At 39.7% G+C, this 72,089-nt stretch overlaps 2 protein-coding genes and 1 long non-coding RNA gene across 4 annotated transcripts in view; 1 reads left to right on the forward strand and 2 right to left on the reverse strand.

Annotated features, from left to right (window-relative positions):
* Positions 1 to 1,512: 1,512 nt before the first annotated feature.
* Positions 1,513 to 24,990, reverse strand: zc3h10 (zinc finger CCCH-type containing 10). 2 transcript variants are annotated; one of them, XM_039747281.1, is made up of 3 exons: positions 24,899 to 24,990; positions 16,632 to 17,538; positions 1,513 to 3,074 (listed from the first exon to the last, which is right to left on the reverse strand). In XM_039747281.1, the coding sequence occupies exons 2-3, from the start codon at positions 17,424 to 17,426 to the stop codon at positions 2,562 to 2,564; spliced, it is 1,308 nt and encodes a 435-aa protein (XP_039603215.1). In that variant the 5' UTR covers positions 17,427 to 17,538; positions 24,899 to 24,990; the 3' UTR covers positions 1,513 to 2,561. The 2 variants fall into 2 exon arrangements, with proteins under 2 accessions (XP_039603215.1, XP_039603216.1); XM_039747282.1 differs by lacking the exon at positions 24,899 to 24,990 and adding an exon at positions 24,593 to 24,845.
* Positions 24,991 to 34,962: 9,972 nt separating this feature from the next.
* LOC120525186 lies at positions 34,963 to 41,038 on the forward strand. Its single transcript, XR_005632899.1, has 4 exons — positions 34,963 to 35,040; positions 35,130 to 35,156; positions 40,358 to 40,380; positions 40,755 to 41,038. It is a non-coding gene; the product is annotated as an uncharacterized LOC120525186 (long non-coding RNA).
* A 1,283-nt stretch (positions 41,039 to 42,321) lies between these two features.
* LOC120525185 (kelch-like protein 10) overlaps positions 42,322 to 72,089 on the reverse strand; it is a 44,018-nt gene continuing 14,250 nt past the window's right edge. The window contains exons 3-5 of the mRNA XM_039747283.1: positions 52,737 to 52,886; positions 50,271 to 50,411; positions 42,322 to 42,392 (exon numbers count right to left, since the gene is read on the reverse strand). Coding sequence (XP_039603217.1) covers positions 42,339 to 42,392; positions 50,271 to 50,411; positions 52,737 to 52,886 — 345 coding nt within the window. The 3' untranslated portion in view covers positions 42,322 to 42,338. The remainder of the gene's footprint in view (positions 42,393 to 50,270; positions 50,412 to 52,736; positions 52,887 to 72,089) is intronic.

Consider the following 72,089-nt stretch of genomic DNA (forward strand, 5'->3'; position numbering starts at 1 on the left):
AAGGGTACATAAAAAAGAAACTCGAGCTTTCAACAACGCCAACACCTGTAATCTGGAACTAGAATATGATCACCGCTATCAGGAAGGACATGCAGCCTTTAAAACTTTGTTGTAAATACTACAAAACATTAGTGGGCACATCCTCACCCCATCACCTATCTTAGCAGTTTGTATATTATTTTGTAGTGAAAAATCTAAAAGAAGAAAGTCCAGGATGATGAAGCTCTCTTCTTCACTGCCATGTTTATTTCAGTTCTTCCTCTCACTTCTCATTGGCCAATCATACATGACTGATACAATGTTGTAACGTTATACATTTTCCTAAGGCTTTATACATTTTTTTCTGGGACTTGACTATCTTTTGTAGGTTTAGAATCTTGTAGAACTGTTTTACCTTCTTTGTCTTCTATCATTAAGATTTAGATGACCTTTTGGAAATACTGCAATGAAAAGAGTGCAGTCCCAGAGGTTGCTGCACAAAATGTTTAAACCAGTGTCACGTCTCTCTTTATCTTTATCCGAGTTTGTGGTTATAACTAGCATGTGCATGGAGACAACTTAGGGGCTCTGGTGATAGTAACTACCCACCGAACCAGGGGCTGCAGAATGAAAGATTGATGGCTGTTCCATCGCGGATGTCGTTTCCGTTCACTGATTCTTGTTTTTTATTTATTACGATTTTTCCAAACTGTTGCTATCATATGATTGAGTTGGATGTTATAGGATGTATTGAGTAAATAAAGCTGAAATATTTTTTGTGTGTTTACATTTAAGTTCGTAAAGCAACAAAAGGTAAATATTATCACAGAGGGTAAATCTTTTCAATATCCACTGTACATTGACTGAAATGTTAAAATACACCTGATTATTAAAGATTCTTGATAATGTAGTAACAGGAAAAAAGCACAAGTCTATGTCTATTTGATTAAAAACTAATTTATTTAAAGAAAAAAAGGTTATGTTATGCAGGATTACAATGGTGGCTTTCACAAAGATTTCTACGAATCTTTTGGTTTAAGGGCTTCCCTTTTATTTTAACTTCATTTTATAACAAGTTGATATCTCCATTCTCTCATGTTACAGTTTGTGTTTTCCAAAATGGATTATAACTTTTTACCATGGATTATAAAACATCCAGTTACTACTTTTACCAAACACTGCCTAGCTGAAGAATGCTTGGATGAGTTCAATGCTACACGTAGTCAGAATTTATGTAATAAAATTTCCAAAAAAAAAAAACCTTGTATTACACTGCACTTTAATTACTGGAGCATATATGCAGAATAATTAAAATAATGAATACATGAAATGAATTTGAGTTTAACAGGTAAAAAAAAAAAAAAAAAAGACAAAACAAATCTAAACTATAACTGACACATACAATCTCTAATGAATTGCTCTACCTGCTCCAATGTAATCCACCATTGTATTAATGTCCATTTGACACTTGTCAGCATACCTTCCAGATATTTTAGTACGGAGTACAACCACACATAAAAGTAGACAGACAACCAGAATAAAAAGCGTTTTACTATTTACAAAGAGAAAGACAGGAACCACACATCACTGCACCCACCGTCTACCCCCATCTTGACCCTCTCGTCACTTCAGTCTTTTCAGGCAGTTTCCTCGATGCTTGCAATGTGTGCTTAGTTCAAGAGTCTGACTCACTAAAAATATCTAACAAAAATAAATTACAAAATTCCAAGATCAGTATATTTTAACTGTAATCAGTCCCACCACCGTAATCCTGTTGGTTGGAAGGTTTAAAACAAAATCCTGCAGCACAGGTAGCAGTGCGATCATCTCATTGCCAACAGAATATCGGTGATGAACAGCAAGAAAGTTCTGAGGGGGAGAAATCCTGATGAATGGAAGCAGCTTGCAGTACAAGAGCATGGAGCACAAGTAGGAAATGTTAATAGGGCAAGAGCTGAAGGGCCGGCCTGCATGCTACTCTGCCAGCAGGCAATCCCTCTTAGTTAAAGGCTCCAATCCGAGGCATCTGCAAAACTCCTGAGTGCTTTATCTCGAGTTAAAACATGACCATTTAACCACGATGTTAACCTCTCTTCACTCCAGGTTTTGTCGAGGTCAGAACTTCTTGGGATATAATTTAGATATGACTCAGCCGGCAGCTCCTCACTATTCCTAACTGGCTTTGCCCTCCAGGTTTACCGAGTCTGTCACTGAGGCCCTACATCCTGATGGTAGATGACCTTTGGTCTGATGCCTCCACCTCTTACACTGAGCTCTATTACAGCCACAAAGTTGGACACCATCATTTGTGGCTTACTGAAGTACAGCCAATGCCTTTAAGTGTTCAGTCCTGCTGCTTATTTCACTGTGGGGACATGACTGCCACAAAATGTGGTGTGCTTAGTCAGTGCATCTTTGCGCCCTTTATAGATCTTGCTGCCTCCTGCTATTTGTAAACCCTGGAATTCTGCTTTTGTTTTTCTTGAGCCACAAACTAAACTGTAAAATATTCCTAGGTAAACCTATCCCCACCCCCGAGTCTTGCTTATTATGGCTACAGCTCATAATCTGAGAATAAAAGGTCAGTGAGGCATTGGGGTAATTCGCATGCTCTGGGAGGCAATTGGGTACGAGACCATTGGAGTGGTCGCATGGCTCATGGTAATCCCTGGGAGAGGCTGGGCCATAGACACTGCCACAGGAGCCACAGAAACAGCAACTGGAGCCATTGACACAGGTGGTGCCATGCCTTGTGCAATGGTTTGAGCCAAGGCAGCCGATAGTGGAGTAATCTCTGGATTTAAGTGTGGGGGTGGGGCACTGGGTGGGGCAGCATTAGTGGGAGGAGCCGCCTGGCCCCCTGCTGGAGCCACTAGATCCTGCTGGCTTACTGGTCTGGGCTGGAGGGCTTGGCTGCTAAGTGTGGTATGCGTCTGTGCGATGCTGTGGTTGTATGTGTTTACTGTACCTACGGCAGTGGGTAGCGTCTGCTCTGAAGGGGCAGGTGTGGAAGAAAGAGTCATAACTTTGGCCTGGCTTCGGAACTGTGCATTCTGCTCAAGCAGGACCTCATTGGTGGCAATCAGATTGGAGACCTGTCCAAGAAACAAAACAACAATTACTAGGCAAACCAGACATTTTGGAAGGAAAGCAATTAATGCTGCTGACAGTTTACAGGTGATCTCCCTCTTTGTAAAACTAATTTCCTACTGAAAACCCCCATTATCCATAAGGTGAATTTTCACAATATGAACACACTGATTGGCAAGGGCATAAAAAAAAAATACATTAACCTTGACATAATTAATTTGATAGCAACAATAGTCATCAAAACAAACTCTAGTAATGTTTCTGTTTAATAAAGGTGTTTATTTACAATTTATAGTCATATGAAAAAGTTTGGGAACCCCTCTTAATTCTTTGGATTTTTGTTTATCATTTGCTGAGCTTTCAAAGTTGCAACTTCCTTTTAACATATGACATGCCTTATGGAAACAGTAGTATTTCAGCAGTGATATTAAGTGTATTGGATTAACAGAAAATATGCAATATGCATCATAACAAAATTAGACAGGTGCATAAATTTGGGCACCCCAACAGAGATATTTCATCAATACTTAGTTGAGCCTCCTTTTGCAAATATAACAGCCTCTAGACACCTCCTTTAGCCTTTGATGAGTGTCTGGATTCCGGATGGAGGTATTTTTGACCATTCTTCCATTAAAAATCTCTCCAGTTCAGTTGCATTTGATGGTTGCCAAGCATGGACAGCCTGCTTCAAATCATCCCATAGATTTTTGATGATATTCATTGTACTTCTCCCTCTGCATGAATGGCTTTGTGGATTTCGAACTGTGTTTTGGGCCATTGTCTTGTTGGAATATCCAACACCTGCATAACTACAAACTTTGTGACTGATGCTTGAAAATTATCCTGAAGAATTTGTTGATATTGGGTTGAATTCATCCGACCCTCGACTTCAACAAGGGCCCCAGTCCCTGAACTAGCCACACAGCCCATGATGGAACCTCCACCAAATTTGGCAGTAGGTAGCAGGTGTTTTTCTTGGAACGCGGTGTTCTTCTTCCGCCATGCAAAGCGCTTTTTGTTATGACCAAATAATTTTTTGTCTCATCAGTCCAAAGCACTTTGTTCCAAAATGAATCTGGCTTGTCTAAATGAGCATTTGCATACAACAAGCGACTCTATTTGTGTTGTGAGTGCAGAAAGGGCGTCTTTCTCATCACCCTGCCATACAGATGTTCTTTGTGCAAATTGCGCTGAATTGTAGAACGATGTACAGATACACCATCTGCAGCAAGATGTTCTTGCAGGTCTTTGGAGGTGATCTGTGGGTTGTTTGTAACCATTCTCACAATCCTGCGCATATGACGCTCCCGTATTTTTCTTGGCCTGCCAGACTTTGGTTTAACAGCAACTGTGCCTGTGGCCTTCCATTTCCTGATTACGTTCTTTACAGTTGAAACCGACAGTTTAAACCCGAGATAGCTTTTTGTAGCCTTCCCCTAAACCATGATACTGAACAATCTTTGTTTTCTGATCTTTTGGGAGTTGCTTTGAGAATCCGATGCTGTCACTCTTCAGAGGAGAGTCAAAGGGAAGCACAACTTGCAATTGACCACCTTAAATACCTTTTCTCATGATTGGACACACCTGTCTATGAAGTTCAAGGCTTAATGAACTAATCCAACCAATTTGGTGTTTCAAGTAATCAGTATTGAGCAGTTACATGCATTCAAATCAGCAAAATTACAAGGGGACCCAAATTTTTGCACAGCCAGTTTTTCACATTTGATTTAATTTCATACAACTAAATACTGCTTCACTAAAAATCTTTGTTTGGAAAACACCCCAGTACTCAGATGTTCCTAGGAAATGAAATACATACCACTGTTATCTTTTTTGTTGAAAGTAGAGTACCCTATTATGCAGGCTAAGAGGGGTTCCCAAACTTTTTCATAGGACTGTAGCTTCAAGTTTCACAATCAAAGGTATTTCAATCTTTTTGGCCATTTTCAACTGTTTAACCAATTTTTTTTTTTTTTTGAAGTCATAATGTGTAAGCCAGTTCGAGAAGACACTTGAGCAACATGTCAAGGTAAATGATCTGTAAGAATAACTCAATCTGTGATTGGACATATCAACATCAGCTCTTCTCCGGACTACAGACTGCAAGTTTCTGTTTCAATCTAATTGCTTAATTAGAAACCAATCCTTGTTAATAACAGAACTTATTTATTTAATGGCTTTAGTGTTTTAATTGTGCCACATTAGGTCATTCTTATATCATAGATTTTTTTCCTTATCAAGTATACCATCTAAATGATGTGTAGCCTGATATGGATGAGTAGTTCTCAGTCCTTCACTAAGCCAGATAAGTTCACATTGAATAGACAGATGTAAATAAAAACAAGTTTGACGGAAACTCCTTTGTTGTCTATTTCTTAGTGTTATTAACTCTTTCAGGGTGGATATCGACTTTTGTTGACACGAGGGATTAAGGGCGGATATTGACTTCATCCAGGGGCAGAGGGCGATAATCAGCTGTAAAAGCTGACAAAACTCACTGTTACATTATAGGTAGACCCTCTTTGCTAGGAGGACTGTTAGACTCGTTGACTTGATGACGAACCCCTGCGTGTGTGTAAAGAGAGTAAAGTTAACAACGTCTAGGATGGCATCGACGTCGGGCAAGACAGAGAAGCCAATGTGCAAAGCAAAATAGTCTGTGTGCATTATTAAATTATTTTTTACTTTTTGCTCATTATTGCAGAATCAGACTCTGAGTTGTCGAACTTTGATTTTGATGCAGCAATCTGAAAATCAAAAGCAAAAGACAAGTAGCTGATTTGTTTCTAAAAAGCGCCTTTCAGGTTATGAGTGATAAGACAAACAGGTATAGGTTTGTAATAAGTGCATAATAAGCATGTGAATTTACAAACTGCGGAGGCTCATGGAAAATACCACGTTTCCCCGAAAATAAGACCTAGCATGATTTTCAGGCTGCTATGTAATATAAGCCCTACCCCAAAATTAAGCCCTAGTCAAGATCGTCAGCTGAAAAGTAAGGCACCTAAGGCCAGGTTTATACTTCACGCAATGTGACATGTGTGCCCGAAACATCCATTAAATTCCGAGGACGCCTTGCCACAATATCTCTGAAAACAATGTTTAATGATTACATTCATCAATTCGGGGATGTGGCTATTCCAGCAGCATCGGCGCAAAACAGAAAGAAAATCTCTGGATGGGGCATCAGCTCATCGCAAGGCAAACACAATCACACACAATACACTGGTGTCATTGTAGTTTCACCAAATCCTCAAACCTTCATGTCTTTGCATGGAAATCTGAGCACACTGTGGAAACCCACCAGGAAAACATGCAAACTGCAGGCAGGGATCACAAGGAACTTGACTCCCTGCGAGACAGGAGCGCTACCGCTCTGCCACAGTGCCACCCACATATGTGCAATTATTAACAGTATTCATTATTTAAACAAAGCTAACGATTTATCTGTAAAATGTAACATACATATTTTTTAATCCATTTCATTATGAAACTGATATCAAGTATAAATCTAAGAGAGCTGGAATATCATAAATTTAATGTGTTCTGTGTGGCAATGCTGCTTGCCTCTGCTGTCAGGTCGGGAGAAAGCCCCAGAAGTGCAGCTGGGTCGGTTTTAACATGACGTTTACGGCAGTCTACTTTAATGATAAACTATGGGATTAAAGGGGACATTTTGAGTTTCAAGCTGAAATTTCCACTTTAGTCACAAAATAAAAATTTTCTTTGTGGCTCAAATACACTGCCAAACATTCCGATGGTACTGTAAAGGTGCCAAAAAAAAAAAAAAACCATGGCACAGAAGATGGTACGTGAGACTTTTAAAATGTACTGTGTCATTATGATATGGAATATGCAACGCTTGAATGTCAAAGCACCACGAATGCATTTGTATGTCTGCATTTTGCTTCACCTCATCGAATCATTCATCAAACATCAAAGTTCGCACATCGATCCCGGAGGATCCTAAAAGTGTAGCAAAAAATTCAGGCTGCAATTCATGGTTTGAGTGTGGAGAGTTATGACAATATTACAGATGAAGATGACATGACTGTATTTGGATAAATGTATATTGTTGTACATGAATAAATATATCCCCTGAAAATAAACCCTAGTACACCTTTTGGAGCAAAAATTAACGTAAGACCCTGTCTTATTTTTGGGGAACACGGTAAAACAGAGTGACATTTGTTTTATTTTGCTTTACGTGTGAAACCATTGCTTTGTGTGTTTTTTTAGAAAATTGAGTGTTTTGGAAAAATACTCAGCCCTGGGGGAAAAAGGAAAAAAAAATACCCTAAAAAGGGGTAGGGAATCTTAACAAGTAACTAAAATCAAGTATTAAAAACATTGCTCGAGCACCAAGTGCTCCATCAGGAATAACTGACTTTTCATTAGGAAACTATGTTGTAAAAACCCTTCAGCCACTACAGCACTCCCAGACCAAGTCAGCCACCCTCTGGCATAAATAATCAAGTTTTTAGCACAAGCAGCATGCGTTTAGAAATCGCCAGACTCAGTTTTCTTCACACTGAATGATCCGCTTTAATATTGATTTTAACGCAAAAAGGGTATTAGAAGATTTTCATTGTATACCTGAATGTTCATCAAGTTCCTGCTTGGATTTCGGTGGGAGGCTGTATAATTCGAATTAATAGAGCAACCACAACAATCTTCCAAGTCCAGTCGTTTCTCAAGGCATGAATGAGAAGGTTTATTGCAAGAATTTAAAGTTTTCATTCTTGATATTTTAGCATTAATCTTCTGTGGGCTAAAAAGCTAAACATTTTCTAAGCTGCAGTGCATATTTCCTTTGTTCTTGAATTTGGCTAAACAAACAATAAGGAATCTTCTGAAAACACATTTCAACTCTTTAAAGTAAACTATGTTCCTTGTTACTATTGTCTCTGAAGAATTATCCGTCTATTCTCTAAAGTCGCGCACTTCTGGATTCCCAGGGATGCGAAGTCACTTGCAGTGCACACTCCCCAGCCAACCCCTTCCATAATAAGACTATACTGACGTTTCAGTCACACGCACACACACCTCTAGCAGTGTTTCTGCCATCACTAACAGCTCCAGAGCCTGACACAACTTCTCAGTGTTAAATGCTGGAGTCCCTTCTCATCTGGACTACTGTAATTCTTTTTTAACATTAAGAAACTACAGCAGATTTTCAGGAGGCAGACAGACACACAGACAGATACAATAATCCTCAGCTCAGCAGCAGTGAACGCAGCACATCTCAATGATCTGACTGCAATAGAGTCCGATCAGGTGTAAAAATGACCTAAAAAAACATCTACTATATTTAAAAATACTTCCTTTTAGGTATTTAGCACACTCATTATCTACTGAGTCTGGTCTTCTCACTCTCCTAAATTTACTTGATGGAGTGTTATATTGTTTAGAAATAAACAGCATTGTTGGTGTTATTCCAGTGCTAAACAGTGACACATTATACAGTGAAATCTTCTCAAAATAATCACAATGGTTATTGTTGTGAAGTAATGCAAAAAGCAAAACCTTAACAGAAAGGGTATGTCACCATCTAGTGGATTTCTATAAAATAACCAGCACAGGATTCTCAGTTCTTGTATTTCAGGAAATTGTGTCTTTTTAAGGGCTCTTTGCCTAATGTCAAAATGACCTGCACTGTAACAATTTGTAGAAACTCTTCAATATTCCCTGGTTTTAACTATAACACTATTAAAAAGTTAGCCCATTCAACCTGACAACATGCCAGCTAACGAGTCATGTACAAACCACTGGATTATCGACCAGATCAAATTACTTTTCACTTCTGCAGTGCTGGGCAGTACACCGGTTCATACCAAAAACCATTTATTTTTAATATGATATGGATTTTTCTTATACTGCAACACCAGTTTAAATAGCCTAAACTTTTGGAACATGGCGCCGCAGGGAAACTATTTATGGGGGGACCTTTTTCACTGCTGCACTGCTAAACGTGCATGCAACAGAGTACATGCGTTAGTGGGGGTATTGAACGGTGAAAATAGACAGAGAAACTAAAGCTGTTGCAGACGATAAAGTTGAACATGATGACACAGAAGAACTTTTGCCGAAAAATTGAGCCGTGTCTGTTGTCTGGAGATACTTTGGTTTTAAAAGGTCGGATGTGGACCATTATGTTCAAATGTGTGAATACTGTTTCTATACTACTGGATAATAATGCAAGCCAAGATGTACTTGTTTTATTTTTTTTCAATACTGTGTAATGTAACTGGGTACTGTGTAATAGTGTGACGACATGTTGAGCTTATTTTCGACATTCTCACCGTTTATGTCGAGATTAAAATCGACATGTTGACTTTATTCTCGTAATTTATTATTAAAGTAGAACATCATAAACTAAACATCTTAAAATTAATATTTAATTTACTAGATTTTCTCAAACCCAATCATAAGTTATGTAGCACATTAAATGCTTTGTGTTAAATATTCCCCGAGCCATTTTAATCAGTACGTTCTTCTTAAACTGACTTCCTCTGGCACTAAGAGGAGGCGCAGGCAGTGCTCGCCACACACAATACATTAATTTCATGATATTCCTGTTCCCTGAACATTCAGAATGCTAAGATAAATACTTGGTATCATTTTCATGGTGAAATGCATTAAAGCAGGTATTAATCATGTCGGGGCAAGGTGGCGTGGACGTTGCATTGCTGCCTCACAGCAAGGTGTCCCAGGTGTTCCCTGCTTTGAATCTGCATTTTTTTCTGGTGGGTTTACTCGGCGTCCTTCAGTTTCCTTTCTAAGTCATGTAGGATGTGGGGTTTTGTTATACTATATTGACCCTGCTAGTGTGTATGTGTTGCTCGTATTCACCCTGCGATGTGCTGGTGCCCTGTTCAGGCTTTGCTCCTGCCTCGCACACAATGCTTGCTGGGATGGGTGCAATCCTGAATGGATGGCATAATTAAACATGTATAACCAATATTGTTTTGAAGTTATGAACACTGCATTGTCTAAATTTATAACTAGTTTTAATTTCACAAAGACGTTTATCGTGTGGTGATTGGTTACGTGGAGAAAGAAAATTGAAAGGATAGGAACTGGGGGTTTGGTATGTCAGACAGAGACAGCGCGCATGTAATAAAGAAAGCCTGCTCAGAAGAACATCCATTGAATTCTGTGTTCACGTCTCCGACCACCAGATCACAAACCCAACATTTACACAATACTTAAGTTAAACTAGTGCGATACCCATTCATACATCCAGTTTTTTGGAGCCTCGTCACACCTGCCATAAAGTTCTCTACACTGAACATACACCTGGGGACCCCTTACTGTGAGGAAGCAGCACTACCGCCACACCACCGTGCATGTTTAATACATGCTCTAATGCATTTCATCATGAAAATCATATCAAGTATTTATCTTTGCATTCTAAATGTTCAGAGAGCAGGAATATCATGAAGTGAATGAAGTCGACATTCAGGGGTAGAGGGTGACAATCAGCTGTTAATTAATGACAAAACTTACTGTTACGTCACAAGCATTCCCTCTCTGCTTGGAGGAATTTTAGACTCATTGACTTGGCATCTCATCCTTGCGTGTACCCGAGTTACGAAATGTAACCAAATGTAAACAAAGGCAAGATGGCATCGACATCTCATGAGGGAGCGAAGCGAATGCAGAAAAGAAAATACTCAGCAGATGATGTTTTGCATATTATTGCTGAGTCGGGCTCTGATTTTTCAGAATCTGATTTTGTTGACAGTGATCAGGAGATCAAGCAAGACAGTGAGGAGGACCCGGCATCAGCCGATCGGACACCAGCCAATGCTGCCCCAACTGATCGTCTGCCAGCTGAGCGCATTCGCGCAGCTGACGCACCTACGGCAAGGTTTGTGTGGGAGGAATACCCAGACATGGATCTGTGGGAGCCACACTGGCTACCGGACTTCACAAGACAGCATGGCTTGCTGATGGTCACGACAGATTACCAGCCGCTGGACTACTTCAGGCTGCTCTCTCCTGATGCTACTTTTCAGCTACTGTCAGACGAGACAAACAGGTAGGCAGAGCAATTTTTGGAATCACGGGCAGCACTTGCACCGCATACTCGTTTTTCAAAGTGGAAACCCACAACAAGAGACGAGATTTTTTACATGCCCTATACTATACCCACCTGCTGGTTTATGTGTAATTGTACTGAAAGTTACAGCTGCACTGCCATCTACAGTTTTTCCTACTGTTTAATAAATCTGCGTGTGTACAGTTCTGTTTAGCACCATGTATATCAGGCTCATCATCTTATTAACTTCTGCTTGTATATACACACCCAAAGACACCCCCCACTTTTCCTGCAGCTGAGGCACAAGAAAGTTTCGGAAAGTTTGGTATTTATTTTGGCATATGCCATAACAAAGGTTCTATCTGAATGATGACTTGACCAATGAAAATTTTCTAGAGAATTCTGTTATCATGAAAATTAACAAGTGAAAGCCACCAGCAGCCAGGCTGAACCCCGATAAACAGTTTAGGTCCAGTAAGCCTTCATAATTGAAAAGTGACAAGGATCAGGGCAAGCTGCCTGAATGAATTTTGCATAAAAACATCTGCTTTCAGTGCAAATGCCTTGTCCATATACTGAAACATTATACTCACGCATGCTTCCATAGTTCTACTTAACCGCAAGTGAATTGTGTTGCATAAACCAATACTTCTTTCAGATGCATTTCAATTTGAAATGAAGTAAAAGCAAGCCACCTTCAGAAAAATAACTGCAGGAGTGGAGGATGTATCTGTTACTCTAAGTGTTGATCATACTTTTAAAATATTCACTGCCCACAGTTTTAATCACAGTCTTTTCTTTTGGCGGAAAAATGCAATGGTCTATCTAAAATAGTCTGGTTGGTAAAGTTGGTAAAATTTGCAGATGATACTAAGGTAGGTAGATTGGCAGAGAATCTCATATCCACTGAATCATCACAAAGGGACTTGGACAGCATAAAGATTTGTGGCAGATGGAATTTAATGTCGGTAAATGTAAAGTTTTAAAGGTAGATGTTTAATAGATTTTAATATACAATGGGAGGTCTGAAAATCGAAAGTATAGTACATCTTATGAGAAGAATTTAGGAGTCATAGTGAAATCAACACTATCAACCTCCAGACAGTGTTCAGAAGCCATTAAAAAGGCTAACAGAATGTTCGGTTATATAGCACCCTGATGTGTAGAGTACAAGCCCACCGAGGTTACGCTGAAACTTATCAAAGCACTGGTTAGAAGTCACTTGCGTGCAGTTTGAGTCCCGGCCACAAAAAGGACATAGCAGTGCAATATAAGACCTGAAAAGAGCAACTAGGCTCATTGCAGGGCTACAGGGGATGAATTGAACATGAGGAAACACTAAAAGAGGCAAGCCTTTTCGGTTTAAGCAAAAGGAGATTAAGAGGCGACATGATTGAAGTGTTTAAAATTATGAAGGGAATTAGAACAATGGATGGAGACTTCCTTTAAAATGTGTTCATCAAGAACACCGGGACAGAGTTGTTACTTGTTAAGGGTAAATTTTGCACAAACTTATGGAAGTTTTCTTCATACAGAGAAACATAGACACTTTGAATAAGTTATCAAGTACAGTGGTAAACAGTAGGACTTTAGGGACATTCAGAACTAGACTTGATGTTATTTTGGAAGAATTAAGTGGATAAGTACGGGCAAGCTTTGTTGGCCTGAATGGTCTGTTCTCCTCTGGCTCATTCTAATGGGCACAGACCTGAATTAAAGTGTAATTAATGGTTATCTGTGTTACTGAGAATTACAACTGTTGGCTTATCTTTCATGCACTCGCCATAATGAACTCTGCGATAGAATTTTAGGCAACATAATAAAATATTGCTTGCAGAGATGCAGCATTCTGAAAAGTGCCCTTTTTTGATCAACACTGTTGCAAATGTTTCTCTTCATTTTGGCATGAAAACCTACAAAAAGTGTCATATCAACATTGCTTCTCAATTTTTCTGGAGGCTGTTGTAAATACAAGAAATAAAATGTACACTTTTTTAAAGACATTGCTTAGGATCAGACTCCTAAAAATGCATTTAGCACACAGTCATTTGTAATTATTTATATGATGTCTAAGCCTCCAGTTCACAACTGCACTCAAGGTTTATTTAGATTCCAGAGAGGTTTTGTGCAGTATTTTCGGAAACATCGGGATGAACACCCAGTTGATACCAACAATTCTCAGAAATTACAAAGGAGTATTCTTTGGGTAAACTGCACCACTCATCCTCTGATTTAGCCCCACTATAGCCCATGTTTGGCTTTGTCTCCATTGCTCTGTCAAACATGTCACTTTGAAAACAGTCTTCAAAGCTAATATGTAAATTCCCAGTGGTATTTGTGAATCTGCAGATGGATGGCTGGATGCCTTGAATGCTGACACATAGCAGACATATAGCCAACTCACTCAGTGAGTTAAAATGCTTCTGCAGCTAGCACATGAATTATATAGAGATAAAGAGACTGGAGAGCACTGAATGGGGAGTTTCAAAGAATGGAACCAGTTTGCAAAAATCACCACCAATGAAGCAAGCAGAAATTGACATTGTTTCCCAACTTTATAATGTCTTCCATGGATTACTGTAATTTTCTTTCTTCAATGATCTTCCTACTAAGATGTATTGTTAAACTAAAACAAACTTAAAATACAACCACTAGAGTTGCAACCATGGACAAAACACAGTAGTGAAATCTCTACTCAAATGGCTGAGCTATAAATAGCTTCTAGTCAAAAAAATAGCCATTCATAAACTCTGCTAATAACTTACAGAGTAGTGGGCAACATCACCCTAAAATTGCCAGTGTTTCTGCTTGCTCTGTGTCAAACTGCCAGGCAACAAAGGTTTGCATCTTCTGCCAAAGTTTCTCTAAATAGCACGATATATATATATATTAATTATGTATTGGGGTTGGTTAAATCAAGGCTGAAGACCCATCTCTTCTTCCTATTAATTTATACAAGTTAGTATGGAATTATCTACCTAAAATGGTCTCTCTTGGTTTACCTGTCCTACAGTTTTGACTTGTCAGTTAATTTAATTGTCTTCACTGTGCACTATATTGCATCCTAGTGCTGGGCGGTACAACCAAAATTCTGTATCACTGTATTTTTCAAAATTATCCCGGTTTCACGGTATTCAACGGTATTTTTTTCCCCATGCATGAGTGGATATTAACCACATTTTCCACTGCAATTACTGCATTAGACTGGCTAAGAATAACCTATTCCACTGTCATGAGAATTGTACATCGTACAAAAAAACATTTTAATGTGCACACAAGTATTAATGCAGGTTTGCATGGCCCCATAAAGTGATAGTTTTCAAGGGAGTGGCACTAATGAAGAGAGGGAATTGCATTGCATGACAGTTGCAGTTAAAATATAGAACCTTTTTATTGAACAAATTTTGCAAACAACTTAAACTATAATTTTGACAACATATTTTAAACCATTCAAAGAGGCATTTAGACTTAGTAAAATATCCAGAGGCGCTATTCAAAAGTTATATTGTACTGAACAGGTCTTTGAAAAGGAATAAATAGTAAATATTTTTTGTAAACCAATTACACTTTCTGTTAATGTTAACAATTTCTGTCCACTGACACGTTAAAGTGACTTTTTAAACAACTTTCCCATCATTAAACTAATAAAAAATAACAATAAAATAAATAATAGTGCAACTTCCAGTAATAATATTACTACTTAAAGATTTCATTACACAGTATTCACTAAATAAAAATAAAATAAAACAAGTGCAACTTGGTGATGACATCTTTACCAACTGAACCATCATTTAGGCAAATTGCATTAATATGGCCCTTGCTTCAAGCTAAGCTATATACATAAATTATAAACTGAAACTTGCATTTATAATGCTATTTGTGGTATAGCCCTACGGAAGCTTATTAGGGCCACGGTGAAGGAAAAAAAAAAATACGGACACAGGGAAGAAAAAAAAAAAAAACTATGTCAAAATTAAAGTTGAAAAGTTGACTTTATTCTTAACATTTCCACTTTATTCTCATAGTTTATTTTGTAATTAAAGTAGAATGTCCTAAACTAAACTTTATTCTAAAATCAAATTTTAATTTACTAGATTTTCTCAAACCTCGTCATAAGGTAATGTAGAACATTAAATGCTTTGTGTTAAGTGTTCCCTGACCCAGTTGTTAATCACTACGCACTTCTTAAACTGAAGCACGTTGCAGCCTTTGTCGATTTTCACAAAGCGTTTGACTCAGTTGATCAAAGTGTCCTGTGGGACATCCTGAGACTTTGCTGGATATCATGGCTGGCCTGTACACTGGTACTGTGAGTGCTGTACAGAGTGGAGGCAGAATCTCTGCATTTTTCCCAGTTGAAACTGGGGTTTGTCAGGGGTGTGTTCTGCTCTTACTCTGATCAATGCTGGTGTTGGGCAAGACTGTGGGGTTCAGCAGCTGTGGTGCATCTATTGGTGAAGAAAGATTCACGTATCTTGACTTTGCTGACAATGCTGTGATCTGCGTGGAGTCAATGGAGGCTCTGATCGGAGCTCTCGAGAGACTGAGTGAGGAATCCGAGTGTCTGGACTTGTGAGTATCCAGAATAAAACTAAGATCCAGGGCTTTAATGACCTCTTGGGCACAGCCTCAGCTCTGTGTCTGTCTGTCGAGAGAGTAGTGACCACGTTGAGAGGTTTACTTACCTCGGCAGTGACATTCATGTCTCTGGTGACTCTTCCTAAGAATTCAGTAGACGGATTGGGAGAGAAAAGGTTCAGGGGGGTGGGAGGGATCGGGCTATAAGTTCGATGGAAATGGGTGTGTGGTGCTCCTAATATCTATGCAAAAGTACAAAGGTCCAAGTCTTTAGATTCTTGGTGCTTCTTGTCTTGCTGTATGCTTGCGAGACATGGATGCTATCCAGTGACCTGTGACAAAAACTGGACTCCTTCAGTACTGTGTCTCTTTGTAGAATCCTTTGGTACCACTGAGTTGACTTTGTGCTGAATGAGCAATTAGTTACGGCACTACAGCCATATGGCCCGATTCCTTGAGTGTGATCTGACTTGCAAGATCCTCATCATTGAGAACCCGAGTGGCTGGACCAGGCCAATAGGACGCCCATGTAACACCTAGCTGTGGCAGATAGAGGGTCATTTTTGGAGGGTGTAACTTAACCACATGTCTGCCTGGGGGGGGGTGGGGTGCTAACCAGGATCCTGAGCGGTTTTGTCATGTGGTGGGTGTGGCAACGTGCTGTACCAGTGCATGCTCCCCAACCTGACCTGACCTATTTAAATCACCTCAAATTAGAGTCACACTGCCCAAACACATTACACGATATTATGGATTTTTTTTGGTTTAGATTGAGATCTTATCTTTGTACATCACTTTTTTCATTTCCAGGGTCAGCATATTCTTCATTTTCAGTTTACAGCTTAAAAACATGCATTTTAATTTGGGTAAGCTGGTATACAAAGATTATAGTAAAAAACAGAAAAGGATTAAAGATTTCCTTAGACAAACTGCATTTTACCTGTTTCTTAAGGTCTTCCACCCTCTTCCGCAGCAGAGCATTCTCCTCTTCTAACATTCGATAGTCTACAGGACGTGGGGACGCCTGAATCCCATAATCAAAGCCCTCTCCAAAACGCATACCATCCATGCGACGCCTCTTCATTTGTAACCCTGAGTCAAAATCTTCATATCCTGCTTCATACACACCCTCCATCATAGGTTCATAAGGAATGCCCCGATCAAAACGTCGAACACCAACAACTCCAGAAACGCCAGGAACACCAGGCTGGTCTCGAGGGGTGCGGTCTGTTAATGCAACATTCCCCACCACACCTAAACCAGGAACAGCACTTCGCATTACATCATAGTCAAAATCCTTTTTTAAATGCCGGAACTTGCATTTATTCCCACGTTGGCACTCTCCTTTCAAAAAGTCTCGACAAATAGGCACCTCCCCTCGACTGAGGGGCAAGTCTGCAGGTGAAAGTCCTAGACCAGCAGCCACCTTACCGCGGAGTCTCAGGGGCAGCTCCCCTGTCTTTTTGTAGTAATCCTCATCTTCTTTTGTACCATGGACAAACCTGCAGTTGGCACGGACACACTCTTTGTTTTGATAGTCATGGCAAAAGATGAACTCATTTTTCTGCACACCTATATCTGGCACCTCATTGAAGTCTGGATGTCTGAAACGACACCGTTTTCCACGCTTGCAAACATTGCGTAGGAAATCTCTACATATGTCATCTGTGGTGCTAGTGCCAGTTTCATCATTACTGCTGCTGTTGTTTAGATAGGTATTATCTCGGTCTGGCATGATGGTACCAGGCCTTTATTCAGCTATCAAATCCCTGAGAAGACCAGTAACAGAAAAGTGACCTGGCAAGTTTATGGAATCTTTACAATGACAGCTCCCAAATGACAGGCAACTGTGAAAGAGAAAGGTAGGAAAAAAAGACAGAATTACATATGAAAACCAGACACTTCAATAAAATATTTTCAAAAACATACATGAGGCTGACTAATCAAAGTTACACAAATGCACTACTACCTAGAAGATTAGCTGAAATAAAGAGAAAACATTACATCTGCAGTTTGAAGTATGAACAAGTCTCAAATCAAAGACAAAAAAAAAGTATTTGTATCTCATTAGTAAGAACATTTTGCTTAAATTGGACTTTTCTAGCCTTTCAAAACATTAGGCTACCATTAAAAAGAACAAAAAATTGGTTACCATCTGACTTCATAGATCCGTTTTGTATACAAAAACTGTGTTTGTTTGTGTCTAAATTTAAATATACTCGAGCTGCTCAATCCAGACTCAGTTTTAATGCTAAATAGAAGCAGGCTAAATGCCCTACAAAATATAACATCAAACTATGACAGGATTAGATGTATTCATTTGCATAGTTAACAAAACCATTTGGCTCACATAAATTGAAGTATGACAGAAACGATTTCAGTTTACGATCATCACTGGCCGGTACGTAGCCACCTGACTAAAAGGTTCTTTTTAGCTGTATGATTTTAGAAATACTAGTAAATATTGCTGTGCTCATTTACATGAATGACTGTGATCATAGAAATATCTGTTAATATGTGCACAGAAGCCCACTTACAGCACAGATACATTTCAAGAATGAAGATATTACTTTACCCGTTAACAATTCACCCCAAAAACTAGCCGAAAAGGGACAATAGTGCATCTTTTTTGTAATACAGATTATGTATACAAACCATGATATTTTCTGGAGTTCTGCTCTCAGTCTCTCTGTGCTGGTGTATATTCATATCATATGAACACATAACAGAGTCATACAGTTTGCAGTTTCTTAGAGCATTCTCTCCTCTCCTATTATTTATCATTTGATAACTGTTCAACTCCTCGACAAACACACACACACACAAATACAACATAGCCACTTATAATCAAACCCACTTAATCCAATAACAGACTACATGTAATCAGAATCTATTCTGGCAGTACTGGTGGGCACAAGACAGAAATCTATTCTGGATGGGGTGCCAGTTCATTTTCAGGAACATGTATATGACAAAGTTGCCAGATAACCTAACATGCAAGTCTTTGGGAAATTGAAGGAAAAACAGAGTTTGTGGAGTAAATCCAAATAACCATTTAAACTGCACAAAATCAGTGATTGGACACAGCACTATAAATCAGAACACTGGATCTATGATAACCAGTAACCAACACACCACTATGTCTCCAACAATAAGACACAATGTAATCTGAATTTATGACAGCAGCTCAAACTGTAATGAATACAATATGCCCTTACTTCTCTCTGTTTTTTAAAACACTAAACAGAATGAGTTTAAAAGCTGAACATATGCTATATGATATAGAGATTTACACCAGACAAAAATAGCAGAGTTAAAAAAATTGCTTTATGTCACAAATATATCCATTGTTTGCTGCTTGTATCACAATGTGTTTTCTAAGATGGATATAAACAGTTTAAGCACACATGCAGCGGACAATCCAGAACCCACAAACCCATAATAACAGCACTGGCCACCAGTTTATTAAAGAGCACAGAAAACTACATACAGATAGTGAGTAAGTTGGAATTTAAATACATCTTTCTGGAAGTGTGAGGGCAGCAGAACTAACCGAAGCACAAACCACATTTCAGTGGTCAATCAATCAGCAGTCTTGTTGCTGCAGTTACACACTAATGTATGGCGTATATATTTTTCTACCTTAGCACATATTATTATATGTTGACACTGACAATATCCATCCATGAAAGTGTATTGTTGTAGGGAACTCTGTAAACTATTAAAGTGACAACTTGATCTATATCAATAAAATAGAGAATTTCTGACATCAGTATATTATATTTTTACTGTGATATTTTGCACAATATGCAGCATAACATCATCTCACAACCTTTAATAAATAAGCAGTTTGTGGTTAATGGGGTGCAGTTGCAGCACCCTCAACTAGCCGGTATACAACCTGAAGCTTGAGACCGTTACTTTTATGAAAAGGATGCCTGGACCTAGACTTGGACAGAATGATGGTGTATCACTAAGCACTGTCACACACAGTTACTAATAGTAAATTACAAAAACCAACACCGTGCCCAAGCTAGAAATCAAATTTGACCACATATCAAATTATTATCTATAAACTAAATGGATACTTTCCATATAGATTTCTTTTGGTGTACTGGCCACAACATCCTGGCTGAATCTTTTTCTTTTTTTTTTTATTAATTTTGTTACAATCCATACAAAGCAATCAAGTTTTTACAAAAAGAACAATTGAGTTAAGAACAGATCGATCCCCACCCCTGAGAGAGAGAGAGCAAGCCAAACGGTGTAAAATTTAAGGCTTGTAAACATACCTAAATTAATAAATTCTCTGTGTTTTATAAACTTATTTTAAAATATTACTGATTAGCTCCTGCCATGTTTTGAAAAAAGTCTGTACGGATCTTCTGAGTATTTGATTTTTTCCAATTTTAAATAGTATAACACATCAGTTTCCCACTGACTTAAAAGAGGAGAGTTTGGATTTTTCCAGTTTAGCAGAATGAGTCTGTGTGCCAAAAGTGTAGTGAATGCAATCACAATTTGTTTGTCTTTCTCCACTTTAAGCCCCTCTGGAAGAACCCCAAACACAGCTGTTAATGGGTTAGGAGGGATTGTGAGTCCAAGGCTGTCTGAGTGGTAATTAAAAATTTTTGTCCAGAATGATGTTAATTTGGTGCAGGCCCCATTTTTTCTAATTGTCTCTAGAAGAGAAAAGCACATGTGTGGGAAATGTTACCATTAAAAGGAAGTAATATAGTTGCAAATTAATGCAATGATAATTCTGAAATAACGTGATTTAAAAAAAAAAATTGAGTGCTAAGACTAAGCTTATGTAGTATAGCAGGAAAAAAATCAGCCTCTTCTAAGTAACAATGGTACAATTCCTCACAGAAAGGCTTTGTAAGTTATCACTCTTGGTTTTCATAAGAAATAATTCTGTCTGGTGCTAGTTTCTAGAACTGTAAGCAGGGGTTCTGGGGGTTTGAGTTAAAATGACTTAAACAGGTAAAGTTTGAATAATGTGGGTGGAAATAAAGCAAGACGGGGTAAGAAGCAATTAAAGTACGGAAGCTCGATGCAACATTATAACTGTAGCATGGCATGGTCTATTACTGCATTATAGGACTGTGGAATTATCAAGATGGAACTAAGGAACCTGCTTTAATAACGAATAGTTACAAATACATTTAAATGGGTAAAAAAAAGCTGGCATGTATCAACTGATTTACAAAGGCACTCACTGACAACCAAATTTGTAAGAAATCTTTGCCAAATTTTACTTTGCACTTTCAAAACATACAATGTGTTTATATTTCTCAAATAATTCTATAATGGGATAAAGTGGAAATAATAAAATGCTTTTTCGCTTGAAAGTGAAGCAGGATATTCAAGCTTTAGTAAGACATGATTCTTGGCCAATTAATGAAGCAGAGAGGTGAATCTTTAATTCAAACATACTGTATTGTAGGAACGTGCCTTTCCTGTTCATGATTTCCAGAGAGTTTTTTTTTTTTTGGAAGCATTAATAGAATTTTTGCAGAAAATGCATGTATATTGCGCATTCCAATAATGCAAACAGGTAACAGGCATGTGGGATTATGCAACACTGGTTATTTGAGATCCATGTACATTTTTCACATCGTTTGCCATTGTCCAGAGTTGGTCACCACTGGGTCCCATTCAATTTGAATCTGTTATCTAGAGTATTCCCTAAAGTTAAATTATGTTAGATTTTTAGATAATAGATGTAATAACCGCAATCTCAATCTGAAATTCAATCACTGCTCCATTCACATGTATACTTGGCTGGCCTTTACAAACCCTATGATGCACAACAAGGCCTTTAGAAATGTAGAACGTAGAAAAGATACTGGAAAATAAGATTACAGAAGAAGGCCTAGAACTTAACAGTTACTGAGGAACAGAATGACACAGAAGTGCTTTGCGTTACGAGTAAAAGTAGTATAAAGCATTAGGATATCTCTATTATAAAAAAAAATAAATAAACCTGATATTTCAATTATTCAAGCATGCCAAAAAAAAGATTTTGGCTCATATGTTTACATACCATCATTTTTGAAGATCATGCGTAATCAAGCCAAAACACCATTCTTTTATTTACTAATAGTGGTCAGGTGAGACAATTTATCATCATCATCATCATCATGGTACTGTGCGTAACCTTTGGTAATAATAATGATCACTTAAATCACACAGATTGCCCTGATCAAAAGTGTATATACCCTTCAATGATTGGCTGAATAATACACATACACACACACACACACTCGTGCTGAGATGGCTATGAAGGATAAGTATCTGCACCTGTGCCTTGTTTGATTGTAATTAGTGTCTGTGCATAAATAGTCAATAAGTTTCTTAGCTCTTGAGAAACCCTCAAGTATTTTAATCAGGGCTGCTTTGACTTTGCTGGTTGCTGAATCGTGGGGAAAGTAAAAGAACTGTTAAAGTAGCTACAAAAAAAAAATAAAATACTTCAACTTAAGAAACCAGGAAAAGGATACTAAAAGGCAGTGTTCAAATTTTGATTAAGAAGTGGAAAATTAGGGGTTCTGTTAATTTCAAACCAGAGTCAGGTACACTAATAAAGACTTCAGACTCAACTGCCAGTAACATTGTTTTGTCACAAGTAACTTCAACTGAAACACAGAAGTTATGTGGCTGTTCCAGGATGGATAGATGGATGGATGGATGGATGGATTGACAGACAATTTGGCCTCATGGGAAAATCTGACTTAGTAACAATAATAATAATAAGTCGTCAAAAAAAAGCCTGCATATAATACTCCAAGGAGCACCTAGAAGCACCTCAAATCTTCTGGAACGAAAATCATTTGGGGTGAGAAGGCCAAATTTAAACTCTACTGTCACAACCATAAATGCTGTGTTTGGAGAGAAGTCAACAAGGCCTACGAAGAGAAGAAAACAGAAAACTTATTTAAAACTAATCGCAAGATGAATGGGGTAGGTTATCAGAAAATATTGGAATTTGCATTCATCAGCCTGGAAGCTACCCATGGGCACCTCAGTACCATTCAACATTACAATGACCTGAAACAGAGGGCCAAGTCAATTTTTCAGTGGGCTACCAACAGAAAACAGTAAAGGCTGTAGAGTGGCTGTCAGAGTCCCCTGACCTCTGCATCATTTGGGCACTTGGGAAAGATTTCAAACTTGCAGTTCACGCAAGACAACCATAGAATTTGCAGGAACTGGAGGATTTTTGACAAGAAGAATGGGCAGCTTTACAACCTTAGAAAGGGGGCAATAAATGATATCAAGGACTAAGCAGTGTTTTAAGTGGGCACCTCTTCCAATTTCAACATTCAGCACTGGAAGCCTCACGGGGAACACAAACAGCCCCACAACCGTTTGTCCCTTTGACTGAATGCCATAGTATTATAATATTAAGAGTACACCAGTATTTTGGTTCCACTTCAAGCACTGGAATTAAGGGTATGCAGACGTTAGAAAAGGAAAACATTATTATTGCGTTTATAAGAATTTCGTATGAATGCATTAAAATAATGAGTTTTCTTTTTTTTTGTCCAGTGCCTCCTGATTCCCCGCTACGAGAAAACCCCCCCATATACTATTCAACTCATCTTGATATCTAGTTATGCAAAGGAACAAGCTTTTTGGGGTTCTCCTGATTTTTGGCCTTGGAGACTATCATAAAAACAGTCATTTTTAGATATTGTGCAGGAAAATAAGTTCTTATGAAGACGACTAGACCAATAGGTGTTCACAGCAAAAATTATCAGAAGGGTTTGAAGATGAGGATGCCACATCAATCAACCCCATGGATTCACCCCTAAATGAGACACGAGAGGTCAAAGTTACTCCTTTTCACAAAACTTTGAAAAAAATCAGGATCAGCAATATAGGCATATGGAGTGAAATTGTATACTATTTCAAGGTGTCCCATCACGAATAAGATATTACTTTTGATATCGTATTCTTCACCGGTGGTTCTAGCCCTCTACAACCATTCCCAGAAGGTTAAAACTGACAAATTTCAAATATAAGCATGTGGGATATTATTTGAGTCTATTTCAAAGACAGTGATTACAAATATGATGTCCTTTACCAGGGATCTAACCTATTTGTGGGTGACGAATAGAAAATTTCTGTGACATTCGAGAATATTTATTTACACTTTAAATGATTAAACTGAAGCACAAATTTTCATAATTTCTTGAATTACTTAATTTGTATGTACTTCTGACTCATTAGGCAAATCATTACATTTCTTATGCACACCCTAGGGTGGTTTATGTGAATTGATTTTTTCATTCACTACTGCAGTTTGTTTAATGATTGTGCTATTATGCCATGTCTACTAGTAAACTTAAGTGCACAACTGTACAAATCTCGGGTCAGCATGTAAACAGCTGTTAACCACAGCTTGTAACAACTTGTCCAGTCAACTTTACACAATGAACACAAAGAATGCATCAGTCAGTTGGTAATTTGAACACGATTAAATAAACTGTGAAATGTCGGCGGTACTTTACTACAGTTAAAACATGGCAAAAAGACAACCTCACTGCGGAGAGGTCTTTAACATTAGGCTCATAATGATCGTCCATTGACAGTTCAGCCGTGCAGTTCACACCCGATGCACCAGCAGCTTTCCAAGCCCCACTCAATTCCCACATTTTGGAAAGGGCGTTTATTGGACAATCAGCTATTTCACATCCCCGGATAACACCCGAAGGTCCGGGTTTGAAACAAACCATCACCTGCTCACGTAAATATTAAACAATTTAGACAATCACTCCCTATACATCACCATGCAACAGAATGCAGGACTTCAGTTTCACAGATATACGTTTTAAAGTACCAGATGCTAAAGTAAAAGGACCACTAGCTACGATTTTAGAATTAATTGCTTACTTGCGGTTTAAGAGTCTGGATGCCTTAAAGAAATCAGCCACATGCAGAGCTGGGACGCCTCCTCCTATAAACTGAGCGGCCCACAATGGAGGGCTTAATAAATACCGAGGCCGTTACGCCACCACTCCGAGCGGCCACTTTTATCAACCCCATCCAGCTGAAGCGACTTAAACAGGCCTAAGAAGCAGCACCCATTTTGTTGAAACACTTCTTATAAAAATCAGACCGAGCGCCATACACCTAGAGATTCATCACAGTACTAATGCAAACAGAGGTAGTTCAGTTCGCGCCGCTACAATCACTCACCTGCACAGAGTTGACCACTCTTCACCATAAAGCAAGAGAGCCTTCTTCCGGGCAGCTTGGGAGAAAGGAAAAACAGCAAATAAGCGAAGGCAGCACTTCTGCGCCCTCTGGCGTTTACTATTCCGCAGTCCTCCAAAGAGCGCACCTCGGAAAGTCACGGGAATACAGAAAAGAGCCGCAGCAGCCAGCGGTTTACGGCGTCTTGCTGTTATCGATTTTAGCGCAGCTGTTCTTGCTTAACATTTCATAGGTTCATGGAATAGCAAGCTGGATCAAAATATGAATGCAGTATAATTACGTTCTCCAGCTGGCAAAGTAGGGAATGGTGTGCTGGATCATACCTTCGAATGATGTAATGAAGTATAACATGAACGTTATGAATTGTTAAGATTTTTAGTTATCATCTCGTTTGGAACAAGACATATGATCGCGATGTGGTCGGCGGATAAGAAAAATCAATGAGTGACGTCATAGTCCTTGTAGTTTGGACTGGCTGGCTGACAACGTGCGTTATGCTTTATCTCTCCGTCTGAGGTTAGGTTGCTTTTTAGGCTTTACTTATATACATTTTCATGTTTTGATACCATTCTTTATGAACATACCATTAAATTAAACCTAGCCATGGCATTACTAGTGTGTATAATGGCTATTACTGCTTTAAATGACCGATTTTAAATGTATTATACATTCTGTATGTGGCTGTAAGGCCCCATTTTCAGCAGTAATTCCTTCAGTGTCTTAATGGTAACCTTTCTTATCTTATCCTTAATTAGCTGTATTTTCATGCTAATTGTTTATTAGAGAAACCTTTCTAATTGCATTAGCACTGCTGAAACCCATACTCGCATTCCCAAAGTTCAGTTCTGGGTTAAAAAAATGACCAAATTAAATCAACAAATGTCTCAGTGTTTTGTCTTTTTTTTTTGCAGAGTGATGGTTATTCCATGTGACAGACTGCCAAGAAACAGAAGACTTCATACAAAAGTGTCTGTTACTGTATTGAGAGATGAGTGTGAACGGGATCTTTACAGCATTGAAAAAGGAGACGCACAACTGCATAAAAGATTAAGAACATCGGAGTGTGTAGATTAAGAAACAAACACCTTACTGGTCCTCAGTTGGGACTTAGTGTCCCTAGAGGCAGAGTTTCCAAGAAAAAGCCATTTGTAAAAATGACAAATAAAAAAGAAAAGGTTAATATGGACAAAATAACACAGGCATTGGGCAGAAGAGTACTGAAAAAGTGAATTTATTATGCTGAGCATAATGGAGTTCCTGCTGCTGTCATTTGGCCAGTTACAAAATCACTTCAGCAGGATTCTTGAGCCCTTGGCTATTAGGAGACACAGAAAGGATGTTGAGTGCGGTGTTGTCAGATGGAGCTGTCTTGCAGTGCAGCAGAGAGGTTCTGCAGTGATTTGTCAATTACAAATGAGCAGGTGAACCTCCTTCTCTGCAGATGTTTCTGGTCTCTTGGCTGTTTTCCTTCACTCAATTGACACTGCAAACACTGTTGCAGTTTCAGATCTCACGTTTGAGACACTCCCTCCTTGGTTGCACTGTAACGCCCTTATGATCTTCTTTGTTCTTTTACCACCAGCCATGCTTCACACTGATCATCTGGAGTCATTGATAACTTGAGCTGACACACTTTTTCCCCAGCTCTGTGAGCTAGAAGCTTTACTGGCATCTGTACACCCAGGTCAATGGACCATAGCAGGTGGAGAAGTGTTGGTGGAGATGCAGAGGTAGCAGTCTCTCAGCTGTCTCTTCATCTGTACTACTGTTTCAAGCAGCACTCCAGAATTTAGCCTCAAGACTTTCCAGTCTCCGTGGCACTGGACACTTGCTAAAATCAGATGGTAGGTCTTCCTTTTATCCTGCTTCTGACATCTATGTTACGCTGGTGCAGAGTGTCCGAATAAATCCTTGGCTCTTTACGCTGCTTTTTGAAGTGGCTTGTTATCCTCATAAGGACTTGTCACATTTGCTGCACTAGTTGGAATTCTGTTTGCAGTATTACAGGCTTGCCACTTTAATAGGAGCCCCTGCCACTGGTGATGGAATGCCAGCTCACATTATGGTTGATTTATCTGTGGCTGATGCACCTTCTCAGTGCAAAATTAGAAAATACAGATGCACTCTGTCTTATTGCAGATTTTGTGAGCCCCCCACAATAGTGGAGGTGGGGGCTTGTCCCTGAAATAAAACACTAATAGTAGAACCCCAATTTAACATTCCCATATTTAGCAATTTCACACATTTAACATTTTATGCCATTGTTGACTTAAAAAGACTATTGACCGAAGAACTCTTGTATGTTTTAGGGCTACATTCATATATTGATTGATTTTTTTTTTTTAACTGCTGAGATTAATTTACTAATTTTGCGACTTATCCAAATTGGTTTATTCTGAATGTGCCCTGCTGGCACAAAATGAATAAAATGGTTTTGTGAGACAGATACCAACTAAAAGATGCTGCTCTAGTTTACGTTGTTTCAAAGCATGACATTGGCAAATTTGTGAGCTCGTGACGGAGAGGGGGGTGAGAGGATTGAGTGTGATGTAGTGTTATGTTTTCACACACCAGTGCCATGCATGTATGAACACCCACTGCACACTCTGTACTCTAACTACTGCTGCTAAAAGTACACAAAGTATTTTTTTTTCCCTTTTTCAAAAATTAATTTTATATTTTTGTGGCTGACTTGCGGGAGGTCTTGTGGTGGGCTTTTTGGGTGTGGACACTCCATCCTCCAGCCCCAGTGGGACTCTGAAGGTGTCTGCTACACCACAGTCATTTCTCATAATGATGGTCTCATGGCACTCAGAGAGCAGGCCTTCAACACACGTCCAGTCCAGGACTATCTTATGAACACCCACATCAGACAGGCAGAACTGGTTCTTTCCCTCAATGCTTTCTCCTTTTATAACAACTTTTTTCACCAGGTCACTGAATTTGGAATGGGTACTAGAATAGGACCTCGATATCTGAACATTTTTGTCGGCTGGGTAAAAGAGCCGGAGAGACAAGACATAACGCTTGTTTGACTTTGTGTTGTATGAGTGGCACATTGCCTGCATTGTGAGAGAGCGAGCGTCAGTTACGGCACTACGGCCATGTGGCGCGATTCCCTGAAGGTAATCCGGCATGCAGGATTCTCATTGCTGAGGACCCGTGCAGCTGGACCAGGTCAAGGAGTTGCCCACGTAACACCTGGCTGCTTCACATAGACGGTCATTTCCGGGGTGTGGGACTGGACTGTGCGTCTGCCTGGGGGGTTGCCAAGCTGTTTTACTGTGTGGTAGGTGCGGAAATGCATGCTCCCCAATCTAACCTGACCTGACCTGGTAGAGTAGCGTTACTTTTCTTCCTACCTCAGTTTTGTACCAGGCCTATATAAAAGATATGTCGACAATTGTGCAGGTGCTGCCTTTTGTTTCAGCCAGCTATAGGAATGCATTAATTAGTTTATTAGTTTTCATCTATCTGCCATGTTTAACAACTCTTCCATTTTTAGGTATCAGCTTTCTTGGACTTAAAAACCTTTACTTTTTACAAGCCAAATGACCCATACTGTTACCTTCTCTACAGCTCCTTACGTCCCTGGCACAGTAAAAACTCTGTACCTCTTTCACAGCTCATTAGACTCTGCCGCCTCTGCAGTGATGAGGTTGACTTCTGTAATGAAGTACTCAGAATGAGGAGATTCTTCATTCATAGAGGATGCTCTTCTCATTTTGTGGACAGAGCCCTCAATCAAGCCAGGAGTAGATCTCGTAACATCCACTCTAAGAAGAACCCCAAGAATGGAACCCATATTCCATTGGTCCCACCATTTCACCCTAACACTTTCTCTCATCCATAGTTCATCACACAAAATTTCACAATTTTGCAAACTTCCACAGAAGCCTTTTTTCGTAACCCTCCCTTAATCTCCTTCAATCAACCATCTATTGCATGCAAACTTCTCATCTGACAGCTCCCTTTACAGAGGACAGCCATATTCCTCACCAGACACTTTTAAGATGTAACAGGAGCCACTGTGTCATTTGCAAATATGTCACCAACAATACCCTTGTATTGTTAAATTCAGTATTAAACAACAGGTGTCTTGTTAGACTAAAAATCACTTTCCAAAGAAAAACAGAAGAAGCTACATTCATTCTCAGCCTGGGATCACATATTTTTCCATATCTTAATGCATAACTTTATTAAAATTTTATTTCAAGAAGGTAAGATAGGATACAGTCAAGCAGATAAAATTATCAGTTATAAAGTTATTAAAGTTATACATCACATTACTTCAGAATCAATCTAGATAGAAAATCAGAGAATAAAAAAAGAAAAGACAGAAAAAAACAAATTCTAACTAAACAAGAATTTAACCCCCACCTGAAACTAACTACCTTTTTAATCTCTCTCTTCATCTTCCCTAATGGAAGCCTTTTCATTTACCCTGACCACATCCACATCTGTCTGCACCCAAGTATAAAGAGCCTGAAGACTGGTTGAAATCTAAGTCATCAACATAGAGCTCAGCATATTCAGTGTTAATACTTGTAGTGCACCATTCACTCAAATGTATTTTGTGATGTATATAGTAATGAAATTAATTTGCATTTTTCATTCCAACAGATGGTGCATCTCAAACAGCACTGCTTTTATAAATCCCATACCTAATGGCATATAACAGAGACAGCAACCAGAGAGACACTTTATTAAGGTAAACAAGCTGATTTTAATCGGCTCTCTATCCTAACTATATATCTATGCAGCCTGGAGCTTCCTCCTGGGAACTCCATGTAGGCGGAGTTGACTCCAATGGGTGCCAATACAGTCTAGTGTCAGACCTACAGAGTTTCACATGGTTACACTGTGGTTTAGATTAGGTTTGTGGAAGGGTTATTTGATTCAAATAATGCAAAGTATGGTTGAGTAAGCTGACTCCTACTACTTGGAACTCCAGGTTGGAGGCTCCAGGCTGCAGAGATGTTCGACATGTCTGTCTGGCAGTGTCTGTTGGCTGTATTCACTGTTAGTGTGTTAGTGTTAGTGTACACCATCTATTGGAATTTAATTTATAAGACATATAGTAAGAAAATGCATAGAATTTTTCATTCTAACAGATAGCACATCAGAAATATTAACACTTCTTTTAGGAATCCCATACCAAATGGCATATAACAGATATTTCAACCGAATGGACACATAGATACACATACACATTGTTTTGTCTTGGTAGAGTAATATATTGCTCTACTTTCCCCTTTTGTATTATTAATATGTAGCCTTTGTCAGAATACCTCAACTCTTCCAGACTTACCACTGTTTATAAGTTATTGTACTTTATAACTTCTCCCCACCTTCCCTTCTACATTTACATCCTCAGGCAATTAGGTATAGTAAAAGACAAGCAGGAGTTAAGTTACAATTTGAACAATGTATTATTGGTAATATTCATAAACAATAACAATATGCAAAGTATAAGTGAATATTGGCAACCATACAACCTGATAAATGGTGATGTGTAGTTTGAGGCGGCACACAGACTTGTTAGTTACTTAAAATGTCTCTAGTTAAGGCATCATTTTGTGGTCAGATTTCTTCAGAACAGGCCACATGCCTTTTTAAATATGGTTGCCAAACTGTGCTCTTTATTGTGTTGTCCTTTTCAGTTCATGGTGTGTGAGATGGGCTTTCAGCAGTTTGGTAAGAGAGAGAGAAGTAAAGCAAGCAAATTTATAGGTTTTCTGCCTAACCCCAAGAGCCAATAGGATGTTATGGTACTAAAGGCTTTTGATACAAGCTAATTCCAAACAGCCATACTTCAGACCAATGGGGGGACAGAAGACCTTCACACCTGCCATCCCTCCAAACCAGGTGTTAAGGTAAAGCTTGGCAGTTAGGCAGCCTGACTTTCCTGTGGGGGTTGAGAGAGAGACTTTAGCAGAGAAACACTTGCCAAACTGGTTTGAGGCACTTTCACCAAACCCTGTCGTAAAATTCAAAGAGACCCATTCCTAAAAGGGGGGTGAGGGTGGGCGGCAGTAAACATGAATGCTTCTCACTAACGTAATAACACTAATATGGCATTGCTTTGCCTAAGTTATAAATAAAGACATACAAAATATTTATCAAGTTGTATGCAGAATTTCACATCACAACACACATCCGCACAGACACTTGTCCTTTTATTAAGGTGAATGATTCATGGCTTACTATTTTCTTATACTTTGGCAAGTCTTTCCTTAACGATCATGAATTCTAGATTTTCACATATTTGATAATGGTACATACTGTATGGCCTTATATAAGCAAAGATTCCTTTGCCAGTTCAGATTTATGCTGACCGGGTGGTATACACTTGTTATTCTAATAGACTTCTCATGTCTCCTTGTTTCTAACTGGACATCTGCGATAGGTTCAACTTTCTCACCCAACAGTGCATGATTGTGAAGGATGCCAACCGAGCACACCTTCTTTATAAAGAAAGGTAGAAAGAATTTGACTGGGAATTTAGCCAATAGAACTGAACTATGATAACCACTATTAGTAAATAGTGTGAGGTGAAGATTATTGGAGGCTTTGTAAAACTCTGAGGTGTCAACCTGGCCACGCCCTGTTTAATAACAAAACTCAAGAACAACAGTGTTGCACAGGACGAGTAGCCACAAAAACAGTCTCGTGCTCCTTGCACTTCTCTTTATGGCAACTAGGTAGTGGGGCGAGTAGGTCAAACGACAACCTTTCGTTTGGCGTGCACTTTTTATATTGTTCTAGTCCTAGAAATGTTGGTGCTTCCTGCACCAAATTGGGGTGGGGTTAGCTATCATCTCCAGGCGAATGGGTCCACACTGTGGAAGAAATCAGAGATACGGTCAGTAGCAGCAGTGCCCCCTCCTGCCTTGCGGAGTTATTGCTCATCTTACCAGAGCCTCCTGGAAGATTCCCAAATGGACATGCGTGACAGCAGTAATTGAGAGCACATGAGACAGGCAGACAGAACATATTCCAATGGCAGAAGAGGTACTGATCACTTCTAAGGCCAAGTTGGGATCAGGGAAGAGCTGATGTGAGCCTGTGTCTGTTCAGAAAGCTCTGGTCTGATACAAAAGAAACATTAGAATACTTATGTTGTGGGCCTTTTTCATTCCTTGGGACATCACCTTTTGGGCTTGTGCAGTCTAGGCACTGTAATTGTAGAAGAAGAGGATTTTTAGGCCTTCAAAAGCATCTCAGAAGTGATTTGAAGATCACAGTATCTTAAATACTTGATAGATGAATAGTGTTGGCTACCTTGGCGTAAATACCATGAGCCCTTATGACTTTGGGCTTAAAGTTTTGAGCACAGCCGTAGCATATTACCTTGCTCACCACGGAATACCCAGGATTCTAATCTGCGTTATCTGTCTTCTTGTCCATTTCTCTCTATTATAAAAAATCCTGGAGAGAAAGACGGGAGACGAGAGGTGATCTTCACATTAAGATCACAGAAGACACGTAAAAGACCCGCGAAACTAGAGAGATTGGCCTTGGAGCGTCTCACGGGGACCTTATACATGAGATTTTGTGCCAAGAGATGACGTATAACATGAGATTCTTGCAAGACATGCCCTACTTACAACCAAATAAGAGCACGGGCAGCCAGCAAACACACTCAGTCGTGTTTTGGCTTTGAGCACACACAGATCTAGGGAACTTGGCACATATAAAGCGTATAAGGACAATACGTTATAAATGATACATAGACGACCAAGCAAAGAAGAAAGCAGCGCGGAGAAAACAGACTCAAAAGCGTTGGAAAGACAGAAAAGAAAAAGAATAATCTAGGTGCAAATTCAGAAAATAAGGAAAGTAATTATCACCCTGGAACAAGTGGAATTGAAAAAAAAGCACGTCCAGTCGGGCTCAGAATTAAAAGACAAAGTAGATCTTCATAAAGACATTCACAAACATCGGTGCTATACACATGCAGAGCAGGTTAGACATTATGAAAGCAATGCAATTCGAAAGGCTCAAAAAAAACAGTTGACGCGATACACATGTGGAGAAAGTTAAAGAATATGAAAGGAGGAAAATTAGAAAGTATAAAAAAAAAGAAAGTAAAGATCGCAGGAGCACAAACAAACGGAAATTATTACTCGAAAAAGGGAAAGTAATCGCCACAGACCAGGTGTTATTAAAAAAAAAAAAAGCAGGATAAAGCGAGGTCAGAAATAAAAGACCGAGTAGAAAACAAAGTAAGCCGTCATAAAAAAGGTTAAAAAACAAGGGCGCCAAACACTTGCAGAGCAGGTTAGACATAATGAAAACTCAAAAAAAAACGTTGACGCGAAACACATGCAGAGCAAGATACAGAATATGAAAGCAGAAAAAAACGACAGTGTCAAAAAAAAAGAAAGTAAACATAGCATAAGCGCAAAGAAAGAAATTATTACCCAGAGAAATAACGAAAAGGCAAATAGAGATCGAATATATGGACATAGGTGATATGTCAGAAGTATGTAAATATTGTAAGGCTTTGAAGTCAGGAGAATTTCAAAAACGGAGTTTACCTCACTTGCATTTATTGGTTACTTTGCAAAAAAAAAAAGAAAATATTAACTGCTGATGATGAAGATCATTTTGTCTGTGCTGAAATTCAAAACAGAGAAAGCTATCCTGAATTATGGTACACAATCATTAAACACATCTCACAGAGCTCATTTAAAAGATTCAGCACATTGGGACTCGAAAGATTCAAAATATTGTTTTTACAGAAAAAAAAAATCTTAAAAGTGTGTATCCGGAAAAACAAAAATGGGGGTTGGCGATTGAAGCCCCCTAGTAATTTAAAATATGACTTGGTTATTTCTAAGCTGGGGGTGGATATATCTGTCTCATGTCACTAAGTTAGAGGATTTGGAAATGTTATGATGTTTAGACTTCAAGGAAGTGAAGTTGCCACTTAAATCTGAAAAAAGTCCTTTGAATAGCTGCAGCCAACAAAGGTTGAAGTATATTATATTGTTCTTTTACAAAATATTTAAGTTTAGTAATTACCAAAGTTAAATGGTCTGGACAAGCTGTCAAGGCCCCATCATGTCTGATCTTGAGTTCTTCTATGCATGTGCCCCATTTTGAGTAGGTAAGGCAATATAATTTTATTCTGTGCCATTACCAGTACAGGATCAGAATTATTGGATGGTAGAGGCTGAAGAGCAATGGATGAGTCATGGTGAGTGCTGGTGTGCAGCCATTCCCTGGTGAGAATCATGTGGATGACGGGTTTCTGAACGTGGGTGCTCTGTAGTAATAGTTTGCACTGTTGCCCCATTTTTTGGTGAATGGGATTTTGTTTTTTTATGCATCCAGGGTGACAACATTTTTTTATGTTAATGACATTCTGAGGCTGGTCACTGTACAGTATTGTATGGATTTTGCATGTGCACTAAATGTCTGCATGGATTTTTCTCACATTTCAAAAAATATACATTATAAACTCTAAATTGGTCCTACAGTATATGAGTGAATGTGATGGATGTTTGAGGAAGTGTACCCTACAATGGATAACACAGCATCCAGGGCTGACGTATGCTTTGATGATTTTGTTATTGGCTTAAGCTCCCTAAGACCTCTCAATGGATAAGCTATTATGTTAAAATGAACAACCATATTAATGAATGAATGAACAACATGGGCCAGGTTGCTGCACTAATTGGTCAAAACATTTGTGATGACTGCTGCCAATCACTGTATTAACACTGGAACACTTAATGGTATGGCTATTAATGTTTGTTTACATACTGTATTTGCATTTAAGTAAAGGCAACCATTAGGGGTAATGATATTTACTAGGTAGGCAAGTTTTTTTGAAGATTCTTAGCACCTATGATCTGCCTTTTAGAAAGTACAAAATCCAAATTGATCCAGATCTGTAAGTTCCAAGAAGGCACAGTTAGACGACCAAGAACATTCTTGCATATTGAGAAACACGAAGTCGTGCTCCAGTAAGCATTCGCCACACTCGCAAATCAAGAGAAAACTTCACTTCCCAACTCACTTCGTTGTCGCAGTTTAGTGACGTCACACTCACGGTTGATATACCCCGGATTCACGTTTTTATTTCCTCTTGAAGTTTCTGTCATCCTGAGGAGGTGGGTCGTGAGAATTTAGAATCCTTTATCATCTGTGCTTTAAAATTTCCATCTAGCATCTTAATCGGTATATTTGTTTTCTTTGACAGGCATTTTTCTTCAGGATGCGAGCCAAGGTAAGATTATATTTCGTATTATTTGTTTTTAGCTTGTGATTCTTGTTGCACTGCGATTTGTTCAATCTGTATTTGTTTCTGGTAATTTGTTGTCCCTCTTTTTTTCCCCCTCCTGTAGCCTTGCACTAGATTCCCTCATGTTAGGGTTTACAGTAAACGCGCTTTTCGTATTTGCACACGCCGAATAATCGCGTACGAAGCCTTTCGCCCGGAAGAAATGGCCTGTAGGCCATCGTTTAGTATTGGAGATGGCTTCTTTAAATAGGGCGCAATATCTAATAATAAAAAAAAATGTTGAGTAACTTTCTTCATAAGTTGAGTGGATCACGTCTGTGGAAATCGGACAGGTGTTTAACACGTTTTTCTCTGTTCAAGACCGAATTGATTTGGTGCGGGTTACATTAACTTGGATTGTTCATTACCATCTAATCCACGCATTATTTTCCGAGCAGGTTTGTTCATAAGCACATTCAAGCCCTTGGTTGGATTTGGAGCAGTGGGTCATGTTTCTAAGGAGCAAAGCACGATAACCCCGCATGTCTTAGGGAGGTGGAAGATAGCGGCGGCAGTTGCACAAAACCCTTACGTATTGCCCAGTGGCCACACACATTTGGCAGGCCATGATTTGAGCTGCAGCGGCACGTAAACGCCGCCCACTAACAGCGGGCCACTTTAATTTGGCACAAATCGTTTCTCTTTAAACCCGATATTTACATAAAGTAACTCAAGTTGGTTACTTTCACGACTTGTTCAGAAAGCAGTTTTTTTTTTTTCTTATTTAAAAACCTCCACCAAACAAGCTTTACCTATGCAGGTCAAGCCTGAAATGAATATGTTGTGAAAGTGGAGTGAAGTTGCTTGAACAATTCAACCGGGGTGACCTAACGGTTTGAAGATTACTTGGTTTGAACATACACTAAATGGACAGAAGTATCGGGACGCCTGACCATTACACCAACAGGGACTTTAATGATGATGCATTCAAAGACACAGACTTTAATATGGAGTGTGTGCGCCCCCCCCCAATTTGCAGTAATAACCGTTTCCATTCTACTTGGGAGGCTATCAACAAGATTTTGTGGAAATGTGTGCTCATTCATTCAGTAGAGCATTTATGAGGTTAATGATGTTGGAGAAGGCCTGGCTCGCAAATTCCTTTCCAGTTCGTCCTAAATGTGTTCGATGGTGTTCAGGTCAGTCAAGTTCTTCCACACTGAACTCGTCCAACTACAGTATGTCTTTATGGACCTTGCTTTGTGCACTCGGCCACAGTCATGCTGGAATAGAAAAGGGCCTGCCCCAAACTGTGTCCTTATACGCTTTATATGCGCTGTGAGCCCTGGATCTGTGTGTGTTCAAAGCCAAAATACGACTGAGTGTGTTTGCTGGCTGTCCGTGCTCATATTTGGTTGTAAGTCGGGCATGTCTTGCAAGAATCTCATGTTGTATGTCATCGTGAGACAGTCCTGGGTCAATCAAGTTGGAAGCATAGCCTTGTCCAAAATGTTGTGGTATGTTGAAGCATTAAGATTGCCCATCACTAGAAGTAAGGGGCTAGGGCTAAGCCCAACCCCTGAAAAACAGCCCCACACTGTTATCCCACCTCCACCAAACTTTACTGTTGGCACATTGCAGTCAGTCAGGTAACGTTCTGGCATCTGACAAACGCAGAGTCGCCCATCTGACTGCCAAACGGAGAAGAATACAACATGTTTCCACTGGTCCGCAGTCCAGTGGCGGTGTACTTTACACCACTCCATTCAGCACAGTTTTGTGTGTGCATTAATGCCAGTGGGAGTTTGGAGCTCTTCAGCTATGGAATCGACTTTATCATTATGCACCTTAGCATAATGTTGACCCCGCTCTGAGACTTTATGTGGTCTTCCCCTTCGTGGCTAAGTTGCTGTTGTACCTAAAAGTGTCCCCTTTCCAATAATACCACTTACAGTTGACTGTGGAATATCCAGCAAGAATGAAATTTCACGAACTGTCTAATTGCAAAGGTGGCATCCTGTCACAGTAGCTCTTTAGAACAACCCATAAATGTTTATAAATGGAGACTGCATGGTTAGGTGCTTGATATTTTTACACCTGTGGCAACAGATCTGATTGAAACACTTGCGTTGAATACTTTTGTCCATGTAGTGTATATTGGTGGCAGTAAAATGTCTAAAGTCCTTACATTTTTATGTGCTGCTGATAAATCATATGGCAGACATCCATTATATCCCAATAACAGGGTCACGGGGGGTCTGCTGGAGCCAATCCCAGCCAGCACAGGGTGCAAGGCAGGAACAAACCCCGGGCAGGGCGCCAGCCCACCCCAGGAACACACTAGGGACAATTTAGATTTGCCAGTGCACTTAACCTACATGTTTTTGGACGGTGGGAGGAAACCCATGCAGACACGGGGAATGGCGGACATGCGCTGTGCCGTTTTTTTATATTTATTTTTTTTAAACTGCTGACTGTATGATCGTTGTATAAGAGCTCATTCGGTCCAAATGACATGCCACTGCGTGGAGGATGAGACTACATGTCTACAAAGTCCTGACAGAAAACATGATGGCCACAGGCTTGTCAACAAAGAAAAGATGGAGACGCAACTGGGCCCACGGGTGATTGAGGGCGGGCACTAAAGTCTATTTTATGAAGAGAATTAGAGAGATGTAGTTTAGCGTTGAGTGTGTTTGGTTTTCTCCCCCCACGATAAAAGTTTACTAAGATGCTCCTGTTGTTGGCCATTTAGTTGTTTGTGTTACTCTGCTTGTTCTTTGCAATCAGAGATGTAAAAATTTGCATGACAATACCCAATATACAATATACTGTAATTGATGCACAGCGACTTTAGAAAATCGGGTCGTTGGACTGTTCAAACCACAAGACATCTGACACAAATTTCTGACCTGATAAATTCTTCAAATTGAAAGACGGCTCAATTGTAGAATGCAGTCAGGCTTCTTACTCCCTCTCATGCTGCATGTGGACCGATGGCCAGTGAAGCTGTAATTTGAGAAGACTTGGAAAGTCAGTAGGCCACTGCAAATCTGGCTTAGAAGCACAGCGTATGCCCGGTGTAACACAAGAGTGAGTTTGTTTTACAGGGTAGTTGTGTGATTGTATGGACTCTGAAATAAGGGAGCACTCAACTTGGCTGAATGCTTTTCCCTCTCCCACCCTTTTTTTATTAGACTGTAAGGGCATGTTGCAATATGGTATTTCTCCAGCATGTGTATTGTTTGGTGGCCCCCTTTTCTTAATGTTAGGAAGTTGGAGGAGAGCTCTTGTCAGCCCAGTTGTGTAATGGGACATGCCCAGTGAGCCACCGCGACAAAATCAAGAGCTTGATTTTTGTTTTTAGTTTGGAGTTCTTTTATGTGCATGAGATTGTGGCTGATGTTACTGTACCTGTTAACACTACAAGTTCTGTCAGGCAATACGTTATTTGTTCTCACAAAAAGGGAGAAGCATGGCAGTGCTGGTTGGCAAATCTGACGTACCCCTTTGACTAGAGGTCGTGTAACGTGACGTTGCCTTTGGGCAGTTCTCCCAGCAAGTGGAGAGGTGCTCTAAAAGCAGGGAAATAACGGCACTTGTTAGGCATTATGGCTGTGTAGCCGGCTTCTTTATTTTAAGTGCTATTTCATTCTTGTATGGTGCTTTTCAGAGTGTGAGCCCAGCGTGGGGCAACAAGTTTATAGGGTACTGTCATGTGTACAGAGTAAAGTGAAATGCTTACGTTCATGGGCTAATCTGCATCTAACACTCCAGCGCTGTTATTACTAAGTAGAACTTTCAAGTTTCATAAGATATGTACACATAAATCAGTAATTTTTTTAAACGTGTCTGCCTTATACAGAAGGTTTTCTGGGTAATTGTAATGAAATAACCGTCAACAGTCTTATGAAACCTGCAAGACTTCTACTTTTGTAATTTGTTGTCCGTGTGTTTTCCTTCTTCGTTCATGCCATTCATTTACATCATCTTAGTGAATTGAAGGCAGTCGGCAGCATTGTCACATAAAGGCCAGTGGTGTAGTGTGACATGTCCAGCAGCCGACTCCACGCTAGACTGCGACTCTCGAGCCCCAACAGGACTGATTTATGCCTTTAGTCATAGGGATGGCTGTGTGTGCGCATGACAGTGGACAACCAATAAATGGTCATCTGGAAATTAAAATTCAGTGACAAGGAATAAGGAAAGCTGGTGTTTTGGATCTCGCAAACTGAAGAGAAGTTTGTCTGTTGTCACGTATTTTGCATACCACAAGGAGTTTGAGACTTAACACTTTGTACAGCATGGGCACCACAATATTGGCTGTCAGAAAAAGGAGCAAGCACGACCGCTGGAATGACTGAACTTGACATGCTCAGTGATATCCAGTCATGTAAAGTGACATGCCCAGTGATTGAGAGCCACCGTTCATTTTGTGCCGTTTCTAGTAATATATTTTTACACAATAATTACAAAGAGATCTAAATGACAGTGTTGTTTCTGGGTGGAAACTGAGCAGATGTCAATGCCGTCTGAAGCACAAAGGCCCTCCTCCATGTGTGCTGTGTCAGATTTTCAATATTCCCAATTCATTCACACTGGGTGAGTTCCACATGCACCATTCCACTGCTTGAAGAAAGTTTACTTTGTGGAACGTGAGGCTCTTACTCGCTTGTTTGTGCTTTACCTTGCTCTCTGTTTTTGTATCCATCTTCAGTTACACTTTCTTTTCCACCCAGTTTGCCTCTTGAATGTGGTCACACTGGTAGTGACTAAAGAGAGTACTCCTGTTCCACTTTTACTGCCTAAGGGGATTCTCAATCAAAAGTCATTTTAGCCATTTGTGAAGCCTTTCTCTCTCCAAGCTGTTTCAAGGATTATTAAACGATTTAGCATTTAGTTGTTTAATGGATTTATCGTTTATGATGTAAACAAGTCAGACTGTCTTAAGAATGCATGTTACAACATCTCTTGTGTTCTTTAGTTCCTCATGAGAGGCTCTAAGTGTACAGAAGTTGAGTAGTATTGGTGTATTGGTATCTGCATAAACACTCCGGGTGCAGCTTTGTAACCAATTCTTGCCGTAGCCAATCTTTTACTCTGTTGTGGGATTTACATCATGTATGATGCGTGTATTTAGAGTTATTTAATTAATTTTATTTTTTTTCTTTTCCTTCTCCACAATATTACTCCTCATCTTGTCTTAGTGGAGGAAGAAGCGTATGAGACGGTGAGTACTCTTTATACCTTTTATAGTATACTGGTCCATGTTGCACATATTTCAAGAGGTTGGTGTAAATTAGTGTAATGAATACGTTGCAAATTTGAGTTGGCAATGGATTATTAAAAAAAAAAAAAGTGAGCTTGGCTTTCGAATGAACTTTTTGGGTGAATTTATTCAACGAGCCTAAAGCAAATAAATAACTGAACTACACTAGCAGTAAATTAGTTTTGTCAGGGTTGACACGACTGTTCTGCATTTTTCTTGTATTGCTACCATCCAGTATACTCAAGTGAATTTACTATATTTTTGAATGTTGGTGCACTAGAGAGATTGGTCATTTAAACTAATTTTTACATTTTTTTTTTAAATTTATTTAATAGGCTAAAGCGCAAAAGAAGAAAGATGAGGCAGAGGTCCAAGTAGAATGTTTCTACAGTTTGACCGGACTGGCAGTGAATCTCGCCCAGCTGTTGTAGAGACTGACTGTCTGAGACCTGAAATTTATTTTGTACTGCAGACCCCACCTTCTGGGACCCACCCAAGAAATCTCATTTTGTGGAAATTCGCTTGCCAGTATCCGGGACCTGCCTAAAAAGAACCTCATTTTGTGGAATCTCAATGTGCTACAGTAGCATTGTATGAAATAAATTTGAGGATACATTTTTTTTTTTGATTCATTATTAAAAATGTCTAAAGTTGGTTAGTACTAGGGTGTTGTACCGTATTTAGACATTATGAATGTAGAGAATGTAATTTTACTTGGCTTTTGTCTAAAATTGGTTACAAAAGGGACTGAAACAAAAGCACAGTGTTCAGATAGTTTTTGGGGGTTTTATCCAAATCATTAACACCAGGGCAGTGTTTGTAACATTGAGTTAGATCCCAACATGGATGCCAGGTAGATTCTTGCTTCAACATATTGTGAAGCTCTCCATTACAAGAAATAACTTGAGTTTTGAGTGTGCTGTGTCACAGAAGCACACAATCTGTGGAGACTGATTTATTATTACTTAATTCTGTGTTGTACTGTGGCTGTAAGGTGCATTTCTTTTCCCCTACTCCTTTCCTTCATCTATGCTGAGAATAGGCCAGTGTCTTTTTGGTAAGAATTCATGGAACCGAAACCATTTCAACCTTGAATGGTGCATGAAGCCAATAAAAGTATGATTCAAAAAGGTATTCTACGTAAAACTACTTAGCGTTTTGAATATCACTTTTGAACACTAGTAAAGAAAATAATGCAAACAGAAGAATTGATTGAATTTTTCAGTAATAAATATAACCAGCGTGATAAGCTGAAGTAAATTCTGCATCCGTTTGCAGGTTGTGCTTTTACCACCAAATGGCTGCAAAGAATTGAGCAAGTTGGCCCCAGTAACCGCACACAACACAGGGCCGTGTTTGTTGCAGTAATATATATATGTAGTTTTTTAATTGAGCATTTGTCATAGGTGATGAAATACGTTTATACACGAACAACAAAATTATTGGATGTTTGGCTTAAACTGTACAACAAAACCTACAACCTATCACAAATATTTAAAGCAATAATGTAGGGAGGCAGTGAATCGTCAGTAACTTTAAAACAAGTCCTTCAGGCACACTAATGCCAGAGTAGCGCTTCAACTTCCCTCTGTATAGTTGCATTGCTCCCATGGCTACAGGTAGAAATTCTTGCTGTTTATTTTTTTTCCTGCTGTACGAGAGAATACAATGGCAGGCGTTCACATATAAGTTGAAGGCATTTGTCATGTTCTTGTTGACATTTCATTCCTTAATTCATATTCCTGAACCAACTCATCGTGTAGTCCTTGAGTTTGGTGAATTGTGAGGTTTTCTCGTACTCGACCGGCTGCTCTCATTCTTTGTCTAGCAGTGCAGATTGCCCACTCTAAAGACGCATCTTGACAAGATCTTCCTTCTCATCTCTGTTGCATTGTTCTGGGGCCCAAAACTGTCTTCAGTCACACAGTCAGTAATCCATGTGACTGACAGGCCGACCTAGCCACTCTTGTGTCCTGCTTGTAGGAAACAAAATATACACAAATTTGAGTAGGTGACTAAAATAATGGACAGAAACTGACAACATCAAAATGTTTTTTGAATGTGGTGTAGATTGTGCATAATGGCGTCCTTCACTATGGTTATTTGTTCTTTAGAGATGGAACTGGCATGGATGAGAGATCCTTCAAATTTGACCATATTGTGTGGTTTGATGTCCGTCAGTGGTCAGGTTTACTTGGAGGATTTTTTTTTTATACTAAATTATTTTTATGTGGCATTAACATATGGGGCAGAAACCTCTTGTGCAGGAGGTCTGCCAGGGTATGATGAATCAAGTCGGCACTCCAAGTACCCTACCACCTTTAGGTGTAATAAGTTGTGTGGCAAAAGAACAAAACTTTCCTGTGTCTTTTATACCCTTCGTTCACTTTCACCTAAAGCACTCCTGTGGATGTAACAGAACACTTGTGGGCTTCAGTGGTAAGCTTATTGTGAAATGAGATTTGTGAATTAGTCACCTCAGCTGAAACATAACAAAGGTTGAGCTAAGAAGAAGAAGACAGTTCAGGAGATAGAGGACTGAAAGGAGCAGACAAGCATAAAGTCAAAAACAAAGAGCTGAATGAGAGACTTGGAAAACTGAAAATTAAGCATGAAAGCACCAAAACACATGCTGCAGTGAAATACAAGGATGCAGCTGACTGAGAAAGGTAGCATGGCCTTCTGAGGGGGAAACGGGTGTGTGAAATCTCACAGGAGCATCCATGAGGAACGTGCCTATGTGTGCAAATTATACCTGAGCCCAGAGGTCATTTGGTTCAAGCTTTCCAAAAAAAAAAAAAACTGCCCCTGAAGCTCAAAGTTGGGAAGCAATGGACAAGTCTGAAAAAGACAAAGCCAACAAAGGTCTGTGGAGCACCTAGCATGCAGGTAAGCTGTAATGAATTGCACGGTGAGGTATCTATGTGAGATTTCGAGTTTTAGTTTCTTTATGTTAAGCAAGTGATTCCTAGTAACTTTCATTGGTCATGGACTGAATCAGCCCTGATGTGTGTGTGTGTCCACCCTTTGATGGCCTGGTGTCCTATCCAGGTATTATTTCTGCCTGGTGTCTATTGTTTGTTGAGATAGGCTGCGTCTTCCCTACCACCCTACCCTGAATAACAACAAGATGGACGGATGGATGAATCTGGGTTGTGGGGACCAGCAGCCTCTGTAAAGGAAACGGTCAGTCATGCATAGCATACACCCTGCCAACCTCGGAAGGGGCAAATCAGAGTCTCTAATCAACTTAATAAACTGGGGTAACCAGAGAGAAACCCAATGCAGATAGATAATGGGGGAGAATGTAGGCCACCACATAGACTGTCTAAGCTGGAGTTCAAGTCCCTGGCTTCTTGGAAGTGTGGGGCAGCAGCGCAAACCATTGTGTCACCATAGCTCCCAGTATGTTGTATATAAATAAAATGAATGTGTATGGCATACAAAAATAGCTTAATTGATTTTCATGAAGTGTAAGGACAGAGATCTGGGGCCTCTAAATTGTTTTTGTCAGCTATTTTTAAACAAAATGGGAATGAATTTACATGTGTTTGTTAATGTACTACACAAAATGGCTTACAACATTGGTTGATAAGATATTGTACTTGTCATTTTCAAACTAAATGGTGGCTTCAAATTCACAAGTGATGCAAATCAACTTAGCAAACACTTCATTAGTAGGTTGGGGTATTTTAACAACACCTTTAGAAGGTATTGGGGCTCTTTTACTATTAAACCATTTAACAGAAGGGGTAAACAATAAAAAAATAAATAATAATTACATTTTTATAGCACTTTTCTAACCTAACCAAGTGCTTTACATTGAGAGTGGGGGGCCACCCCAACCATCACCAATGTGCTGCATCCAGCTGATGCAATGGCAGCCATTCTTGCACCGGTATGCTCATCACACATTCGCTATTAGATGGTGAAGGGGTGAGAGCGATAGTTAAGACAGTAAGGAGCAGGGGGTGATTAGGGGGCCAGAATGACCAGGCCATGGAGGGAAGTTTAGCCAGGACACACCCTGCTCTTTTTGAAAGATGCCACAGGCTGTCAGGACCACAATTTTACATTTCTTTCAAAGGATGATCCAGATATTGCAGCCCAGTATCCCCATCACTGCACCGGGGCATTGGGATCCATAAACAGATCATGGGGTAAGTGCCCCCTGCTGTCCTCTCTAACACTTCTTCCACCAGCAACCAAAGTGTTTGTTTCCTAGATACTCCCACCCATTTACTGATGGGACCCAAACAAGTGGATTACCTGCTCTGAAGTGCAGAAGGTATGGCTGCTAACAAGTATGGGCATTGGGAAGGGAAGCTGGATGTCGATGGAGTGATGATCATTCTAATATACAATGTATATACACTGCCTGGCCAAAAAAAAAGCCGCATTCTGGATTTAACTAAGCAAATAGGTACAAGCCTCCTATTGGATAATTGCTGCATGGGCGATTATCTTTCAGCTGGCAGCACGTTATTTAACCCCAACTGGTGCAATGAGTTGCTTCTCATTTCTTAAACAACCATGTCAAAAGACACATCTTGTGGTCGTGGAAAAGATGTTAGTCTGTTTGAGAAGGGTCAAATCATTGGCATGCATCAAGCAGAGAAAACATCTTAGGAGATTGCAGAAACTACTAAAATTGGGTTAAGAACTGTCCAACACATTATTAAAAACTGGAAGGATAGTTGGGACCCATCATCTTCGAGGAAGAAATGTGGCTGGAAAAAAATCCTGAATGATCGTGATCGGCGATCACTTAAACGTTTGGTAAATCAAATTGAAAAAAAAACAACAGTAGAACTCAGGTCTATGTTTAATAGTGAAAGTAAGAGCATTTCCACATGCACAATGCGAAGGGAACTCAAGGGATTGGGACTGAACAGCTGTTTAGCCGTAAGAAAACCACTAATCAGTAAGGCAAACTGGAAAAAAAAGGCTTCAATTTGCTAGGGAGCATAAAGATTGGACTCTGGAGCAATGGAAGAAGGTCATGTGGTCTGATAAGTCCAGATTTACCCTGTTCCAGAGTGATGGGCGCATCAGGGTAAGCAGAGAGGCAGATGAAGTGATGCACCCATCATGCCTAGTGCCTACTGTACAAGCCTGTGGGGGCAGTGCTATGATCTGGGGTTGCTGCAGTTGGTCAGTTCCAAGTTTAGCAACAGTATGTGCTCAAGAATGAGGTCAGCTGACTACCTGAATATACTGAATGACCAGGTTATTCCATCAATGGATTTTTTTCTTCCCTGATGGCACGGGCATATTCCAAGATGACAAAGCCAGGATTCATCGTGCTCAAATTGTGAAAGAGTGGTTCAGGGAGCATGAGACATCATTTTCACACATGGATTGGCCACCACAGAGTCCAGACCTTAACCCCATTGAGAATCTTTTGGGATGTGCTAGAGAAGGCTTTGCGCAGCGGGTCTGACTCTACCATCATCAATGCAAGATCTTTGTGAAAAATTAATGCAACACTGGATGGAACTAAATCTTGTTACATTGCAGAAGCTTATCGAAACAATGCCACAGCAAATGCATGCCGTAATCAAAGCTAAAGGTGGTCCAACAAAATATTAGAGTGTGGGACCATTTTTTTTGGTGGCGACTTTTTTTTGGACAGGCAGTGTATTTACAACTCTGTACGCTAAAACCTTCTATGAAAATGTGGCTGACAGGGAATGGTAAAATGGAATTTGTCTTCTTCATCCCCAACTTCCTATAACACCATCTTAATTTAGATCAAACACCACTAATTCCACCAGGATTAGCTTTAGCATAGTCTCGCTGAAGCCAGGCATATTGAGACAACCATTAGTGATTTGTTTATAAAACTCGGTGGGGACAATTGGCTCACTATTTCTCAGGCAATCCAACACCTCATGAAGGCAGCGCTCAAAGCCCTGCTCTTGTTAACCTGGTTGGCAAGCTTCGGATTACGATGAACCGTCTACAGTTGAAAAGTCTGCTAAAAAAAAAACCCAATTAGACATATAAAAATGTGCCGCATGTGCAGAGAGCAAATTACATGTCTCTCTATTATAAAAGAAAATCTTGAGACGAGACTATTGCCAAGAGAGTCCCAGCCCCCTCTCAACCATTTTCAACCACACCCACGGTCCTCTCACCTCTCATTCATGTGAATGCTTTTGTCAGACACAGTTCCTACGCTCTCAGCTCTTATAAATTTTATCAGGACAATAATTTTATACATTTTAGATGACACGTCAACGACTAAGCGAAGAAGAAAAACATTCGAAAAAGTCGTTTTATTTATTAGAGAGAAAGAAACGATATTCACTCATGGGCAGTTATATGTTGTGTTGTCACGATATAAGTCCAAACACAAAATCAAAATTCAATGCTATCTTGAAGAAAAGTTAATTCCAAATATTGTTTTTACTAAAGTTTTAAAGTAAAAGTGAAAATAATGCATATGTAACAATTCCCAGGTGGCACGGTGGCACAGTGGGTAGTGCTGCTGCCTCGCAGTCTGGAGACCCGGGTTTGCTTCCCGGGTCCTCCCTGCGTGGAGTTTGCATGTTCTCCCCGTGTCTGCTCCGGTTTCTTCTCACAGTCCAAAGACATGCAGGTTAGGTGCATTGGCGATCCTAAATTGTCCCTGGTGTGTGAGTGTGTGTGTGTGTGTGTGTGCCCTGCGGTGGGTTGGTGCCCCGGCCATGGTTTGTTTCCTGCCTTGCGCCCTGTGTTGGCTGGGATTGGCTCCAGCAGACCCCCATGACCCTGTAGTTAGGATATAGCAGGTTGGATAATGGATGGATGGATAACAATTCCCATGAAAATAACAATCTCTTTACGTTGTATATCTGGTAAGCCAAACACGGGGATGGGCAAGCGAAGCGAGCTGGGGGCAGAGCAGTATAAGAAGTAGAAATGTTAGGTTTGAATACAGATCTGAAACGTACCCTAATGATAATAACCTGGGAGTCATAGTGGACTCATCACTATCTACATCCATATGGTGTACAGAAGTGCCCAGGTAGGATTGTGATGTGTGGAGTACAAGACAATAGGGGTTATGCTTAATTTAGCTTAAGTTATATAACCCACTAGTGAGGCCTGACCTGAAGTATTATGTTCAGTTTTGTTCTCTACAATACAAAAAAGACATAGCAGTACTAGAGAAACTCCACAGAGGAACGGTGAGGCTTATTTTGAGACTAAGAGGTGCGAGTTATGAGGAGAGATGGAAGAAGCTGAACCTTTCAGTTTAACCAAACTGAGCTTAAGAGGTGACATGACTGAAGTGTTAAAAATTACAAAAGGAATTGGTACAGTGGAACCCAAATATTACTTTAAAATTAATTCTGCAACAAGAACACAGGGACAACATTGGGAACCTGTTGAGGGCAGATTGTGCACAAATGTAAGTTTTGTTTTTTTTTCACGCAGAGAACCATAGACACATGTAATAAATTACCAAGTAGTGTGGTGGAGAGTAGGACATTGATGTTATTTTCTATAATCTAAGTGAACGGGATGGGCGAGCATGTTGGGTGAATGGCCTGTTGTGCTCTAGCTCTGAGTCAGCATTGCTCTGCTGAACTCTGTATGTCATTTGGATAGACAAATGGAGAAGGGACCAAAGTAGGATTTTAAATTAGGACTCAGCATCTTTGAGGCAGCAGCACTAGACCCCTTCACAGTTTCAACACTTGTTATAATACATTTTTCTTTAATATTTAAGGTTAATGTCACGGTCTCTGGAAAACACTGCTAAAGGATCCATTCACATGTGCATGCTAAGTTTGGCACACAGGAATTGCTAGCCAAGCATAGACTAGATAGCCAAAGACAACTGGAGGATTGTATAGTCAGCCTAAAGACAGAAGAGTATACTTCTGTCCTCTGTCAGCACAAAATCTTCTTTCCTTGTTGGGAGAATGAGAACTGCATGTAGGCATTGTGCTATTCCTGTATTTTTGGAGGTGGAGTTCAGTTCTTTCCTGTCCTTGTTTGGAGACCAGAGAAAGAGCCTGCACGTGGAGCAACCAGTATATAAGGATGGACCTACTGCCAATACATTTTAAAGCTGTCGGACGGAAGATTATGTCATCCGTCCGAAGATCCTCTCAGTGTGGTAATGAAAAATGACAGCCTACATAGATCAAGACTCCCACCTTGATAAGTCTGTCATCAGCTTCCCGTTTGTAACCATGTAAACGGTCAGTAAAGTAAGCTAACATATATTGTTCTCATGTGATTGGTTTTTTGTACCGCCGTAATCACGATGGGAGGGATATCGCCTTTTCTCTCTGTTATAATACATTTTTCTTTAATATTTTATGTCACTGTCCTGAACAACACTGTTAAAGTCTCCATTCACATGTGTATGCTAAGTTTGGCACACAGGGGCTCAGCATTTAGAAATCACGCTAGGAGGGATATCGCCTTTTCTGTCATATTACTATATTGTTTACTTACTTAATGTGTTGCAATTTCAGAAGAACACATTTCCAGGGAGATAATGCCTCTTCAGGAAAAACTGTCATATTACTATATTGTTTAGTTACTTAATATGCCACAATTTCAGAAGAACACATATCCAGAGAGCTAATGCCTCCTAAGGAAACTACACTACAATCCAAAAAAATGTAATAATGGGCATGAACTTCTGTCATCCAGCTATTCTGGTTACAGCACATGGGCTCAGTGTATTTAGCTTTGAGAATGAAATGTCCATAAGAAAAGTTCATTCTGAACTCATCTAAAAGAAAAGCAGCACCCCGGCATCTCTGTAAAACATTCATGTTCCTCAGTTTATTGTCTTTGCCTCCAACTCGATGCATTTTTAGAGAAATGGTTGGGCAGAGTTGTATTCCAAGAAATCGATCATGTTGTTATGTGAGATAATTTGAATCTTGAGGAGTCTAGAGTATATAGTACCTCACTGAATACCTGGTTATTCTAATATATTTTTATACAATCCGTTTTATCTCCTTCTCAGTGGTTTCTATTTATTCCTCACATACAATAAAAATGGCTGATATTTTGATTGATATTCTCCAATTACATGAAACACTTTCTGAATAATGTCTTCTAGTAGGGGGGATCAGCTTATTGCAATTTATAATGGAATGTAATTATGGAGAATAAACATTTATTACTGTAAACTCAGCCCCTTAAGGGAGTCATTTTGATGGCCAGCGAGTAAAGTCACAAACATTATAATCAGTACTCACAAAGCTGGCAAGTAAGCCAATACCTCATTGGGTATCTAAGGTGGCTAGTGTCGAAATTTGTGGAGTTTGAACATTGCCACTGTGCCTACATGGGTTTCTTCCTAGTCCTAAGGTTTATCTCCCACATCCCCAGTTATGTACTTATTGTGGTAGTTGGTGATTATGACTTGGTCCTGTGTGAATGGACTGACACCATATCCTGGGCAGCTTCTTGTTCTGCCCCAAGTGCTTATGGGATAGCCTTCCCATGACCCTAACCTGAACAAAGCAAATTTGAGGCTACCGTATTGTGCCATGATTTCTTAAATGAAAAGTGTGAAACACAGGTATACGATGAAGAGTAAATGGCAAAGGTTTCAACTAACTTTTTAGTTTTCCATTGCGTCTCAAGAAACCTCCTGTTCACAATGGTGTCATATTATAGAAAGAGGACCACCGGCGATCATCTGACAGTCTGACTGGCTTCAGTGGCTCCCGATGTACAATGAACTCCCTAATATTGGGCAATCCAGACAGCACACAGCAGCTTAATGCACTGCGGCCCACATTCATGTTTGGCACCTCTTGCCACTCGTTTGTCTCCTTGTTGTAACACTCCACCTTAGAAGAGATGGTGTTGCCGTCGTAACCACCCACCACATAGAGGAGATCCTCCATTGTCTCAATGCCAAAGTTGTTGCGTGTAGTGATCATCGATGAGACAGAGCGCCAGGTATCAGTCAAGGGGGAGTAGGCCTCAGCAGTATTCAGGCTGTTCTCACCATCAAAGCCCCCTACCTAGAAAGGAAGGTTTGAAACACATTGTCATTGTACCTGGTAGCAGAGAGGTCAAGTTGGCCTTCAGTGAATTATCTTCTCTGTCAGAATTATATTACTGTACTGCTGAAACAATAAACTATTCTTTATTTATCAATACTTTTTTCAGAGGCTGCATAAATGACTCAAGAATTAGTTTTATCCAGGCAATAGCATGACATGGACAGTCAGCCACTGGGATGGAGCATTAGTCAATGATGGCAGTACAGAAGCAAACGTCAAACATTTTGTGGCTGGCACAAACTTAATTAAATGTTTTTAACTTGGACAAATGTCAATGATGGTTGTACAGAAATTAACTTCTACGACTAGGGGGTCGACACAAACTTGATTAAATGTTTTCACTTGGGTCACATGTCAATGATAATCCCTAACCTGTGCTAGATGAACTGGTAGTGACCCCATACCAAAGATGAAATAATCAAAATTTTTGATTCATTAAACCAAAAGCAACAAGACTGAAATTTTAACTTTGTGCTATGCCAAACTTTGCTCCCAGAACTCTACTCTCATTGTAGCACAAGATACACAGTTAAAGGACAAATGACATTCAATAGAATCAGAAAGGATTCAGACCCCCTTCAATTTTCACAAACTTTATTGTGTTGTAGATTTAAATTTAAAGGGATAAATTTTCCATTTTTGCCCATCAATCTACACTCAATAACTCATCATCCATCCATCCATTGTCTAACCCGCTTAATCCGAACACAGGGTCACGGGGGTCCGCTGGAGCCAATCCCAGCCAACACAGGGCACAAGGCAGGAACCAATCCTGGGTAGGGTGCCAACCCACCGCAGAATAACTCATCATGACAAAGTAAAAAGCATGTTCTCAGAAAGTTTCATATAAAACTGAAATCTCTTATTCATTCAAGTATTCAGTCCCTTTGTTATAGCACTCCAAATTGTGGTCAGATGTACCGTGTTTGCTTTAATAATTCTTGAGGTGTTTCTAGAACTTGACTGGAGTCCACCTGCATCATTGGAGATTGTTTAGAAAGGGAAACACCTATCTATATGCGGTCCTACAATTCACAGAGCATGTCAACAAAAAAACCAAGCCATGAAGTCCAAGGAACTCTCTGTAGACCTCCACGATCAAACTGTGGTGAGGCACAGATCAGGATAAGGGCTTCAAACCATTTGTAAAGCTTTGAATGTTCACAGGAACATAGTGGCAGCACTAATTGGGAAATGGAAGATGTTTGGAGCCACCAGGACTCTTCCCAGAGTTGGCCGTTGGACCAAATTCAGTAACCAGGCAAGAAGGGCCTTGGGTCAGGGAGGTGACCAAAAAACTCCTAACTGAGTTCTCTGCTGAGATGAGAGAACCTGTTGAAAGGCTGACCATCTCAGCAGAACTCCATCAATCAGGCATTAATGGCAGAGTGGCTAGATGAAAGCCAATCTTGGCAAACAGCACTTAAAGGACTCTGAGAACATGAGGAAAAAGGTTCTCTGGTCTGAAGAGACTGAACTCTTTGGACACAACTTTAACTATTTATTTCTGGCAAAGACCAGACACTGCTCATCACCTGCCTAATAGTATCCCCACGGTGAAGCATGGTGTTGGCAGCATCAGGTTATGGATGTGCTTCTCAGCTGGACAGAGACAAGGAGACTGGAGAGAGCTGAATGAAGGAAGAATACAGCCAAATACACGTTGAAGTAAACCTGCCCCAGAGAATACGTAATGTCGGATTTAGGCAACGGCTGACCTTTCAACATGACCATGACCCAAAGCATACAGTCAAGACAACACGTGTGTGGCATTTGACTGTCCTTGAAGTGGCCTAGCCAAAACCCACACATAAACCCCAAAGAACATCTGTGGGGAGACCTGAAGACAGCAGTTTACCGGCACTTCCCATCCATTCTAACAGAGCTTGAGAGGATCTGCTAGGAAGAATGGGATAAACTGCCCAAATCCATGTGTGCAAAGGTTGTAGAAACTTACCCAAGAAGATTCAAAGCTGTAATTTCTGCCGATAGGGCTTCTACAAAGTACTGAAGTAAGGGAGTGTATACTTATATGAATAAAAGATTTTAGTTTTTGATTTTGAATAAATTTGTAATCTTCCTTATAACTTCTTTTTACTTTGTCATTATGGGCTATTATGAGTGTAGACAGATGGGCAAAAATGGCAAATGTATCCATTTAAAATTAAGTCCACAACACAATAAAGTGAATGGGGTCAGAGTACTTTCTGAATCTACTGTAATCTTAGTTTGACTAGCCTTCCTATTGTAAAGTGGAACTTACAGTGGGAATACGTTACTCACTGCATAAACTTCATCTTTATAGGCAATCACTCCCACACCACTTCTTTGGATTGTCATAGGTGCAATCAGGGACCACTGATTTGTTTCAGGGTAGTAGACTTCTGCCGTGAGGAGACAGTCATCCCCATTGAATCCACCACAGATGTATATCTGAAGAATGAGCAGACACACTATATGTTGATTAGGAGGATAAAACTGTACAACTGGTACCGCTGCTCATAATAACCTGCAATTAAGCAGCCATACTTCTAACATTGAAACATTTCAGATTATACACGTTAAACACCTACTGGAATCAGGAACAGAACTGGCTTAATTACCCATCACTGTGGCACAAGTGACAAAAATGAAAATACAAAAATGTCAATTGCATTTCTACAAATGTTTTACATTTCTAAAACTTCCTGTTAAGTTTGTCACCCTGTTCTCAAATACCAAAAGTGTTGCCTGGTGTCACAAACTCTAGGGGTTCAGCTCAGTGACGACTGCTGCAGTTTTACTGTTAAGGCTAACCTTGAACAATTTTTACTATCTAGGTCAGAGGTGGGCAAACCATGGTCTGTGGGTCTTACCTAGCCAGTGGCACAGGTGCAAGAAGCCCCTGGGGTACTCAGAGAGATGGCTAATATACTAACACTTTTGAGGTGGTCTTAAAAAGATGATGCTAGAATTAGCTGTTGTTACTGCAGTAAGAGGTCGGTGGTGTTGTCCACAAACTGATTAAATAACCCAGGCTTTTGCCATTCAAATAATGAGGGTCTGTCACACAGACACATAGTGGCATTGGAACAATTGAACATCCCAGGATGCTCTGCAGCTCTGCATTAAAAGAACTAGACTTTTATTCCCAAATTTTTGATGCTCAGTTTAACACTGCTTGTAGTACTTAATTTATGGGTTTTTATAAATGAAAATGCTCCATTGAAGTTGGAAAGTGGTCTGGGTTTACCTCCCACAACTGACTTATGGTGCCTGGTGGATGTGTTTTACTGCCAAGGCTGAAGCTAAAGTGGCAGGCATATTCTGAATATAGCTAATTGAAGTGATTGTTTGGGATCAAGACAGAAATGAAGATGTTTGATTTTCGAGGGGAAGTTTAATTAATGAAATTCATTGTTTTTCCTACACTTTTTTGTGTTTTTATCATCTAGGAGGACTCTTACACAGATAGAAAGACAATGTTTTTATTTCTTTTTGGGATTATCAAACGAAAACCTATTGGAGAAGGAATACGGCCAAACCAACAGGAAAAGGATGCAGGGGTTTCCCTGATCTGCAGATAGTAGTGGCAATGAGATTTACCTTTATAGCAGCGGTTTCAACGGCACTAGAGAGAGGCGAGAAAGCTGTAGATCTAGCACAATATATGCTGAGGATGCAGGCTAAGAAAATTTGGATGATACATGGTAAATAATGACAAGCCACTAGATTTCTAAATACAAAGACATTGCAAATGAGTACTTAGGTTCACAGGAAAGCATGGACAGAGGAAAAGCGAGTCTAGGGTGTGGAGAAGGTGGAAACCACCAGGAAAATCAATAAATGATAAAATACAGGTAGTGTGGGAAAGATCTTCCAAAGAAGTGATTGAGGAAAGACCTGGGAAATGGAGGAAAAAAATGTAACTAATAAACAAAAGGATCTGGCGAGGGTATCTGTACACAAATAATAACCTACAGGCATATGAAAAAGTTTGGGAACCCCTCTCAGCCTGCATAATAATTTACTCTACTTTCAACAAAAAAGATAACAGTGCTATGTCTTTCATTTCCTAGGAACATCTGAGTACTGAGGTGTTTTCCAAACAAAGATTTTTAGTGAAGCAGTATTTAGTTGTATGAAATTAAATCAATTGTGAAAAACTGGCTGTGCAAAAATTTGGATCCCCTTGTAATTTTGCTGATTTAAATCCATGCAACTGCTCAATACTGATTACTTGAAACACCAAATTGGTTGGATTAGCTCGTTAAGCCTCGAACTTCATAGACAGGTGTGTCCAATCATGAGAAAAGGTATTTAAGGTTGTCAGTTTCAAGTTGTGCTTCCCATTGACTCTCCTCTGAAGAGTGACAGCATGGGATCCTCAAAGCAACTCTCAAAAGATCAGAAAACAAAGATTGTTCAGTATCATGGTTTAGGGAAAGGCTACAGGATGCGCAGGATTGTGAGAATGGTTACAGACAACCTACAGATCACCTCCAAAGACCTGCAAAAAAATCTTGCTGCAGATGTTATATCTATACATTATTCTACGATTCAGGGCAATTCGCACAAAGAACATCTGTATGGCAGGGTGATGAGAAAGAAGCCCTTTCTGCACTCACACCACAAACAGAGTCGCTTGTTGTATGCAAATGCTCATTTAGACAAGCCAGATTCATTTTGGAACAAATTGTTTTGGACTGATGAGACAAAAATTGAGTTATTTGGTCATAACAAAAAGCGCTTTGCATGGCGGAAGAAGAACACCTCCTAACTGCTGTCAAATTTGGTGGAGGTTCCATCATGCTGTGGGGCTGTGTGGCTAGTTCAGGGACTGGGGCCCTTGTTAAAGTTGAGGGCCAGATTAATTCAGCCCAATATCAACAAATTCTTCAGGATAATGTTCAAGCATCAGTCACAAAGTTGAAGTTACGCAGGGGTTGGATATTCCAACAAGACAATGACCCAAAACACAGTTCGAAATCCACAAAGCCATTCATGCAGAGGGAGAAGTACAATGTTCTGGAATGGCCGTCAAAGTCTCCTGACTTGAATATCATTGAAAATCTAAGGGATGATTTCAAGCAAGCTGTCCGTGCTCGACAGCCATCACATTTAACTGAACAGGAGAGATTTTGTAAGGAAGAATGGTCAAAAATACCTCCATCCGGAATCCAGACACTAATTAAAGGCTATAGGAGGTGTCTAGAGGCTGTTATATTTTCAAAAGGAGGCTCAACTAAGTATTGATATAATATCTCTGTCAGGGTGCCCAAATTTATGCACCTGTCTAATTTTGTTATGATGAAGATTGCATATTTTCTGTTAATCCAATAAACGTAATGTCACTGCTGAAATACTACTGTTTCCATAAGGCATGTCATATATTAAAAGGAAGTTGCTACTTTGAAAGCTCAGCCAATGAGAAGCAAAAATCCAAAGATTAAGAGGGTTTCTCAAACTTTTTCATATGACTGTATATAAAAGAAAGGAAGTGAAATCCCCCAGTACCCTAGAGACATCAGAATGATTTGTAGGAATGTGATTTTGTAGAACAAATATGGAGAAAAACACAAAAGATGACAGAAGGAAAAAACTGGGCTAGAAGATGGTTATGTATGGCCAATTGACAAAAGATTAATGAAATAAGTACTGGAGGGTGATAAACATTATAAAAGATAAGTTCTCACCTGCTAAAGAAGACTAATGCCGGTACACGATAGACTACAGGAAAATATAAGTCAATTGGCAGGAAAGCAGTAAGAAGCACTGACGTGAAAGAAACAAAGGTAAGATAACAACCCCATTTTTTAATATGAAGCACTGACGTGAAAGAAACAAAGGTAAGCTAACAGCCCCATTTTTTAATATGAATTAGACATTTTACGAAATGCATTTCTATATTGGGAAGATCCAAATTACCTCTGCAATTAATGCACTGATAAAGGAAATACCGACAGAGCAAGAGTCTAATCATCCTTGAATATCCTTTTTTTGTTATCTAAGAAATGAATAAAGGATAATTAGTACAAAAAAAAAAAACACTATTAGGGATCCCTACTGTTTATAAGAAAAGAAGTAAAAGTGCTTTTTTTAACTATTGAATGTGTCTGATTGTCACAGAATGTTTTTAGATGCTTACTTTATGCATTTGTCTTGTGTGTGCATTTTAAAGATTTGAGTTTGAGTATGACCAATTTTATCCAAGTACTTAGGAGCCCCCTGCTCCTAAAGAGATTGTTATTTTCATGGGAATTGTTACAAATTAATTATTTTCACTTTTACTTTAAAACTTCAGTAAAAACAATATTTGGAAGTAACTTTTCTTCAATATCACATTGAATTTTGATTCCGTGTTTGGACTTACATCGTAACAACACAAAGCATAACTGCCCGTGTGTGAATATAATTTTTTATCTCTAATAAATAAAACCGACTTTTTTAAATGTTTGTCCCTGTGATTTGCTAATTGTCATAGCAAAACCTATTCACAAGGGAAACTGTAAACGTTTTAATATGAATGACATATCAAGATCTCCTTTTGTGTCTAATGTTAGTCGCAGAAAATGTACAGTACTACATTACCTTTCTTGTCGCCTGTTAAAATGAAGTTCTACTTTGTCTTTTACTCTTTGTCTTTTATTTCTGACTCCGATTGGACCTGTGAGGTTTTCAGTTCCACTTGGTCCGATCTGACTATTATTTTCCTTAATTTCAGAATTTGCACATAGATTATTATTGTTCTTTTTTGCATTCTTTTCTCTCCAATGCTTTGGGTCTCTTTTCGACGCGTTGCTCTTTCTTCTTCGCTTAGTGGTTGACGCGTCATCTAGAACGTATAAAGTTATTGTCCTGATAAAATTTATGAGCTGAGAGTGCAGGAAGTGTGTCTGCCAAAAGCATTCACACGATTAGAGTTAGGTGAATGTGGTCTTGCTTGAAGATAGATGTAAGTAGAGCGTGACTTGAAAGAATCTAATGCAAAAGTCACCGTCTTGCGGGACTTGCTTCCAAAGGTTGTAAGCATGACGTGACTTGAAATAATCTCATGTTAAAGGTCTCTATCTCACAGGACTTCGTTCCAAAATGTCTCTTCAAAAATTCAAGATTTTTTTATTATAATAGAGAGAGATATATCTCTGTAGCTTAGAACCTCCACCCTGGAGCTCCAAGTAGGTGAAGGTGACTCCAATATGCCTCAATAGAGGTTAGCTGCAGACCTGCAAAGCTCTGCCTGGTAACACTATGATGTAAAATCAGCATTGTGGGTGGGTTATCTGACTCCAATAACAACAACTGCCCATTAAGTCAACTACAGGGACTTGGAGCTCCAGGGTGAGACTGTCCTGCAGAACGAGAAAGAGCTGAATGTCGATGATGCACCATCACAAATTATTTTCATTGGTCATTCCTTAGCTTTTTTTCCTGTAGTGAATGTTTAACAACATGTTTTATGAAAAGACACATACACTTTTTGTAATTTATAATTATAATGATGTTTAAGATTATTATAACATTATACACTTCATCATTTTGCATCCTTCACTTCCCTTATATAGTCATTCACCCACATGCAACTGACCAATTCAAAAATTCATTCTAGAAAGTTCTCAAGTCAACAACAAATTACTGTCCAAATAAATTACTGCTACAGGCAGTCTATTGCTGATAAAATAAATAAATGTATGTTGTGGTGTGTCTCAATCTGTTTGAAATACACTACAAAATGGAAAATAATTTCTAATACGTTAAAAACCTATGGAGCCCCTTAGGTGTTAGGCAGAGAAAAAAATAATTGTCCAAACGGATTATTTTTCTTTTTCTTTCATGACATTTACCTAGTTCAGTGCAAAACATTTAAACATGTATTTGTTTTTTTATGTATAAAGTAATAGATTTACAATGGTTCAAATCAAATATCAAATGTACTTATATTCTCTCAGTCTTGTTCAATATTCCTTTTATCCTCCTGCCAGTTCTTTCTAAATGTTCCTCAAAAACAAAATCACCAGTCACCCAATATTTATTGCTTTATCTCACTGGAAGTTAACAGTCTTTTCTGCTGTGAGATATGGACATCTCTGTTTGAGTGTAATGGTGACTATAATACGTTGGCAAACATATAAATCATATATCTTTTGTAAGGGACAGCCGGCAGCTCAACCCAGCCGTGACATTCTGAGAAGGGAAGGATTGGGGGAAGGCAACTACGTTTAGACACTGCCTCCTCCAAGATGCTACATGGGGACATCACTGCAGCATAGCGGTGCCTCGGATTCCCGCAGGGTACTATGGGATTTGGAGTTCGGCTTCACAGCCCTGCTGGGTACTGTGGGTGGAGACACTGCAGGAGGATCTGGGGAGTCATGCTTCCCTCATAGCTCGGAAGAACTAGTGAGTCACGAGGATGGAAATCCAGAAGTGCTTCTGGGCTGATTAAAGAACATAAGTTCTCCATCTGACCCGGAAGTGCTGGCAAGTCATGTGGGAGGAAGAAAAGAAACACTTCTAGGTCGAGCACTCTTTAAAGGACTGCTGAAGATCCAGCAAGCGAGCCTGAGTTGGGAGGAGGTGGATAACACACTTGCTGGGAGGTGTGGAGAAGAAAAGAGAGAAGAATATTTTGTATATTGTAATTGATTTACTTGCCCATGTATTGTGGCTGTGGTGTTTGAAGGGCACTGTTAAAGAAGAAAATAATTAAAATATCTTCTTGGTGCTTTTACCTAGTGTCCTGCATGTCTGTCTGTTGGGTTTAAAGGGGCAACAGTGCCACCTAGCGTCCACACTGTATTAAAAAACATAATTATAATTGTATCACCAGTCTCTAATAAACTATCAGGATGGTTGAGATGTATACAAATTAATTTTTGTAAAGTAAGAGATTCTGGCCAAACTTACTGTTTGTATACTTAAATATATTTTGTATGTAGGCAACATTAGGCATTTTACAAGTTTGCAGCTGTTTAGGGTGAAGCATATGGGCTGCACGTGATCACTTGAAAAAATGAAGTGATTTTTAAATTGATTTAAACAGCATAAAGATCATTAGGTTTACACATTCTTCATTAGCAAAATGGCCGTTAGTATAAGCTATAACATGCTCTACACTTAATTATTCATGGCTGCTTTACAGACTTTCACTGTTACCCGATTTAATAAAGAAAACACACATTATACAAACAAATGTTACATAGGCAGATTGCAAAAATAAGATTTCTTATTTTACGTAAGAGTAGTTTTTCTATAGTGAATTGACATAAATACAATAGTGGTTTGAAAATTTCCTGAGAACTCCATGAATATCTTTCTCAATATAACAGCTTTTTGTTTGATTTAATCTGGGGGCTGTATAGTGATCTGATACTTTTGTAGGTTAGATATAATACAGTAAACTTGCAAAAAAACTCGAACGTAGATTCTGTGCAATATGGTAAATGAGCCACCTGACGCCAACATCCAATACTGATACAAACATCCAGCTCCTCCCCATTCTGCAGGCTGCAGAAAGGGGCATTTGTCCAGGGTGGAGGCTCCGGGCTGCCGAGATACCAGACTTATTTTATCAGCAACATCCATCCCTTCCCTGAAGGACTTCGGGTGTGACTTCAGGTCGGTGCATAACTTGACAATTTGGCCTGCCACCAAAAAAGTTTGCCCACCCCTGATCTAGGTGAAAATAAGAGCAGAAAGGTCAAATAATCACTACTTGGTGGTGATGGTGTGTTTCAGATGAATTTGAAGACCAGTGTTTATAATTGAATTCTGACACTCACATTCAGTATTGTCTTGTTCCAGAATTCATTTGCTAAAGCAGCTAGGAAGGCCATACCCTGAAAGTGTTGCTGAGCAGTGCTGACTTGGTAGCAAACCCCAGAAGCCTATCAAGACAAAAAAGGAAGCCTTCCAAGAAATGCTCAAGTCAGGCACATGGTACTCTCAAATTATGAAGGGGTTAACTGTAAGGTTGAGCAGCACCATTAAGCTACCTATAATCAATCGATTGCAATATTGATACTGCCAAACTGGGTTTACTAAAAGATACTAAATGTACTGGAGAAAGAGAGAGAGAGAGAGAGAGAGAGAGGTCATCCAGAAAATGCACAATGATGAACTTCACCAAAGGAGTCACATTCTCCACTGAAAAGATAAAGGTTATATTCTTTGGGGAGGTCTAGAAATTTGAACAAAAGCAATTACATGCATTGACAGTAGTGACATGAAGTACTGAAAGAAAGATGCCTCATTTGGTTCACTAAAAAGCAACAAAATGTGGACCTCTGCTAAAGACACCCGAAAAGTGGAAGTTAGGCTAGCAGCCTGCAACTGGAATACTTTGAACAGTTTTATCATTACACTAAATGGAAAGTTCAGGTACTGTGAAATTTTGGGTACTGCAGAGGATCACCAAAAACTTCTTACCTCAGATGCAATGTTAATGCTGGATGGATTCCATCTGATACAATAAGTTGGAGTATTAAAATCTGGATGGAGACAGGACAGCTGTATGAATCAGGTCAGGTCAGGTTGGGGAGCATGGACTGGTACAGCTTGTTGCTGCATCTACCACACGATGAAACAGCTTGGGATCCTGGTTGGCAACCCCCAAGGCAGACACGCGGTCTAGTCCCACCCCCCAGAAAAGGCCATCTATCTGCTGCAGCCAGGTGTTACTTGGGCATCTCTTTAGCCTGGTCCAGCCACTTGGATCCCCAACAATAAGGATCCTGCGAAACAGATCACCCTCTGGGAATCGCACCACATGGATGTAGTGCCGTAACTGACGCTCCCTCACAATTCAGTGCCTCATTCAGAACTCTGTGAGCAACCGCTTGTTTAACACAAAGTCAAAGCAGGGGCACTCAAGGATTCTCCAAAGAGACACAGTACTGAAGGAGTCCAGCCTTCACCTCAGGTCACTGGATAGTGTCTATGTGTCGCTACCATATAGCAAAACAGGAAGCATCAGGACTCTAAAGACTTGGACCTTTGTCCTTTTGCAGAGATATTGGTAGCCCCACACACCCTTTTTCAGCAACCTCATAATCACCCATGCTCACTTTGCACAGCACACACAGTACCAGTGTACAGGCCGGCCATGAAATCCAGCAACTTAGGGAGATCCCCTGAAGTCTCAGGATGTCCCACAGGGCAGAGAAAATCGATAAAGACTGCAAAAACTCTGCCGATATATGCATCTGCTCTCAATGAGAACTGGTAGACTTCTTAGGTGTAAAACCAGACTGCTCCAGTTGCTGATAGGTGAGCAAGTGATCACGGATCCTATTGAGGATGACCTTAGCAAGGACCTTACCCAGCATTGAGAGCAGTGTCCCCCAACCCCCTAAACCCCCACCCCCCCATAGTTGCCGCAGTCCAGGCGATCACCCTTCCCTTTTCATATATTCATTTGGGGTGAAAAGTCCCATTTTCTAGTCAGTTGGGATGACGCCCATCTCCCAAATGGAAGCAAAGATTGCTTCCAAAGCAAGGACGACAGTCTAACCACCGGCCTGGAGAATAAGCAATGGTTAAAAAGTAAGCACATTAACAATTCAAACTAAAATTGTGTAATCCAGACATTGAAATACTGACTGAATGTATTCAAGTACTGTCTAAGGAGATATGTTTGACATAACCCTTGTTAATGTTTATTAACTCAGCAACAGAAATTATTCTCTTAATGATGAATCATTCTGACACTAGAATGCTGGCAACTTTAACCAGGGAAGATTTGGAAGGAACAAACTTCTATCAGAATGTTCCATTTTTGGACTCAACAAGCTGGACCTGTTGTATCCAAATGTTAATGCCTTTAAATGTAAATATGCGGCATCACTGGGCAGATCCGATAACATCTTATTTCCACCTACAAGCCTGGTATCAGATAAAAGCATCTCTCTTATTATCCAAGCAAGAAGTTCTTTTGTATATTTGGGGCTTCTGTAAAGTTTTACTTTCTCTTGGAAAACAAAGTTCTATCTATCTATTAACATACAAAAAACATTAGAAGCTCAGCAAAGAAGAGTAATCAAGGGAATTCCTAGAGGAAACTGCATGCACAACTCTGACAAATAAAGAGTATTGGATCTTTTATGTTTTGAGCAGAGTAAACTACATGGAGATTTAATCCAGGTTTCCAAAATTGCCTCCTACATATTACTCAGAAAGTAGGCCTTGTGCTGCTATGCTTGCTAAAGTGATTAGTGAGAGAGGATTGCTGCTTTTCAGTATAACTCACTAAAAATATTAAGGTCCAGGGATGATATGGTGCAACTCCACACATCTTTACAAATCATTTATGCTTGTTAACAGTATTGTCTACTATAATGGACTAGCCATGTGTGCCCAACTACGTTGCATGTGTTAAAGTTGTCTGTGAAGGGCTCCCTGTTTAAACGCGGCTGCCAGTCGTGAACTGGGCCCTTCGTCACACAGCATTATGATTTTTTATAAGGGAAACAAAATTACAAAAGAAAACCCTTGGACATTGATTCGATAGGAAAGGCCTACTCAGAATCACTGTCTGAATAGTAATTACATTGATTCGATAGGAATGGCCTACTCGGAATCACTGTCTGAATAGTAATTATGTGGTGGTGTAGGAGCATTTCTGCTTCTGTCCGTTCACAGTCCGTCTCGTTTTCAGGACGCTATTGTTTCCTTTCACGATGTCTTCTCAACCTTTCTCCAATCTCAATTTGTGCCAATTTGTGGCAATCCAAAGAGTAAGGCAATATACACAAAGCAATGGTTATAAAAGGGGGACACATAGGTATCCAGGCTCTTTAAAGCATAAATAGGGATCACTTCACTGACATGCGAGCAAGCCACAGTATAACTGTGAGACACGCAGCACTCGCCGGCTACAACGTAACAATAATAAAAATTTCCGGAACGTGCTGTTATGCTGTCATTTATTTTACCCACTGTCTTTCTTTCATTCATATGTTATGTAGGCACATACCTTTTATCTTTGGCAATCTCATTCCAGGCCTCAGGTGCTAACCACCGTAACACTGTCCACCACCATTTCGTAATTCCGGCACATTGTTGACATCCGTGAGTAACAACAACGTACTAAACTGGAAGGTGTTCTACGCATGCGTGTAATTCGCGGACAAACAAAGATCAAGATCTAAATGAAGATCTCTTTAGTTAATTTAAAGCACAACAATTTGTTTAGTTTGAATGTCTGTGTTTTGAGGTGTGACTGGAGTACTACAGTCTTCAGTAGTATAAGCCTGGAGGAGATTCTTAATGCAATGCCTATGTTTTAGCTGTCTCTCTACTGCCATCTAGTGCTGCTTCTTTTAATTCATTTGCGGACAAACAAAGATCAAGATCCAAATGAAGATCATATATAGAGATAAGCCCTCATTTAATGTGTGAAGTACAAAGAATTATGAAGGTAACAGGGTTTGGGTTTTCAACTTAGTAGTGAGTCAAAGCTATCAGGTCAGTTCAGTCCATAAAGTAGCTTTGAAACTGCGCAACAGTTAGATGAGGGATAAAGAAAATACCAGTGGAAAAAATCATCGGGGCTGGGTGGAGATAGGGTTGCTCTTTCTCTGGGACATTGTTGTCCTCATATGTGTGTTACAGTGTGTTACAGTTTGTTCATTGACTGTGTAGTGTTTGTGTGTTCGTCCCAGACCCAAAAGACAAACATGTTATGTTAATTAGCGCCGATAAATTGGTGCAGTGCGAGTACACAGATGTGGGTTTGTGTTTTGGTAGACTGGCATCCCTCCTATAGCTGGGTCATAACTTGTCCCAAATTGTATGGGGTGGCTGTAGTCCCATTATCTTGACTTGAACCAAGCATGTTCAGGGAAAAGATAGGCAGCAATATATATGCATTCATCCATGCTCTGATCTCTTTGTGATACGTCAACATTTTGTCTTTGATCAATACGCAACCGGGGGTGATATTATAATAAGGCTAGAAGTCATTGCTGTTCAAAAGGAGGATGTGTTGGTATAAAATATAGGCTGTGGCTTACTGTGAATCTGCAATGGTCTATGAAGGTTCACGAAATAGATTATTTTGAGCTTTTCTCACTGACAAACATAATATGCCATGGTTAAGCTGAAATATAAGAAATGTGGTCGTGTTCTCATGCTATATAGATCATATATAACATTATTAAAAAAAAAATTTAAAAAATACATTCATGTCTGGGCTTTAACAGGTGCTTCTTGTATGCAATTTCAGTTGGCTGAAATGCATTATTTATAGTGGATTCAAAACGTATTCAGACCCCCTTCGCTTTTTTCACATTTTATGTTTTGGCCTTTATACTAAAATAACTTCAACTAATTTTCCCCTCATCAATCAATACTCAGTATCACACTGAAATATACTGTAACTGACAGAACTTTTCTGACCCTTTACTCATTAGTTTGTTGAAGCCTTTTTGCAGCGATCATGGCTTGGAGTCTTCCAGGGTATGTTGTGAGTGACAATATTCAAAAACCTGGATTTGGAGGATCTTCTGCCATTCTTCTCTGCAGACAGCTATTTCCAAGGGTTTTCAGAGTTGTTCAGTTGGGGTTATGTCTCGCTTGACCACTTAAGGAACATTCCCAGAGTTGTATAGAGTTGAATTCTAAGCCACTCCTGTGTTGTCTTTGCTTTCTGTTTAGGGTCGTTGCCCTGTTGGAAGGTCTAGTCTTAGGTCCAGAGTGCTCTGGAGCAGGTTTTCAATAAGAATACCTCTCTACTTTGCTCTGTTCAGCTTGCCCTTACCCCTGCCTAGTCTACCAGTCCCTGCCACTGAAAGACATCCCAACAGCATGATGCTGCCACCACCATGCTTCACTGTTGGAATGGTGCAGCACAGGTGATAAGAGGTGCCCGTTTTCCTCCAGACAGGATGCTCATCTTGGTTTCATCAGACCAGAGACTGCTGCTTCTCACAGTCCAAGAGTTCTTTAGCTGGCTTTTTGCAAACCTAAGGATAGGTGTCTCTTTCGTCACTCTGTCATAAAGATCGGGTTGGCGGAGTGTTGCAGCAATTAAAGTTTCTCCCATCTCCACCCAGGTTCTCTGGAGCTCTGCCAGAGTGGCCATAAGGTTCTTGGTTACCTCTTTTACCATGGCCTATAATTCATGATTGTTCAATTTAGCCGGATAGCCAGCTCTAGGAAGAGTCAAGGTTGTTCCAAACTTCATCTTTTAAGAATTATGGAGGCCACTTTACTCTTGTACACTGTGTACACTGTACATTTCATTTATGTTTGGTAGAATACCCAGAGGGGACTGGGTGGTCTCGTGGCCTGGAACCCCTGCAGATTTTATTTTTTTCTCCAGATGTCTGGAGTTTTTTTTTTGTTTTTTCTGTCCTCCTTGGCCATCGGACCTTACTCTTTATCTATGTTAACTAACGTCTTATTTTAATTTCTTATTTTGTCTATTATTTTTCTTCGTTATGTAAAGCACTTTGAGCTACTTTTTTGTATGAAAATGTGCTATATAAATAAATGTTGTTGTTGGGAAAATTTGGTGCTGCATTAATTTTTTGTAGCCTTATTCCATTCAAACTAGTGTGGTGCAGAGGTGTCACTCATTGCACAATTTTGGATCCTGAAGAAGTTTGTCGTGTGGTGGATGTGGCAACGTGCTGTACCAGTGCATGCTCCCAACTTCTCCCCAGATCTGTGCCTTGACAAAATCTTGTCTCTAAGCTTTACAGGCAATTCCTTTAAAAACAAATTAAAATAATTTGAGCATAAGGTAGCAACATGAAAAACTGGTCTGAATACTTTATGAATCCACTGTAGCTGATTAGCTCAAACGGAAAACTCTGGAATGACTCACACAAAGCAAAGCAAATTATACAGTGGTGCCTCATACTTTGAACTTAATTAGTTTCAGGAGGCCATTTGAACTCTTAATTGTTTGAAGTCTAAATCAGCTTTCCCCATTAGAAACAATGGAAAGAGAATGAATCCATTCCCAGACCATAAACGATACCCATTTCGATAAACTTAAACAGCAAATACACATAATTTAAGGTAAAAAATAACAAAATTAAAGGCCCTAAATAATACAGTAAAACATTAAAACTATAAATAAAATTCATAAATGCTGTAAAATTAAATGAAAATTGCATATACTGTACACCTTAGTGTGGAGTGGTGATGTTCCATGTGGATGCCATGGTTAACAGATAGCAGTTACTGTATATATACATATATAACCAAACACAAACGAATAAAGCACTGGAAACAAACAACTGTAACACAGGAGAGGCTTTCACAGATGGGCGCACAGCAGATGACGTTTACGCTCGATGTGTAAGCACCATCTCTTGCTGCATCATTTCACTGTACACGCAGTTTGAATGTAGAAGCGTTGTTTGAACTCTATCAAATTTCTCTAGAATTTAAAATTCAAACTCTGGAATATGTGAAGTAAAAATCATTCAAATTACGAGGCACCACTGTATTCACTTTTTTTTCACTTGGTTAAAATTTTATTTCTGTACTGCATCTTTAAATGCTTTGAGGATATTAAATATTGGATGGCACAAAATCTCTTACAATTAAACAAACATAAAACAGAGGTCATTGTTTTTGGTCCTACCACATCTGCAGTTAGGCTCCTTGGCAACAATGATTCATAATGATGTCAGAAACCGAGATATCATCTTCGAGTCATCACTAAGTTATGAAAAACAAATCTCCTTGGTAGTAAAATCCAGTTTTTATCAGCTGAGGCAAATTTCCAAACTAAAATCCTTTCTATCACAGACTGGCTGAGGCATTGGTGTCGCATTGATTTTAAAATCTTGTTTTTAAAGCCCTGCATGGTCTCGCTCCAAAATACATCTGTGAGTGTTGAGAATTTTGATTAGGGATCAGTGAACTTCATTATTAGTTTTGTACTCTTAGCTATGAAAAGTTTGGCCTGAAACAACGTTAAAAGGACACCACCATTAATTTTGTTAGAGAGGCCTCTTGCCTGCCTGTCCTTCTTACTTGCCTTGTTTTGAGTTTCTGCGAGGCAAGCTGTGAGACGAGGTCATCATGCTCTCGAAGGAAGCAAGCAGGCAAACTTTGTTTTGAAAAATCCAGGAGCAGAGCTTTTTTAAGACTAAACAAACTGCATGTAAGGCCTTTGCCTGTGTGAGTAAAAGGTAAGCTCTCAAGTTTTGTGTATAAAACATATAAGCAATGGCAGTTAGAAGCATTAGAGCTCATTAATACCTTAGGCAATAAAATTAAGCACAATGTATTATGATATTAGTTAGGTTTAAACACTATATGGGGGTTAAGAGTTGATTATTGAAAGCTAGGGGACTTTTTCTTGAACATGTGCCGTGACGTAAGCAGCAGGTTCGCATCTGTCAGACCACTGGGCAGCTGTGTGTCATGAGTCAAGAGCGCTGCTGTCTGCATTCATGGGCTTTCTATATTAGTATGCACATATATTATTTACAGTAGCATTTAAGCTTATATGGCAATATTTCTTAATATAGCTTAGTGATAGTAATAAGAAATAGTAGCATACATGAGTGAGCTTAAAGAAGCAATTTTTAAAGGCTTGTCTTTTTTCTTTTCTCTCAAGTGTGAAGCACTGTGTCATGTCAAGGCTGTTTACAGCTTAGCCCTTATCAGTGAGGCTGTGCGCTACCCCTCACTGGCACAGTCGCCTGTTATGTTACCCTTAGCCTTACAGGATGCTAGTGCAACAAGTAATCATTTATTGAATTATTAATTAGGCAGTCCAGTTAGTTTTTTATCTATGGGTCCCCCAGATCTCAATTTAATTGTTTCTCAACTTAATTGTTAACTGAAAGGACATTGACCTTAACATCCCAGGATTAGGCCTTAAGAATAAAGGAAGAGGTAATCAGGATGGCAAATATGTCCTGTCAGCAAAAATATTGTTATGGAAAGAAGACTGTTATGGGGATGTATCCAGGGGCAAGAATACTCGTATTGTTATGAGAAGGTCTGGGACACCAGGTGAATGTTATGGATAAAGGTGCTGAATGGGGAAAACATCATGGGAACCTCTATACAGTAGATGCTGGGAAACTAGTAGTCTGGAAGGGTGGCATTTTGAGATAAGAACTGTAATATATTCTGGGCACTCTGGACATCTGGGGCTCACTTCATGAATTGAAACAGGCTTTATGTGCTCCACAATTGTTTTCTATGCTGTGCAATAAAGTATTAAAATCTGACTGCCTTTCTGAAGACTCTGCTTGTTTTTTCTGAGATTTCTCCACAACATGCGGTCCTACACCCCTATGTTGCACCCAAAGCATTGAGGTCATCTGGACAACTTCTCCTTGTAGTGCCAATATGTTGGCTAAAGTCGAGGGGAGACAGAACTTTCTCAGTTCTTGCTCCTAAGCTTCGGAATGACTTGCCTTTTCACTTCAGGTCTTCATTGTCTATCGAGGTTTTTAAAAGTCAGCTTAAGACCTTTCACTGTGTATGATTGGGATTGTCGGGGAGGTTTTAATTGGTTGTTTTATTAATCTGCTTTTGTATGATTGTTTGCATTGTAATTATTTTAATGCTTCTTTGTACAGCACTTTGGTGCAACCTCTGTTGATTTAAATGTGCTTTTATAAATAAATAATCTAATCTAAATAAACTATCAATGCAAATAAGTAATCATAGTCACATTCTTCACTAGGCCAGCTGTATGATTCCATGAGATTCAAACCAGTTGAGCATTAAGTTAGTTAGACAGAACTCACTATCATAGCAATCTTCCTATCTGTGCCACACTTCCATTACCGCTTGTCTTCTGTTATTATTACCACATATAGTTTATCCTTACGAATACCTTTTAGTTACTCCTGCTGAGCAAATGTGAATATGGTGGGTGGGGGTTGTAAAAGCTTTCAGCAATGTCTAAAGTCTGCTTTCAGTCATCTCTTCAGTCAGACCCATTATGACCAGAAAAATGGGTGTAACAAACAAAATGGTAGATGTTAATTTGTGGAACTACAATGAGAGGTATGTGATGTCAAAAAAAATACTGAGATGAGGGAAAACAAAGATATCAGATGAACCTAAGACAAGTAAGGGCGACTTTGGGACACACCAAGTGCTCACAAAGTCAAATAAAATAGTATTCTTACTTAGTACCTAATTTCACGAATGTTTGAGCCATAAGAATTGTTGCTTTCAATAATGGTGTTGGTGAGCCTTCTTATAAGCTGTGTAGATTGCACATGGGCTGGATGGGCATCCTGGCCAGGAGAGGGAGCAGACCTCTCCTGGCCAGAAGGACAGCCCATTAAAAACAGAAGAAGTTGCTGGAGGTTTTTATTCCCCCAACACGCTAGATGGCAGCAGCTCCGGAGGTCAGTGCACAGTAAGATGCCAACAAGGCATGCTGGGATATATAGTCTGGCAGACCAATCCTGCTGGCGTCAATGGGTGCCACGAGAGAGTGCTGTAGGGAGACAAGCTCTCTATTTTGGACTTTCATGCGACTCAGAAGTGCTCTCATCGGGCAGTCACCTTGGCCCCGGAAGTACTCCAGGGTCTGTAATAAAAAGGACCGCACTCCCTTATTCAAGCGAGTCGGAGCTGGGAGGTAGGGAGACAAGAAATATTGTGAGAGGAAGACCTGTGTTTGTGCTTGTGTTACATTTTGGAGGTATTTATAATAAAAACCTTCCATTATTTAAACCTGGGACTGGTCAAGTGTGTTCATGTTGGGGTTTGGGGCTCAATGTTGCCCAGGGTTTATCACACCTAGTATCTAAATGATTCTACACCCCAGACTCTCTCAGTTTCTACTGAATTAATTTCAATAATCTGTCCATCCATTTACTGATCCCTTGATTGAATTTAAAAACCATGTGGAGAGAGAACTTGTGATGCCAACAGCAGGTATACAACAGGAATCTGCCCTGAATGAGGAGTCATTCCTTTCCAGAAAATAGGCTTAATAATACATAATAATTAAAATAAAATGCATTCGTTTTGGCAAAATTTGTCTGCACATGACAACATGACTATCTGTTAGAACTATGGTAGGTTTTTACAAATGCAAACCAACAGAATAATTATTTCAGCATGCTCATGTCCTGCCAGTAGTTAGATGGGAGACCAACCAGAAAAAAACTTGAGTTGCTGCTGGAAGAGCTGATGGTTGGGTCAGCAGGGGGTGTTTACCTGGTGGTCTGAATGTGAATCCCAATGGCCCAGTGCAGTAATGGGAACACTATGCTGTAAAAATGGTGCCGTCTTTTGGATGAGACATAAAACAGAGGTCCTGACTCTCTGTGGTCATAAAAGATGCCTGGGCATCCTTCGTAAAGAACAGGGTGTATCCCAATGTCCTGGCTAAATTGCCCACCATGGCCTGGTTATTCTGGCCCCCTAATAATCCCCTGCATCTAATTGGATAACCATCTCTCACCACTTCACCACCTAACAGCTAATGTTAGGTGAGCGTATTGGTACAAAAATGTCTGCCGTCACATCATCAAGGTGGATGCTTCACATTAGTGGTGGTTGAAGTGGCTCCCCACTCAGTAAAGCACTTTGAGATGTGAGAAAAGCGCTATATAAATGTAAAGAATTATTATTATAATTGTTTGCCTATACTTTTTATAGCTGGACATGGTAAAGTCAAGTGGCTTGCTTCAGCCCTTACTGACTTAGAAGTAAAGAATCAAACCTGACACCAAGATTTCCACCATTTTAAGAGTCACTTGCTCTTATGCAACAACGCATTAGAACATTAGAACACTCTAGACCAGGGGTCCCCAACCCCCCGGTCCTGGCTGTCTGACAGTCGGGCTGCGAGACTCGCTCAGTGAAGGGCTACAGCAAAAAGGCCGCCCTCTTCACTGAGGACACCTTTCAGAACGCTAGGAGGGTGGGGCTTTGCAGTGGCGCAGAGAGAGGAGAGAGACTGAGGTGAGAGAGTATTACAACGAAGTATTTTTATGTTTCTGACAGTTTCCCCATATGACACGAATCTATAGAAATCTCGTTACTACGAAGTACATTCAGCAGCAGATAATTTCATTACAACAAAGTGACCTTGAAATGCTTGAATGAATCATCCACAGAGAAGTTAGTTCTGTGGTCACAGCTCAGTTGTGCACATTTGCACAACAATCCCCAAACAGAAACATAAAAAAAAAAAAGTTCTTTCTTCAAACTGTTTTTTTGCTGTTTTGTTTTCTGTGGTTTTCAGGGATACCTTTTGCTTATCGCTCGTCAACATTTGGAAAACATCCATCGGAATTTAAGTCATTGTCACCCTTCTATAGAAACGGCAGACACGAAAAAACAATAACAATGTTAATATCTGTGATGTGCAATCTGTTGGAATGACAAATGCAATGCATATGTCTTTGTTATATGCAAAAAAGAAGAAATATCTCGGGTTGCAAACGTATGCGAACTGCTGCATTTGAAGATGGCGAAAAAGCCATTTTTATGTGGTTCAGTGATGCTCCTTGAAGAAACATTCCAATTAATGCGGCACTCATTCAAGAAAATATGTGGTTTTTAAACTCTCTTGGGACCTTCGTCAACTGGACAACATGCTGTGAGCCTGCCGTTTCCCTGCCCCAGCAATGGACAAACAATCTTACACAGATGCTGCAATCACGCTTTGGGATGCACTTCAGTGTGACATTCCCGTTTTTGATCCCA

This window comes from Polypterus senegalus, chromosome 3 (genome assembly GCF_016835505.1).
Source record: "Polypterus senegalus isolate Bchr_013 chromosome 3, ASM1683550v1, whole genome shotgun sequence".
Lineage (NCBI taxonomy): Eukaryota > Metazoa > Chordata > Cladistia > Polypteriformes > Polypteridae > Polypterus > Polypterus senegalus.

What these genes read in the sequence shown, in the direction of transcription:
- zc3h10 (XM_039747281.1), bottom strand. Translation starts at nt 17,426, where the DNA reads ATGCCAGACCGAGATAATACCTATCTAAACAACAGCAGCAGTAATGAT. An exon ending in TGGAAGACCTTAAGAAACAG is followed by an intron (nt 3,075 to 16,631) that starts GTAAAATGCAGT and finishes TTTCTTGGACAG; the next exon opens with GTCTCCAATCTGATTGCCAC.